General features: G+C 35.3%; 3 protein-coding genes across 3 annotated transcripts; 1 reads left to right on the plus strand and 2 right to left on the minus strand.

Moving 5' to 3' along the window:
• The first annotated feature begins 10,782 nt into the window (after nucleotides 1-10,782).
• Nucleotides 10,783-15,013, plus strand: LOC124541358. Its single transcript, XM_047119212.1, has 5 exons — nucleotides 10,783-10,950; nucleotides 11,061-11,704; nucleotides 12,106-12,335; nucleotides 13,755-13,895; nucleotides 14,190-15,013. The coding sequence occupies exons 1-5, from the start codon at nucleotides 10,783-10,785 to the stop codon at nucleotides 15,011-15,013; spliced, it is 2,007 nt and encodes a 668-aa protein (XP_046975168.1).
• Nucleotides 15,014-21,564: 6,551 nt separating this feature from the next.
• LOC124541657 lies at nucleotides 21,565-23,968 on the minus strand. The gene is made up of 8 exons (XM_047119584.1): nucleotides 23,848-23,968; nucleotides 23,099-23,182; nucleotides 22,902-22,994; nucleotides 22,631-22,801; nucleotides 22,361-22,410; nucleotides 22,217-22,285; nucleotides 21,948-21,983; nucleotides 21,565-21,710 (listed from the first exon to the last, which is right to left on the minus strand). Coding segments are annotated over exons 1-8 (582 nt in total). The 5' UTR covers nucleotides 23,850-23,968; the 3' UTR covers nucleotides 21,565-21,633.
• Nucleotides 23,969-24,188: 220 nt separating this feature from the next.
• On the minus strand, nucleotides 24,189-27,541 carry LOC124541359. Its single transcript, XM_047119213.1, has 4 exons — nucleotides 27,523-27,541; nucleotides 27,371-27,436; nucleotides 24,326-26,935; nucleotides 24,189-24,214 (listed from the first exon to the last, which is right to left on the minus strand). The coding sequence occupies exons 1-4, from the start codon at nucleotides 27,539-27,541 to the stop codon at nucleotides 24,189-24,191; spliced, it is 2,721 nt and encodes a 906-aa protein (XP_046975169.1).
• Between the last annotated feature and the right edge of the window lie 33,222 nt (nucleotides 27,542-60,763).

Here is a 60,763-nt window from a genome sequence, read left to right on the forward strand (position 1 = left end):
TGTACTGTCTAATTTTTAGTTTTCATTTCAACTATGAATAGATCTATAATTGTTAGTTTATACCACTCTGTTGCACTTTTTATTGCTGTATTAATTATAACTGTGTTGTGAGTTGGTAATTTACAATGAAACGATTAAAAGTGTGTATTTAAAGGTAAGACTCCTTCATTACTTGTTGTATTTAAATTCTTCTAAATTAATGAATTATTGTGTAAAATACGAGTTTTTATAATAATTTTAGTCAATAGACATCCAATATTTACAACAATTTTTCAGTCATTTAAATATAAAGCGAGCAGTCAGTTCAAATTGCCATTGTAAATATAAATTCTATCTCCGGTTTTCTTTTATATAATAAATAATAATAAGATTCATAACCTTTTTATTATTTTTAACATCAAAGTAAACAATAAGCATTGTTTCAGCTAAATAAAAATAAATTAACCTATAAATCACACTAGGTATTTAAATAATAAGTATTTAATGTTTTGAACTTATTATGCAAATTTATTTAAAGTATCTATAAATTTTACTGGTGAATTTATGAGGTTTAACTTTAGAGATGAGATCAATTATAGAAATATTGTGCTTTAATCTGTAATAGTTGTATGTTTCTGTGAAAAAATTAATATGATCTGACAAAATTCAAGAGATTTTATAACCTGCAATCTCTTTATTAATCATGTCTATAAAAAAGAACAAAAACTTATTCTAACCTCTTAATTATTATGATAGTACTATAAAAATAGGTAGACAAAAAAATACAACACAACTTGTGTTGTATTTGTATTTTTACTATACATAAAAAAAATAATTTATATCTTTGTAATTACTATTACTTCTGTAATAGATACTTTAACATTTTTAAAGCTTTAATGCTAATCAAACTAACACATGCAAATTTTTGTCTATGTTGAAAATTCTTTAAAAGTCTCAATATGTTAAATTTAAATGAATCCGAGTCTTAGTTTATTATTTTTGGTCATTACTACATACATGAGGATTATAAATTACTAGCTTTTTAATATTTGTTAATTACCTTTTCTATCAAGCTCTGCACACTATCAGCTGCATTTAGTGTGAGACTCTTAATGAATGTACTAGGAATATTTAAATTATTAATGTTAGTTTTGCTTGACACACATTAGTGAGATATCTGTGTGTCCATAGTATATTAGTTACTATGTTACACTAAACAGTAAATCATGGATGTGTATCGTCCCTCAGAACCTGCCCATCGCAGGTTTTCAGAAGCAAAATTTGTTCCTACTAAATCATCCTCTCACAAGTGTTACGTGAAGTTCTTTTGTGCTTCTGATTGCCCTTCAAAGAAAACATTAGTTCATTCCACTACCTCATGTCCATGCTTCCAGTCACTTTATTTTAGTTCTCCTTTCAGTGACGGCCCTGGAAGTTATGCTGATGAGGATACAGAACCCTTCATCGTCAATGTCTCTCGTGAAGTTGCTGATCCAACTGAGTCATCTGCTGATCTCCGGTCTGGCTAGCCGAGCTATTAAATTCGACCAATTTTTATATAATCACAAAATTGGCTGTATAGTTAACGATGGGGTTAAAGATGTTGGTGGCAACAAAATTGAAGTTCAATTTGACACAGCTCAGCATTTTTTTTTAAAAAACTGTCTCAGTATTTAGTAAGTACAAAGCAGTGTTATTGACTTACAATGTTACAAGAATGGGTCTAGTGAAAGGCGTTGGTTCAAAAAGTTTCGTACATAAAAACAATTGTAAACGACAAGGTTAAAAATGCAAAATGGAAATTCAGTTCTAGTCAGCATGAGAAGTAAATTAAACTATTCTATTTTTGGTATCATTTCTTCAAAGTTTCTCTACTTTGTTCATATCTATAAGATTTTGTTTTTCAGGGGTGTCTGTAAATGTAGTACTTTTACGTTTCCGAATAATTCTTCTATCTGATCGTGGCGCCGCTTTAGGAAAGGGTCTTATGTCTTCAAGTGTTGCTAATTAAGTTGAGAGTAGATTCACATTGTATAAAATTGAGGGACATTTGTTTTTGCAGCATTAACGTTTTCTGGGGTTTTGAGAGTTTCTCTTAGATCCGCTTCAAATACAGAATTTAATGTTTCGTCAAAAAGGGAAGGTGACTCACATTCAGTACTCAAAGATCTTGTGGGAGAGAGCATTGTGGTGGTAATCTGTTCCGTATAAACAGGTGAACACTGCGGTGCCAGAGTGTGACGTTCGATTTCAGTATTGTGATCAGTAAATGGAACCTCTTCGACAATAGGCAAAGTGTTAGATGCATCAGAAGTCGAAGGAACAGTAACTGTGCTCCCATCACATGCTGAAGAATTGCCGCTGTCATGTGATTTGGGCATCGGCCTAGCTGTCACATTAGAACCGCTGAACTCGGAGTCAGGAAAAATGTTTTCCTTTAAACGGTGAAATCCCGGATACTCTGAATCCTGATTGAATATTTTCAATTGTAGCGGCCAGTGGTGGTGACGTTTAAACTAGCTCCGGTATGTCATAGAATCTATGACATAGATAGTTATAGTTTTTCCCGGATTATTAGCTAGCCTGTCATTCAAAACTGTCACTCCATTCGCTTTAAAGTAATCCTACGCTTCGATAGATAAATGAGAGAGAGAGAAAGAGGTTACCCAGCAACAAAAGTACAGGGTTTTCTTTATTGGGCTTAAAATGGTGGTATATTAACTTTTACACCAAGTGGTGCACAAAGGTCTGAGATAAGGAATCCTTTGTCACATAAGATTAGATCACCTGCCATCATGTGTGACAGGATTCCACAGTCTTTGGTAATGGCCTTGTCGGATGAAGATCCAGGGAAAAGATCACAGACATAAGTAATGGTTGCATTAGGAGCTATTCCTATTAACACTTTAAATGTGTGCCTCTGTTTGTAGTGTGAGAAGACTGCTTTTTGTTCCTTAATTGAAGCCGGAATGGCTATCCCAATTTCTGTGCAATCAAGTACAATTTTAATGTTTGGGAATGGTGCAAAACATGTTGGTATAAAGAAAGTATTTTTTTCTCTGCTGGAAATTACACCCATCATTCCTCTGAATAATATATCATGCAAAATATTTAGAAATATTATAAATATATTTTGAACAGTGGTGGAACTGATCTTGAATCGGTATCCCAAATCAAAGTATTGCTCATTGAGCCTAAGCTTCATTAATGTGCATAATAATTGACCACTAACAATAATTATTTCCACCTTCCAACCCATGTAATAATTTATTTCAAATCTGCTTATCAGTTCCACTAAAACTTGAAAATGGGCTGCTGTTGGCAATCCCGTATATTGAAACACTAGCAAGTCGTCTGCCTGAATATTCTCAAATGACAGTCTACATTCTCCTTTGGCAAGACATTGTTTTAATTTCTGGTTCTATTGTTGTAAGAAATAATTCTCAGCAGTTGTCAAAACATCACTGTTTCCATTTGTTTGGCATATTGTGGGATGGTTGGTTGAAACATTTTGGACTACAGTTTCCCGTTCAACTGTAACGTCTTCTGCAGGCATCAGCTGTTTCTTTGTTCTAGAACTGGAATAAACATTATGTTATGAATTCAGTAGGGGTACAAGGTAGGGTACCTACCATAAATCTTTCATGTCATAATAGTTCATGTTTGCATTCTAACTGAATCAACCACGGTTAGCCAAAAAAAAAATAGGGACTTCGTAAAGTATAATATGTAAGTATGTGTACCTTTTCGGCTTGTCAGGATACAAAACGTCGAACCTCTTGTTTTGCAAAACTTACTATTGTGTGCAAAAATTGATGGAACAACATCCTTTTCATCAGCAAAATGACAACTGCAAAGGCGGTCTTCACGAGTTGGGTCTCTATCCTTACGACTGAAATTGAAAACAATGAGTAAATCAGCAATACAAGTCAACACAACAAGTCCTCAGACTAGAATAAATAATAATTAATCAGCAGCAACGTACCGGCAGATCGAAGAGACAGGATACAGAATAGTAAAGAGACAGGCCAGGCATACCTAAAATAACACACATAAAAATCATGTTCAAAAGATTTTTTATTATTGAAACTAATTAAACAAAGTCATTATTGTCTCCAAAATTTGGAATTTCTGGTTGGTTTGGTTCTAATTAAGCCACTTCTAGAAGTACAGCTACAGTTAACACATCTTTCTGCTGATTGTGCGTGACACGGAAAGTCAACTTCTTTGAAACTCTCATCTTCTTGATATGAAGGTCCTCATTAGAAATATGTCGAAGAACAGGTGTTGTAGTAACCCAAAATTCGTGCCAAACAATAATTTTGGTCACCAAAACTAAACTTATCTCCCAGAGATTACTCTTATTTACTTTAATATCTGACATTCATCATCATCATCAGCCTGAGTTTGTCCACTGCTGGACATACCTCTCCAATTGCACGCCACTGTGGTTTTTCTCCGGCTATTTGCATCCAGCTCTGCCTGCCGTCTTGCGTAAATCGTCATAATAATTCGGATAATATTATCGGGACTGTATATAGCTCCTTAGTTCTGTTAAGAAAATAAAAGGATTGGAAAGAGTGTATATGGCTTCTTTCCTGTCAATAATTATAGTCGTATTTTTAATTAGACGAAGTCAACTGACGTTTACTGTGTTGTCACATTTTTGTGAAAAAAAAATAGTGTTGTGAGAAATCGAATGATTGAAAAACTCTTGAAAAATGAATGAAATTGCTTGGATTGTTTAGTAGTTAGTGTTCATATCTGCCGAAATTGTTTTCAATACATAATGTAATTGAAACTATAGATGTATAAAATATAACAATGCATGATAGGAAATGAAAATAATAAACAACGCTGAATATATAATTTGTATTTATTCATTATCAGATGAGAAATCATCACTATAACTATCAGTGACATTAATTATAAATCTGTCTGAAACATTGTCGATCATGTTGTCGAGACCATACATTTTATCCTCTTCTTTAATTATATGAGCAATGCAGCTACTCCATTTTTCAGCCGTGATATGTTCCTTCTTCAAAAAGTTTTTTTACTTCTGCCATTTAGAAAGTTTTATTATTTTTTTTGCAACATATCCTTTAGCCTGCGCCCATGCCAATTCAATGGGATTGAGCTCACAGTGGTATGGGGGCAGACGTAAAACAATTATCCCATGCTGCACTGCTATCTCGTCCACATCATACTTGTCGGAATGTTCTCGTTTATGCTGCCGTACAATGTCTATATGATTTGCTTTAACCATTGTTGCTTCAAATGAAACACATACAATACACATGGTGGTAGGGCTTTATGCAAGCCCGTCGATCAATTAGGGTAGGGTAGGGTAGGTACCACCCACTCATCAGTTATTCTACCGCCGAATAACAGTACTCAGTATTGTTGTGTTCCGGTTTGAAGAGTGAGTGAGCCAGTGTAACTGCAGACACAAGGGACATAACAACTTAGTTCCCAAGGTTGATGGCACATTGACGATGTAAGGAATAATTAATATTTCTTACAGCGTCATTGTCTATGGATGATATACCGTATAATAAATGAGGCGGGACGCCACAATACTATTTTTTTTTATCAAAAACATTTTCCATTGATACACTCAAAAACACACAAAAATATCTAATTCTGTTCAAGGATTCAGTTAGATACACAAAAACGTACGTACACATTTCTATACATATTTTTAGAAGGTTTAAGAATTAATTTTTATTGGATAAGAAAAACCAGCATCGATACCTATCGACGAAGTTAGCCTAATACCTATGTCTTCTTTTTGGTGGTTGGAGTTGGAGTTTACTTTGCGCTTAGGAGCAGCCACAGCATTTCTTTGTTTTGTGTGTGACGAAACAGTCGGTAATATGGGGCTAGATGTCTTACTGTCCACGTTTATTTCTTTTATCTGGAAAATGAGTTATTTGAAATACAATTTTAACTTTGGCAAGACCTCACTAAACCATTTCTCAAAACAATCGGCATTCATCTCTTGATGATAACCTTCTTTATTATTTTTGGCTTCATATATTAATAAGCTTTCTTCAACAAATCCTTCTTCCCCGCCTATATGGCCGCTAATTAATCTTTTTCCCTTTCCTGTTGGCTGTTTTAAGCCAGTGGTCAAGCCGTCTAAGAAGTCCTGGCGGGACGATAACACAGTGGTCAATCCATGCTTTCTTCGGTACCTTAAAGATAAACAAAAATATTATTATTGAAATTAAATTATAATGGAAACTTTTAATTAAATAATAAATTTTAAATAAGTAAAATACCTTCGTTAATCCAGGTTTCATCTTGGTAATAAGTATACCTTCCTTCCCTTCGATACTCTTTAATTTTTCAAAGGTATCGCTGGCGCCATAAACTAATATCATGTCTGTCAATTAAAATGCTATGTCTTGACTTTGTGACAATTTGAAATTTAAATGTTTCATAACCTTTCTTAATGTACTCCAAGAATAATAAGGTAAGTCTGGGTCTTCATTGACAACCTTAAGAAAGTCTGTAAAGTCATAAAACAAAGTTTTTGATTACGCAAGTGTGCGCAAAATAATAATTTCGTTTAAGATTAAGAATATTCTGGTAGACAAATAATATAATGCAATAAAAGAAATAAAGTTTAAGTTACCTTTGTGATGGTGGGTGGCTCATTTTCAATAAAAAATTGATGGAATTTTCGCCTTATAGCGGCAAAAGTAAAATCGTCCAATTAATCTTTGAAACAGTGCTTCGGTCCACGTTTCTCGGGAGACTTAAATTGTTTATTTTATTTGTATTCTTTTAATACACTGTAAACTGATGTCACACCAATTCCTAAAACGTCAGCTGTTTTCGCACCACATTATTTTTTTTCGGGAGTCTCAATAGGTAAAAGTGAAGCAGCTTTCTCCTCAAATACGTTTTTGTAGATATTTTGAATCATAAGTTTCTCGGAAACGCTGAAAGCAACCCGTGGTCGCTTCTTTCTTGGAGACAAACTTTGGCTTGATGTGCTTGGTTGAGGTTCCATATCGTTAATACGAAACAATATAACAACAATAAATATATCACATAACAATAGCAATATAACAGAAAATGTACACAAACACAACGTAACGAAAAACTTAACAAAAACAATAACTAAACAGCGTGAGCGCAGAACAAACATTCGTACTGTCAGACCAGAGGTTAGAAGCAGAATGACAAAGAAAATAACTTATTTGCCCTTATATTCATTTGGGGCATGTAAAGTACCAGGGTCTATAATAAAATAGTTAAAATGTCTCCCTCGCCCGTCGCTTGCCGAACTTGTCGTTTGTTGTCTCGGTGGAATCTATTTTTTGATATATAATCTAAGACAATAAAAGGAAAAAGATTAAGAGAGTAAAAAATATGAATACATAAACAGGTGACGACACACTACGAACACAACGCCGCCCAACACTATATTTAGGTATATAAAGAGTAATGAATATGTAATTTAAAAATGTAATAAATATTTGAATAAACTATTAAAGAGAACGATAGCGACGCGATAAGGATTATAAATACCAAACAAACAATTATTACACTTTACTGTATATATCCACTACGATGTTGGAAAATGACACAATACTTGTAGATGTAAATAAATGTATTCACTTAATTTTTGACTATGATAAGTACAATAATTTTCAATCAAAGCTCCTAGGTCTTACCAGTCGACCCAGCCACGTTCGGATGCCCGCTGTCCCGTGCTGCCAATAAGCCTTGGACACTGGCGCCCTCTCGCGTAAAAATTTAGTAATATTTAAATAAAACTAATTATAACGGATGAATCGCGTATATTAATTATTTTTAAACATCCCGACGTTTCGAGCACTTTGCAGTGTTCGTGGTCACGGGTCACAGTCTACCCGTGACCACGAACACTGCAAAGTGCTTCATCCGTTATAATTAGTTTTATTTAAATGTGTAATAATCGCGAAAATTTAAGACAACAATTTAGTAATACTTCAAAATAGTCAAGTGATACAAATGTGATTTTGCTAACACAATAGACGACGCCGGTCCACACAATAAAGGTTAAAAACTGCCTGCTCGAGTCACCGAGATTAAAGATAAGAATTACAAATTTTATGAATAAAATATGTATTTGATATTTTAGTAATTCTTTGAAAAGCAAGTCAAAAATAAGGTCAACTTATTATATTAATGAGGGTATGTAAAGGTACCCAGGTCTATGTAAAATTTATTAACAAAATATATATATGTAGTTTTAAAATGTAATACAGGGTGGGCCTTAAGGGTGTTTTAATATTAAAAAAGAAGTACCAAAAAATTAAAAAAAATTATTTATTTTTAAAAAGTAGTAACATAGGAATTTTTAAAACCTAAAGATAATGTTGTTTAAATGACTTCCCTCGGCTGCTTGGCACTCTTGGAACCGAAATCGCAAATTTTGGAAAACTCGCTGAAAAGTTGTTCTCGGTATTTTGTTACTTTCCTGAATAATATTCCTCTTCAACTGCTCTAAATTGGTCGGATTATTCTCATAGGCTACCGATTTGAGGTAGCCCCATAGAAAATAATCGCATGGACAGAGATCGGGGCTACGTGGTGGCCATTCAATATCCCTCCGTTTCGATGAGTTTCCCGGAAAAAACATTTTTCAGCAGGTCTATAGCCGTATGACATGTGGCCCCTAATTGTTGAAACCACATCCTTGAGGTATTGCCTTGAAGTTCTTGCAAAGCTGGCACCAAGTCTGTTATCATGTTGCAATAATTGTTAGCTCTCACCGTCATCGCTTGCCCTGTTTCATCCTGAAAAAAGTATGGCCCAATAATACCACTTGACGTTATCCCAGCCCACACGAAAAGCTTAGGGCTGTGAAGTGGACGTTCATGCAAACGCCGGGGATTAGTCTCGGACCAGAACCGACAATTTTGCTTGTTCACAGGGCAATTAAGGTGAAAATTGGCCTCGTCACTAAACATCACGTTATTGAAATCGTTGAACCACTCGAGCATCAAATTGACAAAGTTAAGTCGGTTATTGGCATCATTTGGCTTTAATTCTTGGACTAACTGAATCTTATAAGCCTTCATATGCAAATCACGCTTCAAAATCCGTCGTAAAGTCGTTCTTTTGATACCCAAAGTCTGACTTCTCTTGCGTGTTGACTCTTGCGGATTTTGCTGAACTGAAACACGAACACCTTCCACAATGTCGACTGATCTTGCAGAGACTTGGCGACCATGAGCCGTAATTGGTACTGTTGAGCCGGTTTCCGTATCACATTGGCGCTTGGAACTTCACTTAAATTGCGTAATGTTCATGTCGATACAAACGTCGTGCAGTAATCACTGATTTATTGTTTTCGTAATACGCTCGGACACAAAATGCAAGCTGCACACCCGTGTATGGCTCCATGGCGACTAAATTTCCAAGAAGTGGCGCAGCTAACAACACATACCCGCGCCATCCCGCGCCCCGCGTTTCTGAGAAATAGAAGAATTAAATCGCCAACACATATATTGCCCACCCTGTATTTTGTTTTCTTTTCATGCGCTTTTTGTTGCGAAAATTGGGTAGATTTTTTGGCATTTATTTTTTATCATAAAGTTAAGGCTCTTTCAGAATTAAATTTTCATAATAATAGAGTCGCCATCTTCGACTAATGTCATATATTCTACTCGCTGTATTTCAATACACAGTAAACAGTTTCAAGCAAGTTTTATACGCTTCTACGACACTTGTGTCAGGATGGTTTAGTTTAGATGCTGTTATTTTAGCTTCTTTGCGAAGGTACTCTTTGAGAATTTTTAAATAATTAGCTAAAAGAACTGCAGTAACATTAGTACATTTTTTTGGAACGTCATACCTCCAGTTGGCCTCAATTATGTGAATCAACGTCTTAAAATCTGTTTCCATTAGAGAATTTTGTTGCTTTAAGCTGGTACTAATATTCTTTGCATATGTAAGAGCACCGTAGCTAGATATAAAAATATATTTGTCTTTGAATACGAAAATATTGTGCAGCATATGCACAAATCAACGTATCTTTTTGGTTTCTAAGGATTGTAAACTTAACAAAATTTACAATCCTAAACATTTATTACAAGAAATTACATTAGGTAACATAAAATGAGAGTCAAGTACATAATTATAATGAATGAACTTATACTGCTCTTGCTTCTTTATTTGACACCGATGGTTTTAAATCTGCTGGATCAGTTTGATCATCGTCATTTTGATTATCGTTATCGGCGTCTCCATTCTGATTAACGAAATCAATGATTTCCGCATCAGTTAATGTACCAGTAGTAGCTAGCTCTTCATCGCATTCCACATAATCTTCAAATTGACTTTGATTTTTGATTTTGATGTTCTGAATTCTATTCCAGTCAACTTCTAAGCTCGATTCTGGCTCAAGAGGTTCTTCCGAAGGTTCTTCTTGTGTTATCGAAAATACACAACTTCTGAAACAGTTCGATATTTATTAGATTATTCGAGATTTGTTATGTATGTGAAAACAAAGCTTTTGACGATGGAGAAGCATCTACACCTAGCGGGATTGCCCTCCAATTTACTAAAAGGTTTGATGAAAGACTTAAGACAGCAGTACATACGAGGGTGGTCTGAAAAGTTTCCGACCTAACTGTTGTGTTCTTAATGTTATAAACATAGTATGTTATAAGTATAAGGTAGTTGTCAACGTCGAGCCAGTTCGAATAAACGATTCATGCGAATAGACGTGTTTTATTTAACAGTGGCGAACGCGGATAAAAAAAACATAGTATCATACTTAGGAATTAATTTTACAAAATGTCGGTCGGACATATGCGTGAGTTTATTGTAAAATCGGGGAACTGGTTAAGTTATGTAGAAAGACTAGAAATGTACTTTATGGTGAACAAAGTGGCGGATGATTTAAAAATACCGACGTTAATTTCGGTTATGGGAGAAGAAGCGTATGATTTATTAGCTGCCTTGGCAAGTCCTAAGAAACCATCAGCCTTGAATTTGATCAGGCAGTGCAGTTGCTATCAGCACATCTGCAACCTAAACCGTCGGTTTTATCTGAAAGGTATAAGTTTCGTCAGCGGCGGCAGCTTCAAGACGAATCAATAGCAGCTTACGTCACAGAACTTAAGAAGCTTTCAAGGTATTGTGAATTCAACGCAACCTTAGATGAGAACCTCCGAGACCAGCTAGTTTATGGGCTCAGAAGTGAAGTAATTAGACAGCGATTATTCTCCGAAGAAAACATAGTTTACAACCGAGCGATAGCTTTAGCGCTGTCATTAGAAGCGGCTGAGCGCGATGCAAGCGCGGTTGAAGACGTAGCCCGGACCGAGGGAATAAATAAAATCTATTTGAGCGAGTGTTCGAAATGCGGCGATAACAGACATAAAGCTACGGAGTGCAGATATAAGGATTACGTGTGCAGTGGGTGCCACGAGATCGGTCACCTTAGGAAGATGTGTCCTAAAAAACATGAATCTTATCGTGCGCAAATGTTTGATTCAGCGGAGACAGCTAGTAGTTATCGGTTTATGAAATCACGCGGCGGGTACGTAAACAACACAGGGCGTTCAAGGAGAGGAGCGCGGGGTCGCGGTCGGCGAGCATTCGGGCAGCACGGAGCGTCCAGTGCCGGGCAAAAAAGAGCCCCGGGACATTTGATGAGTGAGCAAGATGACGAATACGAAGACGGCGAACTGAAAGACTCGAGTGAACAAAACATGTATCAAATGTCATTATGTAATTATAAACCGGTGCGTATAACACTTAAAGTTGTTTGTTAGAAATGGAAGTTGATACCGGTTCCGCCTTATCTTGTATTAGTAAACAAATTTATTATGAAAACTTTAGCCATTTACCATTAATACCTTGTTTATTAAATATCAAATTTTATGATGGCTCCATTGTCCAACCTATAGGGTTTATAGAAACAATAGTGGAGTATACTACTATAAAAAAACGATTAGATCTATATGTATTAGAGAAGGGAACGACCAATCTTTTGGGTCGTCAGTGGTTAGCGGAGTTACAAATACCAATATGTATACCGGTAGGCTCAATTCCGAATCATCACTTAGGAGCTAACAAAGATCACCACAATGTGATTGCTGAAATTGTTTCTAGGCATAAAACCCTTTTTGACGACACATTGGGCAAGTACACGGGCGGTCAAGCCGAGCTGTGTATTCGCGAAGGTGCCCAACCGATTTTCTGCCGAGCGCGGCCGCTGCCGTACGCGCTGCGCGAGCGCGTCGACTCGGAGCTAGATGCGATGCTGCGCGCCGGCATCATTGAGCCGGTGGAGCATTCCGATTGGGCGACACCATTGGTCGTGTTGCGGAAACCGGACGGAGGTTTGAGACTCTGTGCTGATTTTAAAGTAACCTTAAATAAAGTTCTGGAAGTTGATCGATATCCTGTTCCAAAAATGGAAGACTTGTTTAGCAATCTAAGTGGAAATATTTTTTTTACTAAGCTAGATCTTTCACAAGCATACAATCAAATCGTGCTAGCGGAACAATCAAGAAAATACACCGTTATCAATACGCATAGGGGCTTATATAAATATAATCGCCTTGTCTATGGGCTGTCTTCCAGTCCAGGAATCTTTCAAAAAATTATGGTAGATTTATTTAAGGGTATTAAAGACGTTGTTGTATTTTACGATGATATTTTAATTAAAAATACAGATTTAACAAACCATTTGAGCACAATAGAACGTGTTCTTAATATTTTAAAACAAAATGGTCTGAAAATTAAAAAGAATAAATGTAGTTTTCTATCAAAACAAGTAAAATACTTGGGGTTTGTCATCGATACGAACGGTGTTCGAGTCGATCCGGATAAGGTGGAAGCAATAAATTCCATGCCCCATCCAAATAATATAACTGAATTAAAGTCATTCATAGGAATGGTTAACTTTTGTGGAAAATTCATTAAAAATTTGAGCTCACATTTGGCACCACTTTATAACCTCTTGAGAAAAGGTAAACATTGGAAATGGGGAATAAAAGAAAACACAGCCTTTATTAAAGTAAAAAAAATGTTAGGAAATTCAACAACTTTAGCACATTTTGATATGGAAAAGGAAACCGTGGTAACTGTCGATGCCAGTTCCAGGGGGCTCGGCACTGTGCTGGCTCAGCGCGCTGTCGGCGCGGGGAGTAACGCGCCCGAGCGGGTAGTAGCTTACGCGTCACGTTCTCTGATAGCTCATGAGATAAACTACAGTCAAATTCATAAAGAAGCTTTGGCAATAGTCTATGCAATCGAAAAATTCCATAATTATCTATACGGTAGAAGGTTTATACTCCGGACCGACCACAAACCCTTGGTTAGTATTTTTGGACCCAACATAGGTATCCCAAGCGCGGCAGCGAGTAGGCTTCAACGCTGGGCAATTAAATTGTCAGCTTATGATTTTACCATTGAATACGTAAGAACAGACAAAAATACAGCTGACGTATTATCACGTTTAATTAAATCTCAAAAAAATTACGTTATTGACGTAGACCTACCTGAACAAACGTACTTACATTTTTCTTCCGAAGCGATGCTGCTGGATTATAATATTTTAAGAAAGGAAACGAACAGGGATCCTATTTTGGCTCGCGTCTTAAGTTTAATAGTAGATGGCTGGCCTCAAGAGGTAGACATAAAAGAATTAAAACCCTTCTTTGCTCGGAGGAAGGAATTATACTCCGAACTTGGTTGTATTATGTGGGGTCACCGGGTAGTTATACCAGCGGTATGTAGAAATAAAGTAATTTCAGAGTTACATGATACACACATGGGCATGGTCAAAACGAAAGCCTTGGCCCGTAGTTATGTTTGGTGGCCAAGAGTCGACGAGGCCGTGGAGGCGGAGTGCCGCGCGTGCTCAGTGTGCGCGGCCACGGCTGATGCGCCTCCTGGTCAGGCACCCCGCTCGTGGCCTTGGCCGTCGCGCCCTTGGTCTAGGCTCCATTTGGATTTTATGGGTCCTATAAGTGGGGTAACTTATTTAGTAGTAGTCGATTCTTGTTCGAAATGGATAGAAGCCATCAGTATGAAAAGAACGACAGCCAGCGATGTTATTTCTGTATTACGAGACCTCTGGGCAAGGTTTGGTATACCTAGGCAAACAGTAAGTGATAACGGACCTCCTTTCACTAGTTATGAGTTTCAGAATTTTTTAAAACATAACGGTATTGAACATATTTTCTCAGCCCCTTATCACCCGGCCTCAAACGGAGCCGCTGAAAATGCGGTCAAAACATGCAAGAGAGTAATAAACAAAGCATTTAAACAAAATTTAGAAGTATCCGTAGCGTTGAACAGATTTCTTTTAGCATATAGAAATACCGAACATCCTACTACCGGAGATAGCCCAGCAAGAATCTTGCAGGGGCGTAATTTACGGATGCGACTAGATAACTTAAAACCGGAAAGGGCCTCGCGAGTTGCAAAGCAACAGGCGCGCAGCGAGCGAGCTGCGGGAGGGGCGCAGCGCCAGCTCGAAGCTGGAGCGCTCGTCTGGTATCGTGAGTACAAGGGCGTAGATAAATGGATAGCCGGTACGATCGTTGAGGCATTAGGGAATAGCGATTACCGAATAAGATCCATTTTTGGAACAGAAACACACAGGCACATCGATCAAATTAAAATAAGAGTTACTAAAAACCAACTTAACGATATTTCCAGTAAGGTTGTTTTAGATGCTGTACAATATAAAAATCAAGGTAACAAACTATCTCGAAAGTCTTTGACAGCCTCCGTGACCAATGGTGATAACTCAAATCAGACTAATAATGGCGTGTCCAATTTAGAACCGCCACTCTACAATAACGATCGCCCCAGTTTAAGCACCAATGATATCTCAACTACAGGACCGAAAGAGGTGAGCGATTCGTTGATCCCAGCCCCCGTGGAAGAGTCAAATGTGTCGGAGGAAAGGGAAGGGCCTAGCCCTGGTAGTAGTCGGTCATCAGATCGTCGGGTTATGCGAGTCCGGAAACCACCAGTTCGATATGGTTTCGGCGAGAACGATTAGATGATATCGAGCAAAAAAAAATTTTTTTATTGTTTATATTTTTTGTTTAAGTAGTATTACAATAAGTAAAGTGTATTTTAAGTATTTTTGTATAAGGGTGGAGGTGTTGTGTTCTTAATGTTATAAGTATAGGGTAGTTGTCAACGTCGAGCCAGTCCGAATAAACGATTCATGCGAATAGACGTGTTTTATTTAACACTAACATAGATACAAGACTTTTTTTCTTAAAATTTATTTTTATGTTTCTACATACATAGTTTCCTTGTAACTCTACACACTTCTCCCAGCAATGCTCCCATCTCTTTAATCCGTCCAAATAGTACTCGGCATTCTTCTCTGCAAAATAATCGTCAAATGAGGAGGTAATCACCTTCTCACGAAGGTGATCTTTGTCCTCCGAGCGCAGTTTTTAATTGAGGGAACAGAAAGAAGTCGCTTGGGGCTAGTTCTGGTGAGTAAGGTAAGTAAGGATGGTCAAGCAGTTCAAACCGTAATTCATGGATTTTCGCCATGGCAACCGTTGAGGTGTGATTCGGGGCGTTGTCTTGGTGAAACAGAATTTACTTATTCTGCAAATGTGGACCTTTATCCGCAATTTCTGCCTTCAGCTTGTGAAGTAACGATGCGTAGTATGCTCCTGTAATGGTTTTCCCTTTTTGAAGATAATCGATTTGGATAACTCCATGGCTATCCCGAAAAAACAGACTTCGCTTTTTTTGGAGCCAGTTCTCCCTTTGCAGTCCATTGTTTTGACTGTGTTTTTGTTTCAGGCGTATAGTGGCGTATCCAAGTTTCATCTACAGTAATTAGTTGGCGCCAAAACTCGGATTTATTGCGCCTAAACTGCGCCAACAGAGCATTGGAAATGTTCATTCGAACACGTCATTGGTCTGACGTTAGCAAACGCGGCACCCAACGCGCGGACAGCGTTCTCATGCCTAAATCTTGATTTAATATGTGACAAACACGTTCTTTGGACATTTTCATTGTCTCTGCTATCTCTCTCACTTTAATTCGGCGGTCTTCTAACACCATTTGGTAAACTTTAGCGATGTTATCGTCAGTAGTTATCGTTTTTGGACGTCCCGAACGTTCATCATCTCCCAAGCTCTTACGGCCACGTTTAAATTCGGCTGCCCAAAAATATAATGTGGTAAATGACGGTACACAATATCGGACACAGAATCTAACTCATCTTTGATTTGCGTAGGGGTATTCCCTTTAAAAAACAAATATTTTATATTATAAATACTCGATTTTTTCCATTTTCACAAAAATACTCACATCGACTCACTCCAACGACTGTCAAATAAAAACCGCGTGTCAAAAATGGCTGAAACTTTGAAGTGTTGCTGTCAAAAGATGCACAATTACATTCCCTGACTTTAATTGATGTGTGCTGCCATCTTCAAGTTGAGGTCGGAAACTTTTTAGACCACCCACGTATTAAGCTATGTTCTTTCGAACTCACTTGCTAGGTATCTCATAACGGCACACTCGCTGACTAAAAACTTTGGCTGCATATTTGACTTTCATTTTTGGCACTGTTTTTGGATCTATATGGTATTCTGTCAATTTATTAATTATTCTTAATTCATCTTCTTGACAGAAGACAGAGTCTTCATGCAATAAAATTCTTAAATATTCCCATTTTGCCAGCTTTTCTTTTTTTTTCTTGAACAAATTTAATATTTTTTTTGTCATAAAAATATTACTTAGTCTTTTTAATAGATGAGGTGTATCAACTAATGGACTCTTATGGTGGCTATTAATATTTTTTTCAAATCAAACTTTTTGGTAGTACTTTTACATAAAGTAAATAAGATTAGTTGCTTTCTTTTAGAATTAATACCTTTAATCACCAGAATTAGTGCATGATCAGCAATGTTTTTTGTTTTTTTAACTCCCAAAGTTTTCAAAGCCAATTACTTTATTTTTAGAAAAGTAGAGACTAGGTGACAATGCCTCCTCATCAAATAAAAGGTTATACAACCTATTCTCAATAGGATGTTTTCTGACAGTTAATTTCAAATGGTTAAAAATATCTTTGTTAATTTCTGGTTTTATACCAATCCGTAAGCAAAACAAGTGTCCGATAAACAAAGCAAATAGTCCAGATGTTACGTGTCAGAGATAACGAAAACCAGTTTTCAAGCCAGATGTCATTATAATTCCTCAAGTAATATTTAATCGCATTATTCAACAAAACCTCTGTCGAAGACGTCCGAACGTTGAATTCTTTGTTAATACCTGGTTTTATATTAAAATAATTCAAGAGGCATTGAAGTGTTCGTATAGAAGGCAGAACAATTAATTTTCTTAAGAAATTGTAACCCTAGCTTGTAATTCTGCTTTGTAATTCTGGCTTTGTTTTAAAATAGATGCTTCCATAATTTTTTCTTCGAGTGTAAACTTTCTTCCCTTTGCCCCAACTTTACATTTTGCATCGATTTTTTGGAATGATTTTTAGGAATCCGGCATTGTTTAAATTATTCTCATGCACAATTTGGTTTGAGATAATTTCATGGCTACCATGGATTTGGGTTAAATTTAATACCCTCTGACTGAGGCTTTTAATCACTTTAACATGATTGCCTTGACCCGAAGTCATAACAAATTATTCTTAGTAATGATCTTTCCACTTATAAAAAACCAGTCAATTGCAAGTCTGTTACTTTCTTGGGCTTATTAAACACTATTAAACACTTCACAAACTTTCAAGACAAGGGCAGGGAAAATAGTTTTTTATAACAGTTTTAATCACATCTCCAAACACAGACTACATGACAATAATCTCAAAATAAATGTTTTGAAATGTGCAAATGTAACTCTTTTATTTGATACCTCACCATGAATTTATATTTTTATCACACTAGATAAATTACTCTATTCAACGTAGAAGCATTACACTTTCTTATTGATGGTGAAATTTAACACTACCGTCATGCTACGCCAAGTTTGCCATGATTTCTGGATTTAATCAAGGTTTTAAAGTAAAACGACTCAAGGGTTTTTGAAGACTGCGTATGAATGGAAAAACAAACATTGTTTTTATAAGTTTATATGTCTTCTGGCCCTGTATATATATATGGATAGGGTCATTATTTTTTCTTCTATACTATTTGCGCTGTAGCATGGTGCGGGTGACAGTTTCAGTAACGTTTCGTTTCACTCTTGAAAGTCGCCGCGTTTTACAAATTATGACTTAGTATTTCAGCTGTAACACATTCGTAATAAATTAAAGCATTAATTACTGAAATAGTTTAAATTAAACCAAACCAGAATGTTCTAGTGTACAAATATAATCTAATGGAAAGAAAAATTAAGTAAAGTATTATGCGTTTAACGTAATACCATAGACGTATTTAGTGATGGGATGTACTGCTACAATGGATAGTTGATGTTTTTTTTATAATAAAAAATATACATATATTGGCTGTAGTTCAATTATTATTGTAAAAAGTCTATAATTATATTAATGAAACAACATATCTTATATAAAAATGATTTTATTCGTCTAAACTCATATCAGAACCAGGAACATCTAAATTGTCACTAAATTCATCATCTGTATCTGTGACGGATATTATTAACGATGAGTCCATTATATTGTCAATATGGATGTCACGACCCCAATCAGACATAATGTCCCTTTTTATTTTATTCACAACCTTCGACCAGTCTTCAGGCTGAACTTTGTTGATGGCGTCTTGTAATAGGGCCAACATCTTATTTGCCGTAAATGGCGGCGATGTATTATTTCTTGCGGTGTGACCTTTTATTTGGGCCCAAATCAGCTCAATAGCGTTATACTGACAATGGTATGTAATGGTATGGGTGGTAGTCGAAGGACCTGTTGGCCTTTTTCTTTTGCCATTTCGCCCAGAGCATAGGTAGGAGTTGATGGTTTATGACGTCGTACTAACCACTTGAACGCGTCCGCCCGCGCGATCGTAATTTCGCAGCGCTGAGCTATAGCAAAGTAAAAAAAACCCTACACATAGCTGAATCTATGGAGAATTGATATTTGTTAATATTAAAAGACAAATATTAACTTAAAGTACAAAAAATAAAATAAAAATGTAGAAACATAGGTAAAATTTTAGTTAACTTTTATTTTATACCAAGTTTTAGTACTTTACTTTATAGTTTATATTAATTTTATCTATTTATCGTGAAAATAGATTATATAAGCTTTCATTTGGTACCTAAAAGTCAATACTTAACATACCGTGAATTTTAAAATAAACCAAAACAAAAACACTCTCTCCACAATTATCACGACTCGCATCGCGATAACACTCGACAGCGAAATGTCGTCAAGATGGCCGACCTTTTAAAGTTTCGTACACACTAGTTTTAGCGCAAATGCTTATATGTGAAATAAAAGACAAATATTATATGCTATTATTTTATTTAATATTAATATATAAAAATGGTCATATTATGTAAAATAAAAGGTAAATATTAGGTGCTATTATTTTATTTAATATTAATATATAAAAAATGTAAATCATATTATGTAAAATAAAAGGTAAATTTTAATTAGGTTTTATTATTTAATTATACTTAATATATATTATATATTAAGTATAATTAAATATATTATATAAAAGTTGTTATATACATATACATCGTGAGGAAACCTGCATGTGTCTAATTTCATTGAAATTCTGTCATATGTGCACCCACCCTGTTCTTCCTATGGTTTATGATAGGCCTTAAAACAACCCTCGATGCAAAGATTGACGTCGCATTCTTCGCACTTCCAAATAGTCCTGGTTTTTTTTGGACACATCCAGCAACATGTATTTTTTGATCCTGTTCTAACCGGAAAGTGGTTGCTGTCAACTATGGGTCTGGCCTGTGTTTTATGTCGTACGGTAGGTCGGTTCACAGTCGTCACTACTTGTCCAGTCGTATTTGATCTGAGATTCAAATGTCGTGATTCACTTGTCAAATCTATTTGTCGATGTCTTTTCAGTAAGTCTTCCGCAAGTACAGTCCGAAACTTACGATGTTATATTTTCCGGTGAACACTGGAAAATATCACAAAGCAATTGAAAATTGCAACATTGTACAGTCTACGTAAGAGTTTTTTGTACCAAACTCTGTTCCTCACACGTTCCACGGGCTGAGCAGACAGAAATTGATCTTTCCTGTCTATTCCTCCCATGGTCTTGTTGTAGTCGAGTACTATGCTTGGTTTATAAGTCAGTCTGTTGTATTTGTCTGTAGTCTCAATTTGAAGGTTATGATATGTTGAGATCAAGCTCACAATGTTAGCATCTCGCCATACCAAAACGGACAAATCAGAACAGTACGTGGCCACTACTTCACCTTGTCGCAAATCTGTCTTTTTTAGGTGTCTCACTGTGTGAGTCTAAGTGTTCCAAAACAGTCTGTCTTTTGATTTTTAAGACATCGCAATAGTAAAGGACTATTATAAAAATTGTCCATTACTAATGTATGTCCACGGTGAAGCAGGGGCTCGATCAAGTCGTACACAATCTTGGCAGTAGCCGTTGTAGGTCGGTCATTGTAAAAACACGTCGGTAGACTGTTATTCGTCTCGTCATTATCAGGTCTGTCAATCGGCTGTTCGTCGTCTGGTTGGTCCACCTGTCCGTCTGTATTGTCAGCAGTCACTTCTGTGTCTTTGCCTGTGTACACAAAAAACGCCCAGAGATAGCCACTAGCCGAATCACACAGCTCATATGTTTTCACACCCACTTTTGCGGCCTTGGACTTTATCTTTTGGGCGAAACTCAGCCTGCCGTGCCATTTGAGGAGTGATTCGTCAATGGCTATCACTTGCGAAGGCATGTACAGAGTCGAAAACTTTTTGTTAAAATAATCAAGTATGGGTCGTATCTTACATAGTTTAGTCTTGTCCTGTAATGTCTGCGTGTCGGCAAAGTGAAGTTTTTAACAATAGAAATCTGTTATAAGACATTATTTTTGAAAAATATTGGAATGTTCCAAACCCGTTAAATCTAAAATATGCCTCTTCTTCCGGTAAAGGAAAGAGGCCCTGTAGGATTTGTATTGTTAAAAATGTGATCATTTCGTTTCTGTCGGTAGGAGCCCACCGGTTGAACCGAGAGTGAGTGTATAGCTGATTCTGCTCTCGCAGCAAAGCTATCTTCTGCTCTGCGTACCGATTGGTCTCTGTGCAAATAACATCGATAAAGTCGACGTCGAACATCTTGTCGAAAATGTCAGTCGGTCGAGTCTGGACATTAACGTCAAAAGTTGGTCCTGACGTTCCAGTAAATATCTCACGCTGACCGTGGAAAGTCTGTCTGTCTTTACTCCAGTTAAAAGTGTAACTGTCATCGGGCATAATGTCACGTACAGCTCGATCATTAGCGTCATCTTCCGCCTGTAAAACTTTGGTCTGAAAAGCAGTTAAGTCATTAACGCATGCGGGTTCAGCCGCAGCGTTACGCTCCAATCTAATCGGGAGGATATCACTGTCCAAGTCATCAATATTTAGGTTGTCATCATTGTCACTGTCATAGAAGTCAACAACACAGAAGAGACACCTGAAATAAACTTTGTATATAAAACCCATCACCCTTACCGATACTAGTATGAATAAACACCGGCTATTAATACTAACAAATTGCTGGGGGACCAGAACTACAAGGGCTGGAAGTGGATGCCGCGGCAACGACAACTTCTGCACCGATTTCTGTACAAAAGAAATTTAATTGAGGTAAAAACAATAAGAATTGATCAGAATCTGATTCTGACTTTTGATTGGTAAAAGTTAGTTAATTAGCAGTCAGAATCAGATTCTGAAAAACATTTGCTTTTTGACATTTGCTGTTAGGTCCAGTCTCTTTCTTCCAGCTTTGTTGACTGAAACAAACAGATTTTTCACGCAAAATTATTCTTACCATGACTCAAATAGACAGAAAAAACATACCGGGTATAATAAGAGCTGCATCAGAGGGACACCGTTCTGTAAAAATAACTTTAGATGTAACGTATTTTAAACTAGGCAAAGTAGTGCGGCAAAAGAAAGAACCTTCTTAACGACAGAATGAGATACGCCTGACTTAAATGCAACCACTGCTGGTTCTGTGTGCCAGTTTTCTTAAATTAATAGCTTTACTTGACCACCACCACCACTTTATTCCACTTTATACATGGCAAATCACTAATAACCACAACACGATCAAGTCATGATCTTACCTACAAATTGAGGGCCACGTGATGTGGATGGAACTGCTGCGAGTTCACCTGGACGAGTGTACGAGTGTTCTGAAACAAACAAATTTACATGTAGCGAACTTTAAACAAAGCAAATTACTAATGACAATGAGGTAATGATCTTACCTCCTGGTAGGTTTTTGAAGACACAGGGCATTCGTTCTGGAGATGCCTTTCTGTAAAATAATTATGTAATGTAATATGTTACTGAAAAGACAAACTGATAGTTTTAATATATAGCGATATTACACACACACACACATATATATATATATATATATATATATATATATATATATATATATATATATATATATATATATATATATATGTGTGTGTGTAATATATATATATATATATATATATATATATATATATATATATATATATTCATACTTTGTTGCTCGTTTGCGTGGTGGTGCATCCGGTAGGAGCATGCGCTCCAGTTCAGCTTCCCGTTTGCGGGTTAAAAATTCTCGCTTCGCCTCTGCCGGGAGCGCGTTAATGCAGCGTTGGGTGAGTTGCCTCTTCGCCCGGATTTGGTGTAACGGGTCTTCTTGAATAGCACTGAAAAAAGTAATTTTTAAAAAAGCTGTAAAATATATGTCTGTATACATATGTCTTCCTGCAGACTTTTTCGATTGCTATCATAGAAAAAGATACGCACGCCTGTCCACCTCGTCCTCTCCCACGGCCTTGTCCTCGCGCATGCCCACGTCCACGTCGACGCGCCCCTCTTGCCGCATTGTTACTAATAGATCTAAAAAATAATTATAAACTGTTACTACTACTTTACGCTTTAATAGTTGCAAAATAAAAAGTTGTCACATATGGGACCCTTTTACTAAAAAAACGTTCACTTACAGTTGATCAATCAGCACATCACCACGTCCCCCACGGCCTTGGCTGCCACTGCCTTGGCCACCACAAACATTTCTATTCTCAGACCTAAAATTTGTATAATTCAATGTTAGATTTCTTAAAAATAAAAATATTCACATTCACGTTAAAACAGAATACAAAGCAGCAAATAAATTTTAAGATTTTTTGTTAGACATATTTTCCAAAACTCCAACTCCAACACACACACATACACAAAGCAACAAAAATGATACTGCATATTTTTTTATTTATATATTCTTCTCGTCACAGAACTAATCATGGATTGTCATTCATACTAAGCGTGTATGCAAAATTTAAACTCAATAGGATGAGGATAAGTGCTTTAAAATTTAGTTGCAAGATATAACCCGAACAAACAATAAAGTCAAATAAAAGTTTTTAATAAAAAAAGCTAATTAAAAGGTCCACACCAAATTTTAAAAACGCAAAACCAAATAAAAGCAAAAGCCAACGTGGAAAACCCATATCCCGCACAGTACCGTTTGCCGTTTGTACAAACCCTTATTTTGACAAAATACGTAAACGTTACGGGCGGCCGTAGTCGCCCGCCATTAAAATCTGCGGAACAGGACAATAAAACTTAAAATACTCACTTCTTTTGTTACATTTTAACCTTGAGAGGGTGTTTAAGCAGTAATTATGAATTGTTTACTGTCTACAAGTAATTATTAATCAATATTTTTTAAAATAGTAAAAACAGAAATACTTACATTATAAACACTTGCACAACCAAAGCACTTCACCAAAACACAAGAGTGATATTTGACATTTTTTTTTTTATTTCTGAGTAGCCACAGACTTCTGATGAATGAAACAGTACACGTTTTTTATCATAGACTAGCTGACCCGGCAGACTTCGTACTGCCTCATCGATAAATAAAAGACCTAATCTTTTATATAAAATGATTTTAAAACAAACAAATCGAATCCGTATTTAATAAAAAAGCATTTATTGAATAAAGCATGAATTATTATATTATATTATTTTCGATACATCATGTTGCTTGCTTACAAAACAGAGTTTTCCTGAAATACTGGCTATTTATAAGGTTTAAATTTGATATTCACAGACACACACTGTTAAAATACAGTCTGTTAATTAATTTAAAGCTTTCTCATAAACTATATTTTTTGTTTTGTTTTGTGGTGCGTAAATAAACAAAGAAGACGGTTTTCCGACGCGCGAACACGCGACGTATAATTGTCCATGCGCGAAACAGGGAAACTCCAAGTTGATTCCACAAACTTCTAACGACTGTCCTTGCGATTTATTTATGGTCATCGCAAAGGCCAGACGCACTGGAAATTGTAACCGTTTAAAATCGAATGGTAAGTCCGTTGGAATCATCGGTATCCGCGGGATCAAGACATCCTCTCCTTTATATTTTCCTTTTATGATTGTCGCCTCAATGACGTTATTCATCAGTCTTTTCACAGCCAGTCTTGTTCCATTGCATAGTCGAGGTTGATTAATGTTACGCAGCATGATGACAACTGATCCCACTTTTAACTGCAAATTGTGAGGTGGTAATCCAGGCAATTCCAGTGAATTTAAAAACTCAGTGGGATAGTTGACTACGTCATCCTGGTTCATTACGGTGTCGACTGATTTGAAGGAAACCAACTGTCCTGGAAGAAAATTCTGAATGGTCGCATTAAGATCCTCGACATCTTTATTTTTCGCTGCTAATATTGCTCGTTCACCCAGCCAATTATGGTTATTGAACTTTTGCGCTATATCTGGGAAAACTCGCTGAATAAGCTCCACTTTTGAGTCTGTGATGTGACAGAAATCTGTAGGTAATGTGATGAATCCGGTCGAGGTGTCCACTGCAACTTTATTATTTCCAATGTCTAACAACTGCTTCGCAAACACATTTGCAGTTTCATCTTGTTGCAAAAATACTCGCATGTTAGTTGTTAAGTGGAGTGTCTTTACGTACTGCCATAAATTTGATGATTTTAGGCATGCATTTAGTTCATCAGCAACAGTTGATCGGGGAATAACTGGAAGAGTCTGACGAAAATCACCTGACAACAGAATCATGGCCCCACCAAAAATATTTTGGTTGTCACGAAGATCTTTCAACGTTCTGTCCAGTGCCTCCAGTGACCTCTTATGGGCCATTGTGCATTCATCCCAAACAATCAATTTGCATACCTGTAGGATCTTGGCCATTGCGCTATTTTTGGCGATGTTGCAAATTGGTGTTTCGGTGATTTGCATGTTTAGTGGTAATTTCAAGGCAGAATGTGCAGTCCGCCCGCCTTCTAGCAGAGTTGCAGCTATTCCAGATGAAGCCAACGCTAGAGCAACATCATTTCGCGATCTGATCCTCGCCAAAAGCAATGAAATTAAAAACGTTTTTCCGGTTCCTCCGGGAGCATCAAGGAAATAAATTCCACCAGATCCACTGTTCACAGCTTCTATCAAAGTGTCGTACGCAATTCTTTGTTGTTGATTTAATTGTGGAACATTTGTACGAACTGTTTCGGCCAATGCTTCAATGTCGTACTGATGTTCTCTTTGCAACTCGTGGTTTAATGCATCGTGCATATGACGATTGGGTGCTGTCATTCCCAAACACGACAATACTTTATTTGCCATCAATAAACACATATCTTCTATCATGATCAATGTGTCATTGTAAATTTCTTCAGTCATTTGTAGTGTATGATTCAAAGTTTGACGGCGCACACGATGCAAAACATCCTCAGACATGTCATCTCTATACTTAACCCACAAATCTTTTGGATTCGAGGGGAAACATGTCGATATGATAATCGCAAACAATGTACGAATTTGATGCGGCGATGAAGATATTACGGAATCCTTGAGCGTATCATCCCAGTGCGAATCATTCTCAAGTAAATGTAATAGTTGACATGCCTCACGGTAAGTCGCACACAGCTGTCCATTAACTGTTCTCAGTTGTTGAAACGATGTCGGACCACGAACATTCACCAACAACAACCGCAAATAATAACATTGATCGTTATTTGGATGTACTGTGTAGATGCGACCCAGAGCATCTGAAGCAAATACATTTGAATGTCCTTCAACTGGTGTTCCTTGTTTTCGACGCTGAAACGATTTCGATGATGCGTTCCATGTGTAATAGCGTGGCATGTCAGCATACAGCAAAGTGCGAGCAAAATCATCAGTTTGACAGACTGTGAAGAAACTTGTTAATGTTGTCGACGGTGGATGTGCCGCCCTGTCTGCCGCGTTAGATTCATTAAAATAAACTCGTTGACCATTTTCTAAATGGACTGCCAAATGGACTACTGTAGGGTGTCTTTCATGGATCGCAAATGAAAAGATTCGCCAAATAGCTTCATTGCTACTTACATAGCGACCCATCTGGTACTGTGATATTTCATCATTTGCATTGGTTACACCGAAGACAGCCATATCACTACCTTTATTAACATATTTACATATGTACTTTATCGACTTCACAGAATTACAATATTCCACATTGATGTGAGTCTCAAAAGCTTTGGACAATATTGGCGAGTATGGCACAATCCAACGATTGTCTACATCAACATTTTGTCCTCTTACCTTCACAACTACCGATCGCCCACTGTCCGCAACTGATCGCCGACGATACAATGGGTATCCATCATTTCCCGTTATGGTTTCAGCAAGCAGGTCTCTTGGGTATCGCTTGGAACACCTACCGTCGACCATACAGGGTGAATTGTAGTTGAAATGTCCGCAAGGTCCATGTATCATGTGTTTGGTAACTACTGCATGCAATTTTGGGTCAACTATTTCATCTGGAATTTCAGCTGAAATTATGGAATCAATCTCATCTGGCCTTATTTTGTCCACTAACCAGACTAAAATGTGCGCATGTGGCAATCCACGCTTTTGCCATTCTACAGAGTACATCCAACAACGGACTCGGCCATACACACAATGCTTTATTAAAAAATTCATGAGAGATTTTAATTTTTGTTTAAAAACTCTGGCGGTTAAGTCATGTCTATCAACTGGTGTTTGGCTATGTAGTAATTCCTTCTCGATTTCGGACCATTTTGGGTTACATGTGAATGTAACAAATAAGTCTGGGCGGCCATAATGCCTAACATATGACATAGCATCCTGAGCATTCATTCATTTCAAACGGATGTATGTCAATCGTTCAGTCTCAATTTTGACATACATATCAACTGCAAACTGATGAAAAAGTCGTTGACACATCAAAATATGATTTACTTCACCTTGACGGATCATGAGTCTGTATGAATAGAAATTCATAGCACTAACTTTTTTGTTGGTTTCAGCACCTGCAATCAAAAATGATAAATGTTTAAATTGTTACTTCGACGAATTGAATTTAAAAATATTATTTAATCTTGTTCAATTCATTTACCTGTTACTTGATTTACCATTTTGATATTAAAATGGTATCCATCTTCCCCCTGCCAGAAGATTAAAGGATATTGTAGTGCATCATAACTCCTGTGTGTTTCAGATACACGTTTTAAATCACTATTCCGACGATGAAGCACAATATCTCTAGATTGTAAATTTTCTCCCACAATGACAACAGCCACTTCATCAATGGTAGGTGAATTGAACCTCCTTGTGTGTTCACCGGCAGGTGTTTTGTCAGCTCGAATAATAATGTTATGGCTATCAGATGGCATCCGATCCAATGCTATTTTGAACATGTTTACTAAATTGTTATTATGATGAAGAAACATTTGTAATTGTTGGACAATGGTTCTCTTCACTGTTGGATTGTGAGCACAACGATTATTAATTTCCGCATCTGAATTGCCCATAAAATAAATTTGTAAAAATTGATGATCTGCATCAGGTAGTGGTAACAGAGTTCCCAGTAAGTGATAAATTTGTCCTTGTATCTGTAATTTTTAAAAATTTGTCCATTAATTATTTCCGATATATATTTATTTTAGTACAAACTTGAATAATATAAAAAAAAATTCTTATATAATACCTTGAAAGTGGGCATGAAATTGTCTTGTATAATATGTGTAGCACCAAATGATGTCATCTGGAAACAGTTGTTATATTTCTGAATGTTGGTCAAGAAGTGCTTAGAATCATTTCCAATACCAGAAACTAAAGAGCATAAAGGATCTGGTGGTGGGACCAATTGTGGCAATTTTACTTTGCCTTCAGCACAACATAATCCAGTAGATTCACCAGTGTATTTTAACGCCTTACAATATTTACAAATTGTTTTCATTTCCCCAATTGTTACTGATTTGTCGGCACAATAATCAATTGCCGGATCATAGTGGAATGCAGCTCGTTCAAGAATCACAGGAGCACTGCGTCTGCGGATTCGCTCAATTTCATTATGTCTAGCTTGCTGTTGTTGTGTTTGATGTGCACGAACTCGTTGCATTCTAAGCCTATCTCCTACATTGTCACTCACTAAAGAACGCAATTCTGACATAGCAATACGACTATTTTCTTGATCTCTCTGTCTCTGGTCATCAGTGCGGTTAGCACGTGAGGTAGCTCTTCGCACATTTGATTGACTACGACGACCTACGTTAGGTCGTCTTCTCCTCGGCATCGTAAATTGTAATTAATCAAAGTGAGAAAATTTCCCGCTTATTTTAGCAGTAAAGTGTCACTATCACAAAGGATCACCAAAGTAAAGAAAGTTCTCGCGCACGTAGCCACAAAGATAGAAGGATGCACTCATAGATATCGTAACTCGTAACACAATATAATATCGTAATACTTTTTTCCGTGCTCTGACTGAAAAGCGACAGACAGGATGGATTGACATATTAGTTGGTTGTCAAATCTAATGTCAAATATTATGATTGCGTTCAGAAATTTAACTTAAGATTTATAATTAAACGTTTGTGACAAAACTTAAGATTTATCTTTCGATTTCTATATATAAAATAATCTGACAGATTAATAACTGAAGTTAGCTAAAATTAATTTTCTCGAAGCCAACCACTATGTATGTACTATGTATTTTGAGACTATGCAATTTTGTCGCGTTCGCGATTCACTTTCACTTTTGTTGAGTTTCGGAACGCGATATTAGATCCTCCAACGCGCATGCGAATTTGAACTTTATGCGGCGGTAATAAATTACAAATTGACTCTCCATTTTATTTAGAAAACGTTTGTATGGGAAATATAAAAATACTGTTTTGAGGATTTTCCCGGCAATTATTCGAATCTTTCTCACCTTTTAAACCTTCCCTAGACCTCCACGAATAATTCAAGACCAAGATAAGATAAATCCGTTCAGCCATTCTCGAGTTTTAGCGAGACTAACGAACAGCAATTCATTTTTATATATATAGATACGTATAGTGTCGAAAAAAAAAGCTATTTCAACGATAACATAAAGAAAAACGACTTAAAAATTAACAAGTCTGTTGGGCTGCCATAGTCGCCCTAACGTTCAACCGGAAAAATTTTTGGGCGACTATAGTCGCCCGGACGTTTGAGTGGCTAAGGCAATAAGCTCTGCTTTTAACATTTTTATATCTGCTGTAACTCCGTTTTCATTCAACCACTTTACCAACTCGCTTTTGCGGTTGGATTGGTTTGGGGGTTATTAACTTGTACCGAATGGTAGGGTGCGTTGTCCATTATTATTACTATAGGCTCTTTTAAATTATTTAATAGACCTATGAACCAATCTTTAAATTTTTCGTAGTTCATCTCCTCATGATACTCTGTAGTTTTTTTTTACTTAAAAGCCAGCAAACAATTAGGGACGAAGCCACTTGCTGTACCTGCGTGACAAATAATAAGGCGTTCGCCTTTGCCCTCCGGCACTTTGGTACCCGATTGTGCCGTATCGTCGGTCCAACTTTTACCCACTGTCTGGTTGGCGTTTAGCCACGTTTCATCCAAAAAGACAACTTTGCTCCAATCGCTTATGTTTTTGGCCTTTCTTAAGAATGAACATCTTGCTTTTGTAAATAAATAATCTTCCTTTTGTTAACTTTTTTGTAAACGAAACCAAGGTAAAGTCACCTAATTCCGCGGTATTTTCACCTGAAGTTAAGTGAACATTAAAATTTAAGTATCTAATGTGCTCTTTTGAAGATTTGGTTATATTTATCAGCAGTATTATTTATCTTACTTTTGAAATAAATCTACAATTGGTCAGTAAACAAATAGTATAAATGTAAAATAATGTAAAAAAATAAATAATTCCAAAGACCCTAATTCCGATTTAAAAATCCTAATTCCGATGGATTTTGTTCCTAAATCCGAGTGTACCTAATATTATAAAATGGAGGTGGGGATAATAAATACAGAGTGTCCAAAAATCAAGTCTTTTATTTTGAAATCAGTCTTATTGTTGGTACATGATTAATATCTAGATATTAATAATTCAAACATAAACATTAATAATACTTATGGCTAAATACCAATCTCGTAGGTATAAAATTAAAAATATAATCAACTTCAGCACAACATTTTTTTTTGTTCTATAATCCTATAATAAAAAGTAATAATTTTTAATAATCATATCAAAAATAACATCTAACTTTTCCTTATTATTAATGAGATCAAAAACTAGGTTACAAACTAGTTGTTAAGTAATAAGGCCCATTATTTCTAATTAAAAATAATAATTTCGACAATAAGCAAACAATAAAGCCGGTTTTGAAACTCATACTAAAAAGTTGCGTTTTAGTATGATATATATAATCAGTTATTTTTGTTTATCAGATTAAGTTTGGTATGGCTGGTACCGACTTCAAGCATAAAATAATATTTTTAACTTTTTAATATGCGTTTCTACACCGGAGCTATGATATAGTACCAGAGAATGATGAGAAGTATAAAAAAGCACACTGATTATCCAAATAAGAACTTTCTCCAAAAAAATTAATAAAAATGAGCTATGTTGAATTCTCCGATGAAGATTCACCGAACAAGTCGGTATAGGTTTTTTTAATACCAAGAACTTTTTTCCTTTTGATAGTCAAGGTCACATCTTCATTGTCGTCAGAGGATGCAGAGTTCAACATGTAAGTGGGGTTATTTGAAAGATATGGTATTTGTATCCTGTCACCTTCTATATTTGCCTCGTTTTCTTGATCTTCTTTAATTTTTTCAAGAACGTTTGATTTTTCTAATGTAATTCTATTTTTTTTTGTGACTTATTTTTTGTTTGTTTTTATTCTGCATTTTGAGTTTTTCTAATTTCTTTTCTTCTTGTTTCTTTAATCTCTCTGCACGTCTTTTGAGTACTCTTTCATTTTTTTCTCTCTTTTCTATTTCAACTCTACGTTGATATTCTATAAATTCGTTTGCAACTGCAACTGTTGGGGTGAGTTTTTTAGTTTGTTTAGTTGATGTTTTCTTTGGAGACTTTGGAAAGTAAAAAGCAGTTTTAAAAGGAGTTGGGAAGTTAAGTTTCTTATCGGAAGTAGAGTTATCAACTTCTAGCTTATCAGTCGAAAACTTAGGGTCAACAGAATTGAAAATTTTCAGTGCTCGATCACTGCTCGACTGCCGTGAGCTTGCCCTGGATGATGGAAATTTTTGTGAATTGGAACGACAAGCCTGCAATACAACTTCATTAGTTATTTTGTCAGAAGAAGTTTCTTTCAGTACTACAATATCTTTTATCTGTTCAGACCGTTCTGTATTAACATGATCAAAAATATCTAACGCTTGGTCACTGCTTGATCGTCGTGAATTTGCTCTGGATATATTAAGAGTCTTGGAACAACAAGGTTGTAATAAATAATCATCTACATGCTCAAGTGAGCTTTTCTTTTGCAAAACACTTCCAGAATCAAATGAACTGCGTCTAGAATTTTCATCTTGTGGCGTCAATGGTCGATTATTACCTCGTTGATTAATACCAATGCTCATGATAGATTCAGGATTAGGGCTCAAGGGAAGTATGACACTGCCATTCGAAGCTATTTCCATATTCAAAACAACATCTGACACATCACAATCTTGTATATTATTCAAAATTGTTGTGTCATTGAAAATAGTAGAGAGATTCGATTCTTCGTCTTGAATTTTCTTCCAAAATTCAAATAAACATCTATATTTTTCCTCACCTTTCCACACACTTCCTGAACTAACAAAGTACTCAAGTATTTCCGGGTCCAGCCGTTTCTCAAACTCCTTAATAAAATTATTAGATTGTTTTGTAGATGGTTCCTGTGCAATAATTACAGCGGTATCCGTTTCTTGCGGCATAACTTTAGAAAAATCAATATTATTGACATTAAACGGAAAAATTCCAGCGCTTTTAAAGCTATTTTTTATTGTTTCTACTTTAAGACTTTTATCGAAACATTTTTGTACTTCTTTTGCGAAATCTGTGCGTTTTAATTTGGCGTAATTGTTATTTACCCTGAATTCATGAACAATTTCCTTCCACGTACCCTTAACAGGTCGAAAAACTCCAACGTCTAGTGGTTGAAGGATATGCGTCGAGTTCGGTAGTAGTGCAACAAGTATAATTCCCTTTTCTTTACAAAAAAGACTCAATGGCAAGGAAATGTGCGAGGTGTGCCCATCCATAAAGAGAACAACAGGCATTGTTATTTTGTTTTCAAGTAACCATTTATAAAAAACATTTGCCACATATTCATAGAAAGCCTCCATGTTCATCCACCCTGATTCCGTGCACCCCATGTAGGTGGGACTGTTAGGGATAAGTTTTTTGGCAGGCGTTTGTATGGATACAGCACCATAGGTGGAGCGATTTTGCCACTGGCAGAAACATTTACTAAGACGGTCAAACATTCTTTTTCGTCGTTAGCAACTCGATTATACACTCTCTTGCTCCCTTTTTTGACTAATACGTCTTTTTCTTTGGGACACAGATAAAAAGCAGTTTCGTCGCAGTTAAAAACTCTTGACTCATCGTTAAGTACACTTAATAAATTATTGGTCTCAAAATAGTTATTGACTCTATCAAACCAATTGCGCACATCTTGTTCAGTTACTTTATTACGATGAGTAGGTAATGCTTGTGCTACTCTTTTTGCAACAGTCGGATGTCTTGATAAGAAACCGGTAAACCAATGTTTACCTGGGATACCATCTTTAAAAGTGTTCGGTCTTTTTAAATTTTCGACCAACTTGGCTACTCCTTGTTTTAATTGTTCTTTGGTAACTGGAAAACCTTGTTTTCCTAGATAATGAATCCAGTCAACAATTTTTGTTTCTTCCGCTTTTGAAAGTATTGTTTTTCTACCGGGAATGTCACCGCAATATTTTTTATCACGTTTATCGCGCAATGTCGTCTCTGGAATATTATAATCTCGAGAAACTTTATAGACGCTGCTGCCATTATTGATTTCCGTGATAGCATTTTGAAGATCTTTTTTTGTGTATTTTTTTCTTGGGTTCATTATTCTATAACAAAACAATTAAGATTAAATATTAAAATTACGTAAGTAAATCTGAAAAGAATGATTTATCAAAATTAATCTAAAGGGTCACTAGATGTATGGATGGTTTAGTGCTTTATAAACGAGAAAAGTTAGATAAGGAACACACTGTATTTTTCTGGTATCGATACCACGGAATTAAGTGTTCATATAACCTTATTCCGTTCTAAATACATCGGATTTGTGTTTTAATACTCTCAAACAAGTTTTTTAATTCCGAGTGATATAAAATAAAATATTTGTCAATATACCAATACTTAGTTAAATGCTATCGATATATATTACATTAAAAATATAAAGCATAAATAAAATTCAATCAGAACACACCAATAATCTAATAAAATCAATGTTGCTTTTCGAACCAAGAAAACAATAAAGTACCTAAAAAGGTATTATTTAGGTTATTATATCTAACAAATGTAACGTCAAAGTGTACATCGGAAATACATTTTTACAACTATTGGTTATTTAAGAGATTACTACTAAAATATTAATTTCTTAATCACAATAGTGAACTCAAAATTTAAAAAAACGTAACCCTCTTCGATTTCCTAATCCCGTGGTGTACATCGGCAATTAGGAACCTACTGAATTATTGGAAACCTAATGCCGCGGTATTTTAAAATCTAATTTTCTCATGAATTTCAGAACAAATACTCAAAATCTAAAACGTTTATATATTTTAAATACCCCTTTTAATATTCCTACATAAACAAAAAAGTCACAGATCGTAAAATTCACAAATTAAACGCTATTTAAAAAAATGTAGTACTCACGTAAATTAGGTTCGAAATACAAGAAGCGCGCTTCCGGGTCAGCTGCTGGCGTCGAACTAACCGATTATTTTAAATTGTGCACACACTATGGCAATAATTTGCACACATAAACATGAGTCAATATATTCTTAACTGAATTACGTATTTTGCGGTCAAAGTGAACTTGTAAAATTGAATGAAAATACCGTTATTCTAAATACATCGCAATTACCTGCCAGTTATGGAACCCCTCGGAATTGAGTGACTTTACCTCAATATCTTTCATAACTTGCCGCAACGAAGTAATACCTCCTTTGAACAAGTCAGCTTCTTTTAACGATTTTAGAAGCTTGAATAATGTGGGTAGCTCCTTTCTTTTATAATGATCATAAATATGATTTCAAATAGCAGCCTTAGCAAAATCATCTAAATCTGTGATTGGCTTCACTTTAGTCCGCTTTTTGTTGGGTGACGATAATTTATTTTCAGACATTCCATCTTGGCCAATTTTCTCACGTGTTATACGTGAAACAGTATTGCGGCCAATATGAAGAGCTTCAGCTACTCGGTCAACAACTTTATTCAATGATAACAACGCTCCATTATTTTGTTGTTCTCTTTCAAAGTAGCTCGGAGGTGAACAACAAGCTCCCTGGCCTGACTACCCAAAACAGTTTTTTTTTGTATGCTTAGGCATGGTTAAAACAACAAACTCAACTAACTTTAACAAATAAAGAACAAACTAATACAAATAACAATTTAACAAAAATGAAAACAAACAATGAAATAGCAATAAATATGTGTCACATACAAGGCGCGACTTTCGTACTGACAGCATCGCACGAGTAAACGAAATGGCCGCCGCACCGACGCGTCATAGAGCAAAAATGTTGCCATTAACCAAAGAATTGAATTGCATTGAGCAAAAATGTTGTTACGAAAAAAAATCATAAACCCGATTTTAATTATTTTATATAAGTACTATATATATTATTTATACTGCGAGTATCGTTAGTGATAAAAATGAATTACGCAACATCACTAGTCATATGGTACTGACAGATATCAACGTCATATGGGCAAATGTCACCCGCACCAAGCTACAGCGCAAATAGTATAGAGTATATCGTCTCTTGCCTTTGTCTTCCATTTAATTTGGAGTAATGTCAAAGTTTGAATATTATCTGGCATTTTCTCAATCACTGTCAAAAATAATTTTGACTTTGATAATTTTTCTGCAGCACGTATCCTTAGCGATTGAGATTTATATTTAAGGCTGAAAATCTTGCTTCGCTGCACTTGCTGCTTGCACGTAACGTCTTTGTGCAATGCTAATTCTGTCTCCTTCACATCTAATAGCTGATTGATCTAAGAGCAGATTCTGTTTATGAATGGCTCGAATGTGTACCAAAAGGTCCAGGCCTCATCATTAAGGCTTTGAACCTGAATGTAATTTTTCCTAAATGGAATAGGTAGATTCATCAGGACATCGGATAAAGGTGTGAAGAATACAAGTGATTTTAGTACAGATGCTACAGCAGGAACAGTAACCCTTATGATTTTAGTAACAGAACTAGTCTACAAACCGAAATCCAAAGACAGGATAGCATCAGGTTGATACTAGCGTATTTTTTTTAAAGTTATCATTATAATTCGCGGAGTCGATTTTGTTGTTTCATGTACCTATTTATACAAAAATTTATTAGGCAAACCCAACATTAGTTGTAGCTCTTCGTATATGGATAAAAGAGCAGCATTTTGTATACATGTAATTTCCAATAAACTGTGTTTCGCAGTTCGAGTTCTCCGTCGTTAGAAGATGTGTCATTCATACACCGAGATTACAAAAAAAATTCTAAATATACTTTATTCAAGTCTTTTACAAGCACTTTTGAATCGTCATTTAACAATTATATTAAATGAAGCTTGCTTAGGAAGCAGTAATACGACCATATCTAATAATTTCATACCACAAGCTACTCTAATTCTGATTTCTTGTTGCTCTGGCAATCATCTGTATTGCACTGATATCAAATGTTGCACTTATGGCCTCTAAAAGATTATCTACAACCATTTTAATTTCTTGGCATTGATTTGTCATGGAAATGTGGAAAGAGAATACTACATAACATCAGTATATTGAAAGTCATGCTGATATTTCAGCAGCTCACAGGTATTAACTTCCTTTTTCTTGCCACGGAAATAAAATCGTCATGAACTACTGATGAACTTGTTCTATGAGGTACTTATTTACACAGCTCGGTAACTGTGATGTACTTGAGAGTAGCACCTACTCTAGATAGAATAGGTTTCTTCTTGTAAAACTACTGATGAGGTTCATCACTACGACGGTGAACCCACATCAAAAAGGCAATTGCATATTTTATGGCTGCTGTCAAATTTAAGCTTAAACGAACAAACATCTACATATAGGGTTAATTCTATTTATCTTTTTGGACACCATATCAAAGACAATACTGACCGGATTCTGACAGGCTGAAACAATTATTTGATCTGGTACCCACACAGAATAACAGTGAATATAAACGAACACGTAGTTTATTTGCTCACTATGAAAAATTGATCAATATTTTTTCCAAAAAATAATACAATTGGTTGGCATTAAATCTTTCCCAATTGACGATACTTCAAAAACTAGCTATAATGAACTTTAGGCGTTATTCAGGAGATTACTGTTGGGTCTGATGCATCAGAATTTGATTGCTGCGTCGCTATCTCAAAAAGGGCGACATATAGCTTTTTTTGTAGAACACAGATTCAGAACGACGACAATCTTCGATCAAAAAAGAAGCATGCGCTATTGTAGAGTCTTCGTGACGTTATTGAATCTTCCACTTGTAAACGATCTAAGGATAACTCTTCCGGTTCTCCCGAACTTCCTTCTTCAAAAAAGACAGTTGCTCATCGAAAGTCGTTCCAGTTAGCTGGTTTTTAGAGGACCTTATGGAGTCTATCGAGTTTCCTCATGGTTGTGGAGAAATCATGAAATTTGACAGTTTTAAGATTTATTAGTCAATAAATCTTAAAACTGTCAACGCCTTCATTGTGTTGTGACCTGGATTTCAACTCAATCAGTTGTTATAACTTTTAAGTGTCAAATTCTCTCCAATAAAATCTATTCTTTCCATACCTCCCTTCCTGTTGAAAGCTATAATCTCCCTACTAAAATTGGCTTGAACTATTGTCGTTATGGCCACATCTGAGACTCAGTGTTCACATCCAGATGTTTTAAGTGTTCCCAATCCCATATAGGTGAGTTGTGTGAGGTTAAGAAAGGAAATTCTACATGCCTTCACTGTTCTGGTAAACACTTTGCCACGGATAACGATTGTCCTGAGTATTTGCGATAGCACTCAATAAAAATTGTTATTTCTCAGGATGTTGCTGTCCTAATGTCCGCAGATCCTCCGCCGAGATTGCAAAACAGATATTTTCCTCTTCTGTGTACAATCCACCAAGCCCTAGTCCATATAAATCCACCCCACCCCCTTCTGTACAACGTCCCGAAGTAACCTGGAATATGCTCTTAGAGAATGGAAACAACAGTTACATAGAGGCGGTATAATGTTGAGTGTCTCGAAAACCCAATACATGGTGTATAACGACCCAGATTCACTAAATAGCCCTATTGTCATCGATGGGCAGCAAGTTATGATCTGTGATGAATAAAAATATCTGGGTACTATTATACGCGACCAAAGAATGCTAGTGAAACTTAAGGGACTTATATGTATATAAAACCACTATCAGACCAGTCACCTATTGTAGCGAAGCCTTGACTCATCGCCATGTCCAGTGCTTGCAAGTGGTTGAAATGAAGATGCTTCGGTGGATGTGCGGAGAGAACAGAAGTGATGAAATTAGCAACGAGTACGTGCGCGGTAGCTTGGGAGTACGTGACATTGCCGACAAGGTCTAAGAAAGAAACTGACAAAATGAGAATATAATAGATATAAAATGGAACATTACAAACATAAAATAGAAATGGAAATACTTCATTTGAGGAAGAAAAGATTACAGGGTCGACCATAGTATTTTTATAAATTTATCTACATTTTTATAAACATATTTATTTATTTTTTAGGAATATTATTAATAACTTATTTTGTTGAAAATATAAGACAGATTTTTATTGTCAATTTAATTATGTTTAAAAGATGCTCATACTAAATAGAAAATAAAAAAATGATTAAAAAGTAAAATGTGTATTAATAATTGATGATCGAACAACAAAATTCTAATTGCCTTCATAGATTGTTTCATCAGTTTGTATTTCCTCTACACTATTTAATGTTTCCTCTTCAACTATTATGCTATCTCGCCTAGACAGTGCAATATTATGAAGCATTGCACATGCCACAATAATTGGTGGAATATTTTTTAACACTTACTCCCAGGCCATTACTTAAACATGGAAGTCTATGTTTTAGAACTCCAAAAAGCCTGTCAATGGGGTTCCTCGATGATATTTGAGCTCTGTTAAATGCTTCTTCAGCCATTGTGACGACCTCTGTGGTCGAGTGGTGTGTACACCGGTTTTCATGGGTACGCCACTGTGAGGTTCCGGGTTCGATTCCCGGCCGAGTCGATGTAGAAGGTTAATTAGTTTAATGTCATCTTGGGTCTGGGTGTTTGTGGTACCGTCGTTACTTCTGATTTCCATAACACAAGTGCTTTAGCTACTTACATTGGGATCAGAGTAATAATAGTAATAATAGACATGTATGTGATGTTGTCCAATATTTACTATAGTAAAAAAATATATATTATTATTGTGTTTGGATTTAATAGAGGAGTAAGCAAGAATGTCGACATGGTAACCACTGTCTCCTAAAAGCACATAATTTGCATAATCACCACGCTCAAATTGTGCACATATAGGCGAGTCGTTAAAAATAGTACTATCATGAACAGAGCCCGGCCAGCTTGCTACCACATTGCGGATGCATAATTTCGCATCACACACAATTTGAACATTTATCGAAAAGAACCCTTTTCTGTTGCGAAAGGTTTCAGCTTGATATCCCTTGTGAACAAAATTAAAAAATATAATTGTGTTCCCATTTATACGACACGTATTACTACTTCTAGTACTAATGTAAGTAGGTACCTGGTGAATTGATTTCAATGTGTGCACAATCAATAGCTCCCAATGTCCTCGGAAATCCTGCAATGGAATAAAAGTCGTTTGCCACTTTTAATCTTTCTTGGGATTTCGGCATTTTAATGAAATTGCAACTGAGTTTTGCTATTGCAGCTGTGATTTTATGTACCACACGGCGATCAGTTACTTGGTCGACATGGTCTGTGTCTCCTATAACTTTTTTATAGCTACCAGTAGCGTAAAATCGAAGAGCTATAAAAATTTGATCAAACAATGACTCCAGGTATAATACCGTATCTTTGGAAATACGGAACCGACTTAGAAATTGGTTGTCATCATATTTTTCGAAGGCATCCAACTTTTCTTCATTCTTACGGCTGCTACGGGATGTCGTTTCGTGTCCGAAATGTTGTCACGAGCTTTTGAATTAAAAATAACAAACAAATCGTTAAAAATTTTTACTAACTCAATCGTAGGACTACAAATCTTTGGGAAATGGGAAGAACGTAACGTCTCATCGCATAGTTGTAGAGCATTTGCGACGCTTCTGCTTTGAAGCTGGGTGGCTAACTTGACTTTCATAATTTCTTTGCGAAAATTTATGTGTCCCTGTGTTAGTTTGTTTGCAAAATTTAAACCTTGGTTCCTTTGCAGTTTGTTCAGATTTTTTAATAGTTGCCACCTGATTTGTTTGCCGTCATTATTAAAAATGATTGATTTAGCTTCAAAAGTGGTTCGTACCAATTTTATCATATGGCACAGATCAAAAAAACTGAAACTTTTACATCGGTATTGGGGTTTTTAAAAGTCGTTTTCAGTACATCATGATCAAGCCTGCTACCCAAAATTTTTACAGTTAGCCGCACAACCGTCAAAAGTTAAACTTACTACGTCAACTCCAGCTGAGTGACTTAATCTTAAGCAATCCATAATTAAATTAGCTTTAATCTCTGATGACAATCCTTTAACAAAGAAATGTGCAACAGGAATTATCCAATTTGCACATAGGCAAACTAAAACGAAAACATATGCTTCTGTTGCAATTTCTTTGATTTCTTATGGTCCAGTACTGTAATTGACTAATCCTTCTGTACTTTTGCCCGTCCATTGTGTTTGATGCCTCAGGGCCATTTCGTCGACAACTAGGCCACAGATAAGTCTTTTCCCAGACAGAGAACTTTATTGTTTTAATATGTCAAAAGCTTGTTTTGTAAAGCCTGGCAACATGGAACTATTTTGGTACCATTTAGCTAAAACACGAGGATGAGGAAGAGCAGAATGGAATACCCGTCTTATGTTTTTGTAAGCTGCCGAGGAATAAAAACTTAAAGTTAATGCAAATTTCCTAAGAGCAGCTGGATATTTCTTTCTGTAATTCTTCTTAGACTTTTTTATTTGAACAATTCTGTTAAACAGATTGGTTGGTTCTGCTTTTAAGTTGAGATCCAAAAATTGTTGTTCTGACACAAAGTTATTCTTTTTTAAAACCTTTACAATATTTGTCATATAGTATTTTTTTTGTTTAGTCTTTTATTTTTGTGTTTTAGAACTTTATTTTTTCTTTGTAATTCCGTCCTTTGTCTTTTGAACTCGCTTTTTCAGCGTCGTTTTTCTTGGTGAATCGAATACAGAATCCGTATCGGATATATTTACATGGTGGGTGTAGAAGCTCGTGGAATCATATCCTGCAATAAAAGCTTATATTATATTCTATAGCGTATTTTATTTTACCATTTTAATAGAAATAAAATAAATAATTTTGTAAAAAAATCTGGACACCAAATAATTTCGCATCTCCTTCAGTAAAGGTCAAACAGTCGAAAAACTTAAATCATTCAACTCAAAAAAGAATGTATTGTGTTATTTTTCGTTTTTAAGATACTTACCTTTAGTGTCATCTTTTAGGCTTTTAATTACACTTAAATTTGTTGCAGATTGGTCACACACAGTGACCACAACTGCCAAACCAGTACATGACATTTGTTTTATAACATTTATGAGCAGACTTTTCAAGTCTGATTTTTTGTACAGCCGTGGCGGAATGTAAAACAAATGGGTTGTTTTAATTTACTTTTTATGTCCTTTATCATAAAAACAAGGGCTTGATCGGTTATTATTTTGTGTCTCTTCCCCTCCAGTTATTTGGCACAAGACTGAAATAAAAGACCTGGTGACAGCGATACCTTATCAAATATTAATGTAACTAATTTTTTTTCTTTGGACGTTTTCTTGGTCGTGTTTTAAAGGTTTCAAACTCAAACTCGAATTACTCTATTCAACGTAGAAGCATTACACTTTCTTATTGATGGTCAAATTAAACACTACCACCATGCCATGCCATTTTTGCCATGATTTCTTGATTTAATCCAGATTTTAAAATAAAACGACTCAAGGGTTTTGAAGACTGCATATGAATGGAAGAACAAATATTGTTTTCATAAGTTTATATGTCTTCTGGCCCTGTATATATATACAACAACAACAACAGCCAGTAAATTCCCACTGCTGGGCTAAAGGCCTCCTCTCCCTTTAAGGAGAAGGTTTGGAACATATTCCACCACGCTATTCCAATGCGGGTTGGTGGAATACACATGTGGCAGAATTTCTATGAAATTTGTCACATGCAGGTTTCCTCACGATGTTTGCCTTCACCGCTGAGCATGAGATGAATTTGAATCAGCGATGCTTGCCTGGGTTTGAACCCGAAGATACACGCGTTCTAACCACTGGGCCATCTCTGCATATATGTATATGGATAGGGTCATTATTTTTTCTTCTAGAGTATAGCGTCGCCCTCTTGCCTTTGTCTTCCATTTAAGTTGCAGTGATGTCAAAGTTTAATATTATCTGGCATTTTCTCAATCACTATCAAAAATGATTTTGACTTAGATAATTTTTCTGCAGTACGTATCTCTAGCGATTGAGATTTATACTTAAGGCTGAAAAACTTGCTTCGCTGCACTTGCTCCTTGCACGTAACGTCAGTGTGCAATGCTAATTCTGTTTCCTTCACATCTAATTGCGGTTAAGAGCAGGCTTTCACCTTTATGGAATTTTTAAAGAAATATCCATCACATGTTACGCTTTAAATCACATACTGGCAGGTACTTAATTATGCAGTGGTAGTAATGAACTTTGGAAAATCTTCGTCTTTGTGTCAAAAACCAATAAAAGTATGGTAATACTACCATACCTACCTGTTAAAAATCAAAATATAAATATACTTTATTCAAGTAGGCTTTTACAACCACTTTTGAATTGTCATTTAACAACAAATTTTGTTTATTTTTCTACCGAGAAGAACCGGCAAGAAACTCAGTAGTTACTCTTTTTCACCATTTGAAGATACAGTCATGTTAGTTAAATACAATTATATATGTATGTAATTTATCCTGTCTGGAAGTTTGCAGGCGCTCCATTAAATGTCACGAGTTTATATAAATACATGCTTTATTTTCTTCATAAATCGTACCTATTTTTAAAGTTTATAAGTTTGCTAATGGATTTATTAAGTAAAATTGGAACTGTTCGTAATTTGTACACTGACAAAAAGCGTAGTGTTGGTTCGTTTTACTAATATCGTTTCACAAAGAAAAAAAAATTAAGTTAAAAAAAATCAGCATCAAAAAGTTACTATGAAAATAATATCGTCAAGTCGGTTTAGTTGAATTATTGGTTAACTCGGTCAATCACAATGGGTTTAAGTTATAAATCTCATAAAAATAGTTAGTTTATTAGAATTATTTGTATTGTTTTTGACTGATATTTGAAATAAAACTGATTCAATTAAATTCAAATATTTTTATTTTCTGTATAGCAAAAAAATAAATAAATTTCGTTTCAATTTTTTTATTAAAATCTTTTTTAAATTATTCGTTCGTCGTCGTTCGTTATTAAAATATCTTGGATACTTGCAATCAATATTTCACCCACTTTCACTGAAGCTACGCGCTGAAATTTTTCAATTGATACTATTTCCAATCTATAAAAAATATTGAATTACGTAAATTGTTAAATTAAGTACATTCAGTTTGGCCTTGTAGTAAAAAATTTACACGTCTCCTTTGGGGCATTGGAACACTGCTTGAAGATCATAGACTGCTACTAATATTTTTGTTGTTCTTATCTTCTTCTTTTCCAATACGAGACAAATTCTTTTCATTGAGATGTAATTCATAATCTTGTTTCTTAGATTCCTTCTCTTCATCTGTGATGTTTTTATAGGCTTCGCATATATCGCATAAATCCTTTTTAGGAGTAAAAAACGAAATGTTAAAATCTTGTGTGAAAATACGATAAAATGTAATATAAGTTCCATAGGGGACGTTTTGGGATTTACATTTTACCGCGTAATCTTTATGAAGATCTGTAACGGCTTTGCTACCATCAATACAATTTCTTCTTGAATTAGCTCGGATGTAATGTGACTCTATCTTCGGTATAGACTCGATAAACAATTTGATGCCATTTTTAATGCTTTCGTCCACTTTACAGTGGTTTCAATGTGTACCTCGGTTATCTTTCATGGAAGAAATATTAGTGTTGCTATTTTTCTTTTTCAAAGCAGTATCTATGGGTCGATTATTAATCCCCAAAGTGTTTTTGAAGAACAATTTACACTTCACCCGAAATAGTCAAAAATAAAGCGTTGTTGTTGTTTCGATTAGTTCCAACATTTCCATCTGAATTGAATCAATTTTAACGTAACGTTGTTTGCGAATGACTATGTCTACGCTATTAGCAATAAAAGTCCATTGTTTTTCTATCGCACCTAAGCTCCAATAGTCATTTAAAATGGTCTGTCTTTGCTCCTCTGTAAATTTAAACCCACATTTAAATTTACAATTTTCTTTACAAGTAGGTTTCAATTCACGACTTGGCATGTTTTTTTTTTAATTTGGTAGATTGATAAGGTTTCCCTCTATTTCTTAGTCGTTTAGCTACATTGACTTTCCAATTTGCTTCATAAAGTTTTCTTTTTTTACCAGTTTTAGTAGGACTAGAATTATACACTATAGGGCTAACAGCTGTTCCGCTACTTACGTTTTCAATCGCAGAACAGTCATTATTCTCTATGACACTGAGATTGTTAAATACATATTCGTCTTAAGGCGAACATGGTTTCTCGTATTGGCTAGCTTCTGCTGGTAATTCCATATTTTCAACCTCGTTTTTAGATGTGTCTGCAACTGTATCAAATAGTGACATTATTTTGGTTTCAATTTTCTCTTTAACCATATTATTAAAAAAAATTGTTTTATACCGAGGATCTAGATAGGTTGCTATTGCAAAGAAATTGTTTGTTTGAAGGTCACCAAATTTGGAATTTATCTTATTATACTTTTAAATTTTTCATTCGTATCTTGTTTACTGGCTTCAGTTTGTAATGTATACTTAAGTGTGTGTATAAGTGGAATTACTGACGAGATACTGGCGTTATTATCACTCATATTTCGGGTAATTTCTTCAAAAGGCAAAGGCATAGAGAATCCTTTATTTTAATCATTCTTTCCAACATATAAGATGTACTATTCCACCTGTAACAGATTAATTAATTTAATTAACGCTTACAATTTACACTTATATACAGTATAACTGAAATCAAATTAATGATAAAAACTAAATATTTACACTCATTAAAATTTACATGATTTTTCATGGATGCCTATGTATCATGTAAAAAATAAAGAAAAAAATCCTGAAGTGGTCTCCAGAAAACTTACCCTCACGATCGTGTGGCTTAAAGGCCCTACTCACGATTCAACACAACCTACAATCTGCTGATACAATTAGTTGAAGTCGCGATTGAGCGTTCTCTACTCACGATCCGTTCATTTCCATTAAATTTAATTTCGCGATTGCTTGCCACAACCTGTGCACGCACGTTCATAGTTAGACATGGGTCCGCCGAAACTAACAAAATTTCAAAAAGCAGGTGTTGCACATACTGTAGCATCGTTATGTGTATCCAGAGAGCGATGTAAAAAACGATACTGGTTAAAAAAGTGGCTGTTATTAAGAAAGAAAATCTCGTATATGTCGATTATGTATTATTTGGAACCAGAAGATTTTTCAAATTTTCTAAGAATGGGTTCAGACAGTTTTGAAGAATTGCTCAGAATGGTAACTCCGTTAATCAAAATACAAGATACTTTAATTGCTAACTAAGCATAAAGAGTTACTAAATATCAAATCAAGGTGACGGTTATGGTAATTTGGAATTAAATTATATTATTTCAGATTATTAAAATTCATGAAAGCTGACATAGATGTGACAAGTGCATGAGAACTAGATCCGTGTACTTGAGCTGACGTAGAATCACTAGATCTTGACCAATCCGCAAAAGGAATATTGAAATCCCCTAGTATCAGAAAGATATCCCTAGGGTTCACAATAAGCGTTTCGGAGATATTTTCGTAGAAATTTATCAGGTCATCGCCTTGTGTACTACATTGAGGGAAATAGCAGCAGTAAATTCTACATCTAGATTGGTTATTGCTATTTTTAATTCACAAACTTAATATGTCACAGGAATATACATTATTAGAAGGTTTAATAACCACGTCGCCAACAGACACTCCCTTACGTACGACAATAAGAACACCTCCGCCCATAGAATCGTTTCTGGAAGAATAATCACGATCACAACGATAAATTGTGTAACGGCATTCAAATAATTCGGAATCATGAATGCTCGGTAACAGCCAGGTTTCAGTCAAACAAATCACGTCATAATCTGAATGAAGAACATTCGAGTATAAATTGTTAAGTTTCGTGCGTAGACCTCGAACGTTTTGATAAAATAAATTCACCTTAGTAGCCATAAGATCTTAATATAACTATATGCTTACCAACCAACGGTTAAGGAAAGCCGTCTAGTTGATAATACCAAGATTATTAAACATAAGCAACCCGTATTCATATATACAAACATATCGTGGAAATATTGTCCAGAATATGGGCATAGTTTCATCTTTCTCCAAATCCCACTTATGTAATTTGTTCGATATATTTTATATAAATATAGCAATACAATTCTTAAAAACAGATTAACAATTATTTAAATATTCAAATATATGCATCGAGAAATACAAATTGTAAGTACAGATTAAATTTTTTTTAAATCAATTTCGGCATTAATATGGTAAATAGGGGAAGTATCATTTTTTCTAATTAAAATTGAGCAGTTCTTGACCCAAACGTATTTATAATTCTTTTCACGAGCTAAGGTCTTAGTTTTACGCAACAGCATTTTGTTGAAACCAGTTAAGTGGTCATTAAAATAAATGCGACCACTGTTGCCTGCATAACCAATATGCTTTTAAATGCTTTTTTTCCCGAAATTTAACTAAAAAATCATCTTTTTTATAACTGTAATATAACGGTAGTATAACGGAAATGTTCATAATTTTGTCCATTTAAAAATAGAAAAAAACGTAGATTTTTACACTATCCGCACTAAATTTACTGTTATAATTTATCACAAAGGGGTCCTCTAGTACGAATTTATTATTAAAATGCAAAACATGGAGACTAAAGGATCGTATGAGATTTTTAAAATAGAACAACACAGTATGCACCTATACTGACCACGGACTCGACCCGAACTCTTGATTTACAGACGTACTGCTGCTTTTCCCCACGAGCCATCTCTATATCCTTTTTATAATCGATTGAGGAACGATCAGGAATCCGGTTCAGCATTATTGTTCCAGTACTGTGAAGATTTCGCCTGAGCATTTCTTCTGCCAAAAGACCGTTGTAAAATATCTATCATGATACACACAACTGCCGGGTGGTATACTCTGAGAAAGATGGAGAATGACAGACGGGCCCAAACCAAGAGTTGTGTCGCCGAACATAGTTTTAGCCCCTTGATAGATGACAAAATCCAGCATTAAACCCTCACTGGTCGTTAAAACAAAGTTTTTTAACCCTACTGGCCTCGGTTTATTTTTGACTACTTGGCGTAGTTTGCATCTACCAGTAAAGGGTATCATTTGCTCATCTATCGAGTAATATCCAGGTGCTCTCTCTACTCTGTTACATGTTTCTTTGACCTTATTTATCATAAGGTTGCACCTTCCACAAAGCATTGTTTTTTTCAGCTTCTGTTGGCGTGTCACTGTCGACTACGTGAAGTGCATTGCGAAGAGTTAAAAATCTGTCTCTAGTCATGGTGTCGCTGATCAATGCCAGTTTCATTCCAGTTTTCCAGTAAAAAGGTAGTCTTGGATAGGGAATACATCCCATGATTAGATGAACAGCAAATAGTTTCTCTATTTCAAGTCTGGCAGTCTTGGGTTCAACGCCGGTTTTGCGCAAGTGGTACAGATTCGTGCACCTAGCTACTTCTTCCAGAAATGAATCATCAAAATAGTCACGGAAGTAATCAATAGGAGAGCGCACTTTATTTATCGGAAGCGAAGAGTAATCATGAGTTTTATCTGTATAAGATGTTTCTGCCCACACTCTCTCACCTGTCCCTCTGCTTATTCTAGCCTCTCCTCTTACCGTGACCCGCCCTGTGCCTCTTGACCTTGACGTTTTTCTGACCGATCTGCCTCTGGTGGACCCTCTACTTCTCGATTTGCTTTCTTATGTTTTAAAATATCAAGAGTTGTAACAGCGGGTTCAATGGAAGTAGAAAGAGCATTTTCTTTTTGTAAATCAATTAAATTGTCTATACAACCGCGATGTTTTCCATGAATAAATTTCGGAAATGTCACAATCATTTTGCGTACTGTCGTTCTAGGTGCGGATTTCTCCCAGAAACTTGACCCCTAAATGGTTTTAATTGTTTCGGAAATAAACTGTCTCTAAATAAGACTTTTTCTTTATCTACATTTTTAACAACGACGTTTAAATTGTTATTATCTGTGTATTTTGTAATTAAAGCGTGGAATTGCTCATAAGTACCTACATCTTTTCCAAATGCAACCATTCCATCCGCAGTTTTTTTTAAAGTTGCTCCAACACCATCAGGAGCACCTTTTCCGTGTCCTGCTTCTGAATAATTCCATGTTATTCTTGTAAGTTGTGAGAAGTCTTTACAAAGTTGAGTAATCAAATAAAATATGTACTTATTTCTGTATTGTGAAGATGGCGAGTCTTGCTTTGTCTCTTAAGTTTAGCTATAGAATGAAAATTAGGTAAGTCAACTGATTCATCTGCAGGAAACCATGTTTTAGTGAGTAATAAAAAAATAACTCATTTAACAATTATAATCTTGTAATAAATCAGGAGTATGTTTTCTGACACTTGGCAGTTTAAAGTATAAATGGTCAATTTATTTCTGGAGTTTATAAATTCAGTGCTCAGTCCTTGCAATGTAGTAAGTTTGTTTGGAGATAATCTTTTAAATTCTTGCTGTAAATTTGAAACTATGGATCTACTCTTCTTTCATGATAAAATCTTAAATTATCCTGACTGTTACATATAAACAACCCTTCAAGACTTGTAGCTCGTGTTAAAGCTACAAAAAGTAGTGGGATAGAATGACTTTTACTATACTCATAAACCACCTCGATTTTATGTCGGGTAATTCGGATTTAGCGCAGTCTATTGATGATTTAGTTGGTATACATTGTACAAAAATTCATCGATTGCTATTAAGACTCTTCCAAATATCAAGATTACCGTATAGAAATTCCGTTTTACACTCTTTTGGAAGTTGCGTAAAAACTTTGGATAATGTTTCACTTTCACAGGATGAATTGGCACTTGACGAGACAACATTCTTTATACTGCATATATAGTTCTGAACACTGGCTGTCATACAAATTTCCAGGGACTGGAAACTGCTGTAATATAGTTTGTCCTTAGTAACAGCGGTGTACTTGTAATCCGGTATGGTCATGCTGAATGAGTCTGGCTTTTTTAAATTATGAGGTATCGGGAAAGGAATATTATGATACAAATAAAATTCTTTTGAAGTTGTATTTTTAGTTAACAAGTTGTATTTGTAGAACAAAAAATATTTTAGGATTTATATTAGACATCTATGTACTGTTTACGTTTTTTGTCAAAACGTCTCACTTTGTCTTTAGGCTGCTCACCGACGAAAGAAGATGATAAAACCACAGGTTTGCTATCTAGCCACATAACTGTGGTCACTGGTGCCCCGTCTACAGTAGTGACCCATTCTTCTGAGTATCCGCGGGTCTTATTGGCATCCGATAACTGTTTTAGAGATGGCAGTTGCAAATTATTTCCTAAACGGTCTTTGTTGACGGTGCCTAAGGAATGAATTCAAATCTTAGCCAAGTAGGATATCGATTCAGGTGAGGTAAAATAATTGTCAAAGAAGACTTTGTAAGATAAGATAAATATACTTTATTGTACACCTTTAAAAGAGCGACCTCCTCCAGACAACCTTTGGATAGAGGACATTGAATACTCTAAGAAAGGGGTTCGGAAGTGTACACCTTTTAGATAAATCATATATACACAAACATAACATATCTACATACGATTAATACATGTTATAACATATAAATACGTGTATAAACAAAATAATACATATGTTTTATAAATAAATTCAAATACATAAAAATATATACTTATATATAAAGTATTATTATATTTCACAATGACAAATAATAGTGTTTTAGAAGCCTTTTAAAAGCAGCAACGGATTGTGCACGTCTTATATTTATGGGCAAGGAGTTCCACAAGCGTACTGCTTGGACAGAGAATTTAGTAAAAAAGGAAGAAGTATGGGAAGGAGTTTTAAGAGTAAGGTTTTGTTCGGAGCGAAGACTGCGCAAATGGGAATCACCTAAGAATTGGAAGGACTGTTTAAGATAAATAGGGGCATTGGGGCTGAAAAGTATAAAGTAGAGAAGAGAGAGAATGTGTGTATTCCTGCGAAGGCGGATCGGGAGCCACTCGAGCTTTTTGCGAAAATCGGAAATGTGGTCATACTTGCGAAGCCCAAATATGAACTTGATGCAAAGATTTTGAATGCGCTCAAGTTTGTTGAATTGATCTTCTCTAAGATCATGATAACAGCAATCTGCATAATCAAGAATTGGTAAAAGGATAGATTGTGCTAACGCAATTTTGGTGGGAATCGGTAACAGGTTACGGAATCTACGTAGGGAACCAACAGCAACAAACATTTTTCTGCTTACCTCACTAATTTGTGGATTCCAAGAAACGGTTTTATCGAATATTATACCCAATTTTTTAATTTTATCACTGACTGGAACTTTGTAATTCTTATTCCTGGGAACACAACGACACAAACATACAACAATATAGCTACTCGCACCTAAATCAGGTTCATTAGGAGGCCTAAATTGATCGGCGTTTTCAGTGCCGGAACAGAAAGAAAGAAAGAAAAGAAAGAAGGAAATGTTTATTAGGACACAGTACATAATAAACATACATAATAAAAGAATAAGAAGTGTAAAAAATTAAAAAAAAAGAAAAGAAAAACAACAAATAAAAACATATTAACCAACTATAACTACTCACTAACTACAATACTATTAATACAAATAACACAATGATACTTAACGTGTCCTAAAGGTTACCATTCAGCTTCCAAGTTTTTTTTTTTAAACTTTACTCCCTCTTATTTTTTTTGCGATAAAACTACGTTAAGACAAACGAGGAAAATCCATCATGGACGCCTGGAAAAGGAAAGCCCAGGAGTGCCGGACTCCTATCGGCTAAAACCCCGTTCGTCACCAAATCAAATTATAAGCTCATTTTTCCCACTCGTTTTCCCTGATATTGATTCAATGACTTTATTTACAGTTTGTTATGTATGCATTTTTAAAAACTTACGATTACGCAGACGACTTTACGGGAGCAAGACATACTTTTTTAAAGATATATATAATATTTGAGTTTTGAAATATTTAATTATAATTAAAATTGACACGACCGAAGAGGTTTATGCACTAGTCGAATGTTGTTCCCTTTTACAAAATCGTTTCCCAAGACATATGATCCCAAAGCATATAATGACACAATGACTTACATTCTGCTGATTAAGCATTCACTTCTATTGACACATGCTTTGAGCTGACATAACTCCTCCCCCCTTAAGTTCGAAACCGTCAGAGGCATCTGGATTCTGAAGGTTTCAACCCTTACTGAAGAATTTATCTTTTAACTTTTTGAAATTAAAATTAAGCACATAACAAGTAATATTAAGTATATAATTAGGGTCCCTAAACTGACACTATTCACTTTTATTACAGATTCTATTTCACTTTCACTTAAACTATTTATCCTGAAAACCGCAGAAAGATATTTTATATCATCCAAATTGATTCCTTTAATATCGATCGGCTCGGCAGAAATAGATATATTTTTATTCTTTATCTCAGGTAGATTAATAATGGGTGTCATCTTGTATTCAAATATTTTCAATATATGTTGAAAATAAAATAACTGGAGATCGCCGAGGATGACCTCACAGCCAGGATCAATTTGTACTAGATAAGTTCCAATCATACATGTTTTTGTTACATCGTTTCCACACTTGTAGGACATTACTTCTTTATCTCTTGAAAATATTATCCAACGCGCAGCAAACTCAAACTCAAACTCAAATTCCTTTATTCAATATAAAAGCATTACACTTACTTATTGATTGTCAAATAAACACTACCACCGGTTCGGAAAAAGCAACACCCTGACCTGAGAAGAACCGGCGAAAGAAACTCAGCGGGTCTTTTTTTTCTGTTATTTTTTTTTTGTCAAATTTATAAGGTACATAGTAGTATATGATTAGAAATAGCCAGGAGGCGATCGTTTCATTCCCAAGGTGTGCTATCAAACATAAACTCGCTAATTGTATAGTAACCTTTTGCACACAAGCGTTCCTTAACAATTTTTTTAAATTTGGCAACAGAAGCATTTTGAACGCTTTCTGGGATCCTGTTGTAGAAGCGTATACATTGCCCCACAAAAGAGTTACTGACTCTATGCAGTCGAGTAACAGGAGTAACAAGATTGTGTTTGTTCCTTGTACCAATGTTATGAGAATCACATTTTCTCATAAAAACATTAATATTTTTCCGTACATACAAAACATTACAAAATATGTATTGAGAAGCAACAGTCAATATCTTAATTTCTTTAAATCTATGCCTTAATGATTCCTTGGCTCCTAGGTTATAGATTGCGCGAATAGCCCTCTTCTGCAGCACAAATATAGTTTGGATAGCGGCTGCGTTACCCCAAAGCATAATACCGTAGGACATTATACTATGAAAGTAACTAAAATATACTAGTCGAGCCGTATCAACATCAGTAAGTAATCTAATTTTTTTGACCGCAAATGCCGCAGAACTCAGTCTACCCGCCAATCCGTTTATGTGGGGGAGCCACTGTAACTTGGCATCAAGAGTAAGGCCAAGAAATTCAGTTGTTTCAACTGGATCCATCGATTCCCCATTGATAAGTACATCGGGTTTTACATTTTGCACATTTGGTGTGCTAAATTTTACAATTTTAGTTTTTTTATTATTCAGTCTAAGATTATTTACGCTAAACCAATGTACTATATCGGACATAGCATTGTTTACATCGTCATACTGAACCTGTTTCCTATTAATTTTAAAAACCAAAGAGGTATCATCAGCAAACAATACTATATCATGTTTGTTCCCAACAAGAAAGGGCAAGTCATTTATGTATATGAGGAATAGAAAAGGTCCAAGAATTGATCCTTGTGGGACCCCCATACCAACTGAGACCCCAGGAGACCTTGTCCCTTTAACGTCAACCCTCTGAATTCTATTGTTAAGATAGGAAGTCAGAAGGTCGAGTGCACATTCTCTAATTCCGTAGTGATATAGTTTCCTGACCAGAGTTTCATGCTGAACACAATCAAAGGCTTTGGATAAGTCGCAGAAAATCCCCAAGGCATCCTGCGACCCCTCCCAGGCCTCATAGATATTTTTTATAAGTTCGATACCTGCGTCGGTAGTCGAGCGACCCCTCATGAATCCAAATTGTTTTCTGTGAAGCAGATTGTGTCTATTGAAATATGCTAATAATTGATTTAAAATATTTTTTTCAAATATTTTGCTGAGGGTAGGTAATATTGAGATAGGCCTATAGTTATTAGGATCTGAAGTGCTACCAGATTTAAATATTGGAATGACTTTACTATGTTTCATCAGGTCAGGAAATATACCACGCTGAACACAATCATTGAATATTATTGCAAGATAAGGTGCAATCACATCAATAATTGAGTTTATCACCTTTACAGAAATACCCCATAGATCAGCAGTTTTCTTAATGTCTAATGATTTAAATGCACAAATTATGATATTGGTGTTACAGGGGTAAAATTAAATTTTGATTTGCATTCTCGTACATTTTCTTTCATCAATGATTCGGCAACAGCTGGAGAAGAAATAAGTAACCTAGTTGTAGAAACTGGTATGTTAGCAAAAAATTGTTCAAAAACTGAAGCAACTTCCCGTTCACTATTTATGACTTTATTATTATAATTTAAGTTTAATTCGGAGCTCCGATTACCACTTCTACCAGTTTCACAATTTATAACTTTCCAGGTCATTTTTATTTTGTTATGTGCATTCTTAATTCTATTTTTTATAGTTAAAGACTTAGCCAGAAAGCACACTTTTCTAAATAATTTTGAATAGTTACTTACATAGTTGGCAAAAGTGGCACTATGATTGTACGTCCTTTCATTATAAAGCTCGTACATTCGTTGCCTACTTTTATGAATTCCAATAGTAGCCCAATCATTGAATTTCAAAAAGTTTTTTGTATTAACTGTTTTAGAAGTGAATATTGCATTAAACTTGTTTCTAATTAATTTAAATAGGTTATTATACAAAACGTTGGGATTATTACTAAGAGTTAGGTGAAGGAGATTGGCCATAATATTACTTCTAAACTTCTCAATACGACTTCTGGTCAAAGGAACAAACATTATTTTTTCACAATTGCTTATTTTATTAATATGAAAATTAAATAAAGCCTGTTGTCCACAGTGATCTGAATTTAGTTTATTAATAATCATTTTATTTTGTGGAATATGGGTTGCAAATATATTGTCTATGCAAGTTGCTGTGGAATCTGTTATTCTAGTTGGTTCTAAGAACAGATTTACCAGATTATATGAATTTAACAATGATCTGAATCTAACACTTGTGGTTGTATTATGCAGTAAATTTATATTAAAATCTCCACAAACAATAATTTCTTTATTACATTCAGATAATTTTGATAAAACATTTTCCAATACATTTTCAAACAATTCATATAATCCACTAGGGGGCCTGTATACGCATACAACAATGACACGCTCAAGCTCTGCACAGGCTATTTCTATAGTTTGCTCAATAGAAAGGCTCACAATATCTTTACGTTCCTTAAATTTAAAGTGTTTACTCATAAGTATTAAAGAGCCACCGCGAATAGCTTTATTCCTACTGAACAAACTAGCCAACTGGTGCCCACTAAAGTTAAACATGACCTGATAATTCAGAAGCCAATGTTCAGTTAAACACAAAATATCAATATCATTACAGGTCAAAAATAATTCAATATCTAGGTCCTTCCCTAACATTCCTTGAATATTTTGGTGCACCAGGTTTACAATTTTATTATTAGTTATTTTCCTTTTCTTTTTATTGGCTTCTATGGTAACTATACTATTGGTGCCAGAGACTACCTCTATTGTCTTAGAGTTTAATTTAAATTACTTGGAACATATTCCAAAATATATGGTCTTGTATTATTATACTGCTCAATAGAAGCAGTTGTCTGGTCAACCAAACAGTTGGTTGATTTTGTAACAATAAAATATGATAGCGTGCTTGCTATCTGTCTCTTATAAAAATTTGATAGGTGACACCTATCACATGTCAATAAACATGAACTATTATTAATTATATTATTAATATCAATTAATTCAATTTTATTATTGATGTCATTTTTTGATACATAATAACTATTTGTCATTATATGTAACCTATTATTTAATTTAAACCTAATTGCATTTTCCTGTGGCATATCTTTAATATAAGGAAATGTGAACATTAATATTCTTTCTACATTTAAATTTAATAATTTAGTGTAATAATAATCAAGAATTTTTTTGTTCACATTTCCCCTTCTCCCAACTAGTATGATTAGTGTAGTAGAAGGACAATGAGTACAATTCAAAGTACTATTCATTATATGTGAGTAACTTGCACCTGGCATACAATAATTTGTTACTAATTGTCCCCTACACATGTCATTGAGCAAAACACCCATATCTCTTCCCATTCCATCACTATAAATTTTAGTACATTTTTTGGGAGGAACATGATGTGTTTTGCTTGGTATGGCGCTGACACGAGCTGTTGACTGAGATGGAGGCACCATACCAGGGCACAGCCCAGAACGATCCCCAGAGTCAGAAGCGCCCCGACAATCACAAGCATAGTGGTTTATGAGAGAGTCAAAGCGCTCCGAATTATACTTACTTAAGTCTAGTAGATTGTTCATGGCTGCGATATGACCAGTAATTTCATTTTGGGACAGTTCATATTTTTTTGATATGGTGTCTAAGGAGCTTTTTAAATATGATATCTCAGCCTGAAGAGCAGTCACATCAGCCTCATAACCTTGTCTCATATCTTTCACATTCTTATTATACTCAATCATTTTTAATTTGAGTGTATTTCTTTCCTTACAGATTTTTTCATAATTAAGGCAATTATTTCTAGATTTTATCAATTTTTGTGTTTTCTTAATATACCTATTAATTTTAATATATTTCTTGAATTTATTATTACTTAATACTAGACTGGAAGAACCCATGTCATCACCAGTCAAATCAATTGTCGAAATGTCTTTGTTACTGGTGAGCGGGGACACTAATGTGGCTTTATGTCCAACCAGTTCATCATATAGACACTGGGTTTGAGAGGCCTTCAAGTTGAGGTTATTGTTTTCTAATTCTGATATATATAGTTGGGCCTTATGTAATTTAGCTTTTAAGTCATTGGTGAGCATAAGAGCTTTCTCATACTCATCTCTGCAATTATCAAACCCACTGACTATTTCTTGCAAATTATTATTTTGTTCTTCCATTTCTACATATCGTAAATGTAACTGCGAAAGCTCAGATTTTAATGCGTTGTTTTTATTAAGAATTTGCAAGAATTCTTGTTCATTATCATCCCTTTCTTTTAACAGTAGATCACACTGAGTCCTGGATGCTTTTAGTTCCTGGAGCGTCAGCTGGAGTTGTTCCTCGGCCTGACGCGCCTTGGTGCTACGAGTCATCATGTTTTATAAAAATAGAAGTTATTAGATAAAATAATATAGACGGCGTCAGTGTGATCAAACAGTTGCTATAATATTTGACTTATAAATTGTGAAATAGGGTTTCTATAGTAAGTTAGAGGGATAACAAGAAGTTGAACAAGAAAACTTTTTAAAATTGAGTTCGTTACCTGCGTAATGTCAGCTGACGAACACAACACAAGAAAACACTGCACATTAACGAACGACACTCAGTATATTAATATACTTTTTATATATTACATTAATAACTTGATATAAATACAAAATTAAAGATAATACAGTTATTTTTTATAATAAAATAATAATTTTTATTTGTTGAGAGAAGTTTTTCAGAAAGCAGAAAGACGTTGTGTTTTAATTTTTTCTATAAGAACAACGCGTTGATGACATTGTGTTAGATTACTGTGAAACTGCATCAACTGTTCCATACAGGTTATCGCTGAGTAGGGTACGATATTATGTTCAGTGCATATGTACTGGTTATCACTGAGAATTTCTTGACACGGAGACACGACCGGCAAGTATTTTGAACCTTTCAACATAAGGAAGGGATATTCGGGAATAATTATAAAAGTTTCGTTTAACTTGATCCAAAATAGGTAATGAGTACATTTTATAATAATGAAATATACTATTATCTGTAAGAGGGACTTCCATAATAAATGTAATAGAGGTGTAAAAGTAACGAAAGAAAATGTACCCGTTATGTATTCGTTACTTTAGTAATCAGTACTCGTTACTTCTGATCTCTTACCATGCTGTTATGTTAGAGCATCGAATCGATTCGTATTGCGTATGCAATTCGTATACTGTATATGATGTTTATTGTGTACATTACATACTTGTGTTTAAGTTAATCTAAACTTAGTTTTATTTCATAGGTAAAAGTGAATTGTTGATGGAATCTAGTTGAATCTACCAAATTTGCAATGGATATTGGATTTACTCTTTTGATTTTTTTCACCGTGAACTCATGTTATATCTCAATAACATCACAATCGATTATTATATCGATTATTTATAATGAAACAAGTATTGAAAATCATGTATTGACAATAAAATTTAAACAATAGTCTAATGATAAATCAACATAAAAAAAGTTTTGCTTAGTATGAAATTAAACATAATAATAGAATAAAAATATTTTAAACAAAACTAAAAGATCTATAAAATATTTTTTCTTAGAATGTATCCAAACATAATAATAGAATAAAAACATTTTAAAACAAAACTAAAATAACAAAGGAAATCTTTTTTTAGAATGAATTTGTACCTGTCGCAATTGTTACGCACCATTTGAGTAACAAAAAACTATTAGAAACATTTTAAGGCAGGAATCTCTAGTTCATATTTAAAAATAAAAAAAAAATCCATTCGCTTTGGTTGAATATAGATGCGCCTCTCACTTAATATTTGGCCCGATTTGGAAAAAATCCTTTCAGATGGTACCGAGGTAGCCATCACTGATAAATATTTCTGAGCCAAGTTTGAGAGTTCAAATTTGGCTCAGAAATATTTAACAACAACAATAAATATATAACACAGCAATAACAATATAACAAAAAATGTACACAAACACAATGTAACGAAAAACTTATCAAAAACAATAACTAAACAGCGTGAGCGCAGAACAAACATTCGTACTATCAGACCAGAGGTTAGAAGCAGAATGACAAACAAAATGGCGACCGACGCGCACGGCGTTGATCGGTGTTGCAACTAGTCGCCGTGCTGCGCTTTGTAATAAGCTGTCAAAAACTGACTGTAGTTACATACTACTAGTAGATAACTTATATATCAAAGCACTTTTATACGATTATAATGTAAAATAGAAATATTGTTCTTTTCTATTATAGTTAAAATGATTAACTATTTACACTCATTCTTCATTCATCTGTTTGAACGACAACTCAACGCATCACTATTACTTTAAATATGACAACATTATATTAGAAAGTGACATTAGTTATTGCCAGCTGGCTTCGTTTAATAAAAAATACGACTTTACCATGGAGCACTCGTCGTTTAAGAACCGCTTCTCGAAAGTACTAAACGAATAATTAACTAAGTTCCTCTTTTATTGTTTCATGTACACGAAAAATATCATTATTTTTTGAAGTATCAGGCCTACGTTGCACACTGCCATAGTTTCTCTATTATCATCTTCAGGAATGGCTTCATTATCCATAGTGTTGAGTTGCTCTGCCAGAAATTCTCTAATCATTTTACTGAATGAGGGGGGAACCCTGAAGATGCTTATCCTGAGACAACAACTTTGATGGATTACTGACGTGAAAACTCAGGAGAGTCCCTATCTGTGGGAAAGTGAATACCTGAGCAATCTGTGTGGCGTTACCTTTACTTACATTACCGGACTCACTTGTTGTGGTATTTTGGGCAGTTAAAATACATAGACTGTGTTCAACACTGAGTTTTAAAATGACCATAAAGGCAGCAGTTTAGGCATTGGATTGTGGGAAGTTTATATGTTTCAACAGGAAGGGAAGTATGTTAGGAATATGCTTTAGTGGGAAGCATTTTCCCTTTAAATGTGATTACTGTAGATGGAGCTGGGACCCATGGGAATTCCCCTATTCAAACCCATTCTAGTAACATTGAAAGTCGGTACAGTAGCTTTGTATTAGCACATTTCAATAATAGGGTGTGTTTCATTTCACAAATGTAAGTTGGCTACAACCCTTCTTACGACGCTTCGACCTATTGTATTGAGTGCCTTTGGCACAAATAGGCAAATGTTGTGCATCTTTCATTCTTTTTGGGACATGTGGCACAGGTCTAACTAGCCTGCGCTTTCTAGAAGAAGTAATTTCCTCATCATTTTCTATGAATTCTCGTAAATTGGGGCTGTCGTGTTATGCGATCTACAGAGGGGCTCTAACACAAAGCAGGGCTTGGTCCAATTGGTCCGCCGTAGATATTTTGCCACCCGAGTTTCATACAGTCTTGACGGTATTCAATCCATGCAGCAGCAGCAAAATCAAAGAAGTGGAAAATAGCTTGACTATGCATTTATACGGTATGTTTATTATACGGCAGCGGTCGCGCGCGGTGGAACACGGGCACCGCCACGTCTCGCACCAGTAACGTCGCCTTATACTACCCGGCACGAAACTTGACCTAACATGGCGTCCTCCGGTACAGTCGTTGCGAAAATCACATACTATCTAAAAAGCTTAAAATAAATATTTAATATATTAAAGGGTTGGTACGTAATAAAACACAACGGGTTAATTATTGTATATTTAGTAATTATTGTATCAGTAAATAAATAAATAAAAATAAAATCTGGAAATATTATTAGAAAATAAATTAATTACTATCACTCAACGGTGTGATTGAACCCTCAAAATCAGCAAATGAAATCGAAGCCCTTGGGCTGGTACTGGGGTTGGTACTGGTGCTCGGACCGGGTTCTTCATCATCAAAGACTTCCCAATCGCTACTACTGCTGCTATCTGAATCTCCCATTTAAATAACGAGTTGGTCTGTCAACTGGTCCACTACATGGTCGCTTTTGCGATAGTCGTCTTCAATAGACCTTACTTTTGAACATAACTTTTGCCATTCACTTGATCCTGTCGCATCTACCTTCTGTTTCACCAGTTCCATAACGCGTGTGACGTTCCACGCTACGTTTTTGCTGCTAACGTAACCTTTGATTGCGGCCCACGCCATTTCAATGGGGTTCAGATCCGGATGTCGAAATTCTAGGTGTCATTTAAATTCGTTATGTTATTTGTAGTTTATATAATCATCAATAGATGGCGCTGTACGTACTTAAATCGCGCTATCTTTTTGTTTCTTACAAATGATAAGGTATTTAGTTTCTTTATGTAATGAATATTGTGTCTTGTGTTGAATTGGAGCCCTACGGATCAGGTAATAGTGTATAGTGTCGAACATTATGGTGCCGAAACCCGGGAACAAACTGTAAGTAATAGATACTAAGTTAAAATCAGTGAAAATAAGGACATAGTGCAATTCGCGGTAAAAAATAACTTAGTTAAATTCAGTGTTCGTGG

This window comes from Vanessa cardui, chromosome 28, assembly GCF_905220365.1.
Source record: "Vanessa cardui chromosome 28, ilVanCard2.1, whole genome shotgun sequence".
Lineage (NCBI taxonomy): Eukaryota > Metazoa > Arthropoda > Insecta > Lepidoptera > Nymphalidae > Vanessa > Vanessa cardui.

Excerpts from the sequence above, each read along its gene's own strand:
- LOC124541358 (XM_047119212.1), top strand. The coding sequence starts at position 10,783 with ATGTCGGTCGGACATATGCGTGAGTTTATTGTAAAATCGGGGAACTGG. Across the intron at positions 11,705-12,105 it reads GACTCGAGTGAACAAAACAT|GCATAAAACCCTTTTTGACG; the intron begins GTATCAAATGTC and ends AATTGTTTCTAG. Across the intron at positions 12,336-13,754 it reads GTTGCGGAAACCGGACGGAG|AGTTACATGATACACACATG; the intron begins GTTTGAGACTCT and ends AAGTAATTTCAG.
- LOC124541657 (XM_047119584.1), bottom strand. Across the intron at positions 22,286-22,360 it reads CTTCAAAAACCTACCAGGAG|AACACTCGTACACTCGTCCA; the intron begins GTAAGATCATTA and ends TGTTTGTTTCAG. Across the intron at positions 21,711-21,947 it reads TGCAGCTCTTATTATACCCG|AAATCGGTGCAGAAGTTGTC; the intron begins GTATGTTTTTTC and ends TCTTTTGTACAG.
- LOC124541359 (XM_047119213.1), bottom strand. Across the intron at positions 26,936-27,370 it reads CAGACTCATGATCCGTCAAG|CTGAAATTCCAGATGAAATA; the intron begins GTGAAGTAAATC and ends CCATAATTTCAG. Across the intron at positions 24,215-24,325 it reads TGGACAATTATACGTCGCGT|TGTGTGTCTGTGAATATCAA; the intron begins GTTCGCGCGTCG and ends GTATTTTAACAG.